The 60,754-nt window shown below is 41.4% G+C and overlaps 3 protein-coding genes and 1 long non-coding RNA gene across 9 annotated transcripts; 3 read left to right on the top strand and 1 right to left on the bottom strand.

Moving 5' to 3' along the window:
* Positions 1 to 1,258: 1,258 nt before the first annotated feature.
* Positions 1,259 to 8,049, top strand: LOC105357920. 2 transcript variants are annotated; one of them, XR_002872110.1, is made up of 5 exons: positions 1,259 to 2,029; positions 2,151 to 3,708; positions 4,730 to 4,861; positions 4,946 to 6,892; positions 6,970 to 8,049. It is a non-coding gene; the product is annotated as an uncharacterized LOC105357920 (long non-coding RNA). The 2 variants fall into 2 exon arrangements; XR_002289003.2 differs by having other exon boundaries at positions 1,259 to 3,708.
* Positions 8,050 to 28,703: 20,654 nt separating this feature from the next.
* LOC101162018 (guanine nucleotide-binding protein subunit alpha-13) lies at positions 28,704 to 43,300 on the top strand. Its single transcript, XM_004084261.4, has 5 exons — positions 28,704 to 29,045; positions 30,059 to 30,285; positions 35,844 to 35,894; positions 37,017 to 37,217; positions 41,105 to 43,300. Exons 1-5 carry the CDS (start codon positions 28,763 to 28,765, stop codon positions 41,474 to 41,476), a joined length of 1,134 nt encoding a protein of 377 aa, XP_004084309.1. The 5' UTR covers positions 28,704 to 28,762; the 3' UTR covers positions 41,477 to 43,300.
* A 108-nt stretch (positions 43,301 to 43,408) lies between these two features.
* Positions 43,409 to 48,822, top strand: LOC101161774. The gene is made up of 5 exons (XM_004084260.4): positions 43,409 to 44,138; positions 45,918 to 47,069; positions 47,167 to 47,277; positions 48,387 to 48,503; positions 48,588 to 48,822. Exons 1-5 carry the CDS (start codon positions 44,129 to 44,131, stop codon positions 48,614 to 48,616), a joined length of 1,419 nt encoding a protein of 472 aa, XP_004084308.1. The 5' UTR covers positions 43,409 to 44,128; the 3' UTR covers positions 48,617 to 48,822.
* Positions 48,823 to 49,913: 1,091 nt separating this feature from the next.
* Positions 49,914 to 59,609, bottom strand: bicral (BRD4 interacting chromatin remodeling complex associated protein like). Of its 5 annotated transcripts, XM_023949447.1 has the most exons (12): positions 59,505 to 59,595; positions 57,626 to 57,699; positions 57,416 to 57,461; positions 57,071 to 57,119; positions 56,909 to 56,974; positions 54,582 to 55,820; positions 54,444 to 54,509; positions 54,307 to 54,353; positions 54,058 to 54,203; positions 53,864 to 53,958; positions 52,484 to 52,586; positions 49,914 to 52,387 (listed from the first exon to the last, which is right to left on the bottom strand). In XM_023949447.1, the coding sequence occupies exons 3-12, from the start codon at positions 57,454 to 57,456 to the stop codon at positions 51,876 to 51,878; spliced, it is 2,364 nt and encodes a 787-aa protein (XP_023805215.1). In that variant the 5' UTR covers positions 57,457 to 57,461; positions 57,626 to 57,699; positions 59,505 to 59,595; the 3' UTR covers positions 49,914 to 51,875. The 5 variants fall into 5 exon arrangements, with proteins under 5 accessions (XP_023805215.1, XP_023805217.1, XP_023805213.1 ...); XM_023949449.1 differs by lacking the exon at positions 57,626 to 57,699 and having other exon boundaries at positions 59,505 to 59,609; XM_023949445.1 differs by having other exon boundaries at positions 57,416 to 57,699.
* Between the last annotated feature and the right edge of the window lie 1,145 nt (positions 59,610 to 60,754).

The raw sequence follows: 60,754 nt of genomic DNA, 5'->3' as shown, positions 1-60,754 counted from the left end.
GAGATTTGTATTCTATCTGTACCTAACTGTAATGATAAACATCCAGTAGCTTGATGCTTTATGCTGCTTCATGGTTTTACCCCCCTCCTCCTTCATATGATCACCCTCCTATCCCCCTCTTTCTAGCATCCCTCTCTCTTCTTCCCTTCTTTCCTTTTCCGTCTGGTCCAACACAAAAGAATTTCAAAAATAATTAAAATGAACAAAGTCTGGCCTCGATTACAAAAGGGGCTTATTCAGACATACCTCTGGTTTGTCGGAAGATTCATAACCCCTGTTGTAAAAGTAAAATATGTCCAACACAAGAGGCGTCCGCGCTCATATGTCTGCCCAGCTGTTGGACAGGACAAGTAAAAAAACAAAATGTGGGATATACCAAGGTTATGCTCTGTCTCCACTGCTGTTCTGCATGCATAGGTCTGAACCCCCTCAGCCAAATAATCAACAAGACTGGCTATGGATACCGACTCAGAAATGGGGCCAACATCAGTCACCTCCTCTACATGGATGACATCAAGCTATATGCTAAGAGCGAGCGTGACATTGACTCCCTGATCCACACCACCAGGATCTACAGTACTGAGATTGGGATGTCATTTGGGCTCGAGAAATGCAGCCGGATGGTGACAAAGAGATGCAAGGTAGTCCACACAGGAGGGGTCTCACTCCCAGAAGGAACAATAGCAGACATCGAGAACAGTTACAAGTACCTTGGAATTCTGCGGGCAAATGGCAACCTGGAGCAGGCAACAAGGAAAGCTGCAACAGCTAAATACCTCCAACGAGTTAGGCAAGTCCTAAGACGCCAGCTCAATGGCAAAAATAAGACCCGGGCAATAAACAGCTACGCACTGCCAGTTATCAGATACCCTGCAGGAATAATAAGATGAACAAAGGAAGAGATACAGACGACGGATGTTAAAACACGAAAGCTCCTCACCATGCATGGAGGGTTCCATCCCAAATCCAGCACCCTGAGACTGTATGCTAGCCGCAAGGAAGGAGGCCGAGGACTAGTGAGCGTAGAAGCCACTATCCAGAATGAAACATCCAAGATGCATGAGTACATCAAGCTCAAGGCCCCAACTGACAGTGTGCTCAGTGGATGTCTCAGGCAATGGAGAGCAGAGGATACAGTGCTGGAGGACAGATCCTCATGGGAGGACAAACCCCTGCATGGGATGTACCACCGGACCATAACTGAAGTGGCTGATATCAAGAAGTCCTACCAATGGCTAGAAAGGGCTGGCCTACAGGACCCTCAAGCTCCCAGGCCTCTGGTAGAGGACCCGAGCTTGGAGGAGAAACCACCCGCGGAGGGTGAGAGGTGCGTTTTAGAAAATAAGTTCCTGATTCTCTAGTAACCATTAAGAGTTCTGATTCACACAAACCAGTTAGACTCTCCTAATCAACCTGTCACCTGACTTGAAGAGACCAGTTTGAATTAATCACCTGTAGAAAAGACACCTGTCTTGCATGTGTCAGAGTTATATAATTATCATTTGCTTGCACACTATGTGTGTAATATGATTGTCTCATTTCTATCTTTCAGTAAGAAAACAATGACCTGAAAAGTTCTGATTACACTAGAATATGATGTTCTTGTTGTTTCTGATTAAATGACCCACATTCATTTCTGCAACCTTCAGTTTTCAATGAAAGAAGGCTCCATGCACTAGGATGGCAGAACTCCTCGGTGACAGTTTGCGCTGTCACAGACTGATTCTCCTTCTGCAGAAGTCTAGCAAAAAAAAGCTGTTATGTGTGTACTTTCATGCCGTATGCTTCCAACAATACAGGTCTCCGCCCAGGCAATATCACCAGAAGACAACAAGATTGCCTGTATGAACTTAGCACACACCCTGGCTACAACCGAACTAACAGGAGGAAATTCAACTCCTGGAGCAAAAGGAATTACTCTGAGCGGTTTTGGGTTCCTCCCAATAACCCCCGTGGACCATGTGGCCCAATGAGAGACCTGTTGCCACTACCACAAGACCCCATTAAGCTCCCGGAGGTGATATCTTTGGTGAGCATGAAGCCTGGCTTACTTGGACGTTGTGTATACAACAATGGCACAGTGAAAGTGGGCATGGTGCCCTGGCATCTGTGTAACGTTACCTTGACCTTCTGTGACTACAATCTTACAGTTCGATCTAACTACTCAGCTTGTATGCAGAAAACCAACAGGATCAGAGGAAGCTGTGGATTATTCCTGAGCAAACGGACATTTGACATAACAAACCAGACCAAAGGTAAAACCTAGCAGGTTGCAGTACCATAGTGCCTGGGGACTGAGGATCCAGGGTCCTAGCTGATTGGTACTTCCTGTGAGGACACACTGCCTATGCATCCCTACCTCCAAACTGGGGAGGCCTTTGTGCTCTGGTCCCTCTGGTTCCACCTGTGTTCTTCATAAACAGAACTGTCCCAACACCCCACCCTGCACGACGGAAACGTGCCGCACCGGAGTTCCACATGAACGCCCTACAAATGACTACCACTACTGGAGTCCCATGGGAGTTCCGCATCTGGGGTGGAGGAGCAAAATTCGGACAGTCACTCCTTCCATGGATCGGAGTGGGAGAAATAAGAGACCACATCGAGATCAACATGTACGCATTGCTGAGACTCCTTAACACCACCTACAAGTTTCCCAATGCATCAGCAGCAGAAACGTCGGCCATAAGAACTATGGTTCTGCAAAATCGACTCGTGCCCGACCTCCTAACTGCATCATCAGGAGGTGTGTGCAAAATGGTTGGAGACACCTGCTGAACTCTCATCCCGGACGGCACCAGTGATGGACAGGACATTTCTACTGCACTGCACGACTTAGCAGAGCTGCAAGCCTATGTTAAGTCTGCGACTCCTGGCGCCAGTCCCACCAGTGACATCTGGTCCTGGCTGACCACAGGCCCATGGTGGCACCTCCTGTTGAAGTTATTGACCCCTATACTCATCGTTTTGTGCCTATTTTGTCTCTTTACAACATGCGCTCTGCCTTGTGTCATGTCCATGATCGTAAAGGCTACCATGCAGGCTTTTGTTCATTACCAGCTTGTCCAACGAGCTGAAGAGGACCCCTCCCCATGTGAATCCTCCTACGTCAGAGGCATCGTTTGAATCTCTCACTGAAAGTGCCAAAAGCAAGTGATGAAATGATGTTTTGATGCCCTGTTCTAAAAAAATAAAATAAAAATAAAAAAACATTTTTCACGTTTGTACCTTCCCTTTATCTGTATTTACTTATGACGTGTTTGAAATGATAAAAAGTGAGGGATGTTAGAGTTATATAATTATCATTTGCTTGCACACTATAATCTCCATAATATGTTTGTCTCATTTCTATCTTTCAGTAAGAAAACAATGACCTGAAAAGTTCTGATTATACGAGAATATGATGTTCTTGTTGTTTCTGATTAAATGACCCACATTAATGTCTGCAACCTTCAGTTTTCAATAAAAGAAGGCTCCATGCACTAGGATGGCAGAACTCCTCTGTGAGAGTTCGCGCTGTCACAGACTGATTCTCCTTCTGCAGAAGTCTAGCAAAAATGCTCATCTCCTGTGTGGTTCTTCTCTTTATTAAGGAAAAAGTCAAAACCCGGACAGCATGGCCAAAACTAAAGAGCCTTTTAAGGATTTTAAAGGGAAGATTGTAGACCTGGGGGGCATTCCAGAAAGCAGGTTATGCTAGCTCACACGGTAAGTTTAAGGCTAAGGAAGTTGATAACCTCCGCTTTTGGTTCCAGAAATGGTAGTATGTTTCAGGGTATGTCAAGTTGCCATGGCAAGTTCAAGAATTATAATTAATTAAGATGGAAAAAATATTAATTGAATTGGAGTAATATGATATTTAGTTAGATGAATATGTCAATTTGAGTTGTATGGCATCTTTAGCATCTTATCAACCTGTTGTGTTTGGAGGAAGAAACATGCTGCCCATAACCCCAAGAACACCGTCCCCACTGTCAAGCATGGAGGTGGAAACATTATGCCGTGGGGGTGTTTTGCTGCACAGGGCTACTTGGAAAGTTGGAAATTTGGTGATTTTCATATTTTCACACAATATGAGAAACAAAATCGAGCAATCTTTGCAAAATTTTACAAACATTCCCCCACAACCAAAGTTTCGTTGACCTTTGACCTCAGAGAGAGGCTGCCATCTTGAAAGTTCGTAGCAGCTACAAATTTGAACCTCTTGTTAGGGATTTTGATCTATGGTCTCATAATTCCACGGGCACCATCGGAGAGTTGCTGGTGAAAAAAAATGTTTGGGTGGCGAGCTCGCAAAAGTGGAGATCCCCCTGTTGCTCGCAAATTTTTACTGAAATATTCTGATTCTTTAGCTCAATCTGAACAAATTGTGGTTAACAACAAACCTCTGTTGCCAAGGAAATTTTAAAAAAGTACTTTAGCTGATTCTTCTAAAAATTTTAGAGACCTGTGCATCAGCCTCAGGTGACCAAAAAATAAAGTGGTTGCTATAGACATAAAACCAACAGAATAGCTGCCATTTTGAAAAAAGTGTTTATTATGAATTGCAGCTCTGGCTAGGGTGGAAGGGGCAGTGGGGGAGAAGAGTGAGGGGCGTGTTATTTGTGTTATTTTTTACATAAACCTTTTATGTGTTGATGCCTGAGAGTCAGACGTTTGTCGTTTATTTTTCTTGGCTATATTGAAAAAGTTGTGTTGTGCTGAATGTGCCTCTCTGCTCTCCCTTAAGGCTGGCGGTGGTACTACATACATTGTACTACATACAGATACATTGACGTGAAGAAGGGGGGAGTAGCTGGCGTGGGCATGTTACTGGCTGGATACTGTGTCCTCAGCTACATCTGGAGCTACCCTCACATCAGTCAGTGCCACCAGAACTTTCTAGACGTCCTTATGGAGCAGCGGATAGCAGTCTCCTTTGCTAAAGTGGGTTTTATTTTTCCAGAACTCAGTCGATGGAGGAAATACCACTGAAGGACGAGGAAGAGAGGGGTCCACCATCTTTATTCATATCCATTCAGTTGATTTGCTGTGAGATGTTTATGGATTTTTCTGTGGCATTTATTTGAAGCCAGGTGGAGAAGGAGTAGGTACAGGGTTGTGCCACTAGAAGGCGCTTCCTGAGTTTTCGGTGAACAGTTCAGTGAGGAGGTGGTGTGCTCTGGGGACCGTTATTTGACAGTTGTTTGAAGGTTGTTTTGATCTGCGGATTTAAGGCGGTTGAAACCTGGCGTGAAGAGTCGTTAAGAGGGTAAACAAACATAATAAGGTAAAAAAAAGAAGTTGTGTTGACTGTAATTGTTGTAAAAGTATTCAGTTTTAAGAAATTTGATGAAATTAGTAATTTGATTTCTCCAATCGTCGCTGCATTTTACGTGTGTTTTACAGCAGTGCTCGACGAAGCCAATGTTGTGACTGGTGATCAACTTAGCCGTCATTCCTGTTACAGTTCGGGCCACAGAGCACCTGCTGTAGTTATTCTTGTGTACTCTTTTTCTTAAATTTGATCTTTTTCTCTCTTTTTGTTTTGTTTACTCTTGTTTTCTTTCGTGATTTTGGAAGATCGGAAAGTGGCTGGCTAAAAGGAGCATCTAGATGGCATAATAGATTCACATTTTGTTTTTTATTTTTTTTTTATCTTCCTGATTACCATTTTTTTTAATCTGAAATCCTGAGTTACATTTTTGTTTTGGAATAAAGAACCCAAAGACAGTTTTGTGTCCTGTGCAGGCTTGAATTCACCAGGCTACACAATTTGGTACCAGGAGTGGGGTTCTGCAAAATTAGCGACTCAGGAGCTTTTGCAATATAATAAAAAATATATTAAAAAAAAAAAATAAATTAAAGAGTACACAGAATAACTATAGTTGCACCAGCTTAAGTGCCTGGTGAGGAGGAAACCATTAAAAGGATCGTCGTGGGAGTGACCACAGCACCGGAGACCTGGCAGGATCGTCGTGGGAGTGACCACATCACCGGAGATCAACTTCCTGCACCCCGGTAGACGACAGCTCACCCTGGGATGAGGAAGAGTCATCGGACCAACACATCTGGACCTGCAACTATGTAATACCTGCTGTTGACCTTCGCTCGAACACATTCAGCCATGTCGCAGGAAGGCAGTGAGAATGAGCCAGTCTCCAACATAGACTCAGAAATAGACCCCGTCACTGTACTGCAGACGAAGTTATCAGAACTAAGTTATAAGCATGACCAGGCTATGGCTCAGATAACCGCTCTGAGTAATGGAACAAACCGATCATACATTTACATGCCTAGGGAACGCCCTATTCAGCCGTTTAGTGGTGATTCAACGGTCGATGGCCGCTCTGTTGATGAATTTTTAGATAAAATCCAGCGAGCTATTAGAGCTAAAGGTCTGGGAGAGGAAGATCAGGTGGATTTTATTATGTCACATCTTAGAGGGTCAGCACTGGAGGAGTTCAAGTTGTGCACAGAAGATGAGTTTAAGACACCTGATGAAATTGTCAACTTACTCAGAGATGCTTACAGGGAGAAACGCAGTGTAGCACAACTTTTACAGACTTTCTACAGGCGCCACCATGTAGAGGGTGAAGATTTTTTTGAATATTCCCACGCACTGTCACAGATCCTTCGCTCAGTTTTAAAAAAAAAAACAGATGCAATTGTGGATGCAAAGATGGCAGTCAGAGACCAGTTTGTTGAATGAATAAGAGATACCGCACTTAGAAGGGAGCTCCGCAGAATGCTTAAAGACAAACCTGTCATGGTGCCTCTGTCAGGTTCCGCCCCCCTCCCCTCTCTGCTTGGCCTAATTCACCGCAGCTGCCGCCACTCAACTCATCAGCCTGCCAGACCTTCCTAAGGAGCTCCAGGACCAGTATTCAACGAGAGTTTGTTGCCTCTAATGGTGCATGTTCTAGCCTCTAGTGATCCATGTTGGATTACCTCCTACACTTCAACTCACGACTCTTTGTCCTGTTCCAGGAATTTCCTAGTCCACGAGTGGACGGTTAAGCGGACGCGCCGAGCAGAATTCCATCCACACTCACCTCCTTCAGTGGAGCGCTGTTGGAGTCCACGCCAACTCTCAAGCCACGGTCGGTCCCTCAAGCTACGTTTCCAGTCCTCGTCTGGCCTCGGATCCACGGACCCCCTCCAGCCACGTCGCCTCCCTGCAGCATCAAGACAACCTCACCAGCTGAACTAATAAACCCATTACTTACCACTACTCACCTCCTGTCATCCTTCCGGGTTCCAGCATCTGGGTCTGCCAAGCCTAGTCAGTCATGACAAAACCAGATTCCTCACTTTGTAACAATTCAGTAGGATAACTAGTCCTGTTACTAATAAATAAATACACGAAAAGGGGTTCAACACAAAAGAGCGTCTTAATGCGGAGAAATAATTTGCAGATAACAGAAAATTTCCGACACAACCCGTGCATAAATCAACAGCCAAAATTAAGGTATAGTCAGTTCAAACAATATGATCATCGTTATATTCAAAAACAAACATTCAGGTGATTAGGCGTGCTCAGCCTTAGTCATTCATGGAGTTCAATTCTTCCGGAAAGTCAATAATTCCAAAAAATGAGGAGAGTCAATAAAGAAAGGAAAAAAAATATTGCCCTAAAGCGATCGCTATTTTCTGGTATACCAGTAACTAAGAAAATATGGTTGGATCTCACCAGCGTTCTTCCAGGATCGCTGACGTGGCCTCTCGCAGCAAACTCTCCTGCTCCCGATCATGAAACACGTCTGCTGTGGGAACCGCGCCTCCCGGTAATGCTTCCTCCGTCGATCTAATGATCCGGCTCCGGTGGGTTTCTTACTTTTTCCGTTAAAGCCATCAGCATCCGAAAAAGTCAGAGAATTCACTCCAAACATCCACCTGTGGAGCTGTCATTCGCGGCCTGCAGGTGACAGGGGAGATCCTCGTGCTACACCCCTCATCGGCGTTTTCGAGGAAGTCAGCTGGGCCCGCTGTCTCGTCACCACCCCCTTATATAGTCTTTTGATGACGTTCCCCATTATTTAGTTTTGATTCTTTTTTGTTGGACACAAATGTGACTTGGAGTAATTTACATGAAAAAACAGGCAACCCTTTTTCCCCCCCAGCAGGAGTACATACATACATTTTTATATACAAAACATAAATTCCTGACGGTACCATGTCAAAAGAATTTTTAACTACGTCTTGCACACATCAGTATAATGTGACATTGTCACAGTCCCCCCCCCCCCCCCCCAGCCAGCGGCATGGAAGGTTTACCTTTGAAATAGGGTTTCATGTTGACCACATTAACACTGTCACTTTTCTTTGTTTCTTCCCACTGTATTTGATAATTAAGGGGCCCTAATCTTCTCACTACTTGTGCTGGTCCCGTCCATTTGGGCGCAAGCTTGGCCGAGAAGCTATTAGCTGCATCAGAAAGAGGATGAGCGCGAATCCAGACCTCGTCACCCGGCTGGAACTGCGCATCTCTCCGCCGGGTATTGTAGTAACGGGCTTGTCTAGACTGACACTTATTCACTCTCTGTTTGACTTGATTTATGAGGTTCTGTTGTCTTTCCACAAGAGTGTAGACTGGGCTATTTGGCAAAGGCGGCGATGATATCAATCGTTCCAAAGATCCTTTAAGCACTCTCCCTAAGTTTAGCTCAGCAGGAGATTTTCCAGTTGTTTCTTGATATGCAGAGTTTATGGCGTATCGGAATTCTTTGACCCATTGGTCCCAAGTATTGTGTTGATTTCCTACATATGAGGCGATCATAGTTTTGATTGTTCTGTTTGAACGTTCTGTTAGGTTTGCTTGGGGGTGATAACTAGTGGTAAACTTGTGATTTACTCCCCAGCATCCGCAAAAGTTTTTCATCTCACGGCCAGTAAACTGAGGGCCTCTATCAGAAATGAGCTCCTTTGGAACCCCATAACGTGTAAAGATTTCGTCCTTGAGAATTGCAATAACTCGATGGGTTTTACTATCTTTTAGAGGAAAAAGCTCAACCCATTTTGAGAAATAGTCTATGACCACCAGCAAAAATATGTTGCCTTTCTTGCTTCGAGGGAATGGGCCCATGAAATCTATGCCCACTTTTCCCATGGTTCCTCGCTTGTTGTTGATTGCAACAGACCGGCCAGCTTTTTGTTATCGGGCTTGTATGCCTGACAGAGCAACATTTGATATAGGTCCAGACATCCTTTCTGATTGTAGGCCACCATGCCACCTCTAACAATTTTAGAAGGGTCTTCAGGCGTCCCAAATGTCCACTCAGTGGGTTGTTATGAAAATAGTTCAGGAATGTGTCTGTACGAGACCTTGGTATTACTAGCTGGTATTTATCGCCTCCTTCTTTAACAGGAGTATGCCGATACAATAGCCCATGGATAAACAGAAATTGGATTCCATCTAAGGTGCGTTTTTGTCCGGCTTGCGCCCCCAAAGACAGAACTTCTGGATAGTTTTCTTGTTCTTTTTTTATGTCCATCAAAGTAGTTGGCAAATCAGCAGAACAAGTAGAAACCTGTAGAGCCACAAAGGACTCATTTTGAGCAAGGGTAGTAACAGCTCTGGATAAAGCATCTGGCACAATATTATGGAGTCCTTTCCTGTATTTGACTTTGAATTGGACCTGTTGCAATCTCAAAGTCCATCGGGTCAGTCTGGAAGATGTCTTTGGGCAATTGAATGCCCAGGTCAATGCAGAATGGTCAGTAAAGATGACAAACTCCACTCCCTCCAAGTAATGTCTCCACTTTTCCACTGCCCAAACCACTGCGAGATATTCTTTCTCTGAAGTGGAGTAGTGGCATTCTGCTCCCTTCAGACCTCGGGATGCATAAGCAACCACCTTTTCCCCTTCCTCTGTCCTTTGGACCAACACTGCCCCAAGCCCCACCTAACTGGCATCAGTGTGAACTTCAAAAGGCAGTGAATGATCCGGATGTACTAGGACAGGAGCTTTTGTTAATGCCTCTTTTAGGCGGGTAAAAGCTGATTGGCATTCTTCAGACCATTCCCATTTCACGTTTTGTCTTTTCAGACGATGTAAGGGAGCTGCTATATCGGCAAAGTGTGGAATGAATTTGTGGTACCATCCCACTACTCCAAGAAAACGCTGAAGAGCCTTAAGATTTGTGGGTACCGGATAGGCTGTTATTGCCTCTGTTTTTTCAGGATCTACATGAACCCCTTGTCCTGACACCACATGTCCAAGAAACTTTGTTTGCGTTTGGAAAAAAAGACATTTCTTCAGATTGAGGGTTAGTTTGGCACGATCAAGTCTCTCAAACACATCACTGAGATCTTTTAGATGTTGCTCAGGATTGGGGGAAAAAACAATAACGTCATCTATGTAAACACAACAAGTCTTTCCTTTTAGTTTTCCGAGAACTTTTTCCATCAAGCGCTGAAAGGTCGCACCAGAATTTTTTAATCCAAATGGCATGACCCGAAATTGATAAAGTCCTATAGGTGTAATGACGGCAGTTTTGGCTTTGTGTTCCTCACTCATTGCCACTTGCCAATACCCAGATTTTAAATCAAGAGTACTGAAAACAGATGCACCATGCATGGATTCAAGTAACTCATGAATAATGGGCATTGGATAAGCGTCTGGATGAGTTTTCTCGTTAAGTCTCCGGTAATCCACACAAAATCTGAGTGACCCATCCGGTTTGGGAACCAACACCACTGGGGCTCCCCATGAAGATTGAGATGGCTCGATTATTCCAGTCTTAAGCATCTGATCTATATGTTCAGCAATGATTTGCTGTTTTTGAGGTGACACCCTGTAGGCTTTGCAACGGATTGGAACTTCATCCGTAGTATGAATGCAATGTTTTTCTACAGTGGTTATTCTTGAATGCCCTGATCATAAATGGGGCCAGGTCCTGAGTAATTCTCTAACCTGTGATGGATGTTCCTTGAAAACTTCGTCTCCTAATGTAACAGAGAGATCAGGTGTGCTTGGGGCAAGTACAGCAAAATACAAGTTTGCCACAGAAAGTTCATTACCCAAACAGAAACGTTTTATTTCAGAATTCTCAAGAAACGTATGGTAGATGTAGCCTCTTGTTCCCTTTACCCCGTACGTGTTGGAACCTAGATCTATAACAGTCGATGTTATAGTCAAAAAATCCAGTCCCAAAATCACCGGAAACATGAGATCTTGGTCAGCCATGACATATGTTTCTATGGGATAAGTTACACCATGCCAGCGATACAGAAGCTGAATTTTCCCCATAGCCCCATGGGTTTTTCCATCTGCCATAGCAAAGCTTTGGTTGTTGCTGGGGCAAAGGGTCTCGCCTCTTTGTGTTAATTTCAACCACTGACTGTGTCTCACTAAAGTGAAAGTGCTCCCTGTATCAAAAACCCCACAACATTGTTTCCCTCTTATCTCTATGGGAACATATAGTAGGTTCTGAGGGCTTCTCGGATTAACCAGATTTATGAATTCAGTATTTTTTTTTAAAGAACCTTTATCTTGGGATTTTTTGGTGTTCCTTTCTTTTGATTTCTTTAAGTCTACTTTCCCCCAATAGTCTTTTGAGGATGTACAATCTCTTTCTACCAGAGTTCCTATTTTCACCAGCTGGTCGACTGTGTTTACTGTACCTCGTAAACATCCAGCTATACGTGGATTACAATTGTTTAGTATTTTCCGTACCAATTCAGCCTCGCTGATGTCGGGCCTCCATTTCAAACACAGAGCACGGTAATCAAAAGCAAAATCCCTCAAACACTGCCCTGGAACCTGCACCATGTCTCGTAATTCTTCTTCTACTTCTGATATATAATCAGGTGGAAGAAATGCAGATTGAAATGCTTCTTTGAACTCGGTCCATCCACGTATCTGAGATTTGGTTACACTCCACCAACTATGTGCAGGCCCTTTCAGAGCACCTGATAGAATCCCCATGAGTTCTGCATGAGTCAGAGGTCTGACAGCCAAGAAAGATTCACACTGGTCGATGAAATTTAACACTTCTGCCACTTCTCTTGTTCCACTAAAAGAAGGAAAATCCATATGGATTGCTGGTTTTGCATAATGCATGGGCATTGGAGCATTTTGATTGGAAATATAGTCCGGGGTATGTTCTTCTGAAACCAAGGATTGTCCTCTGAAACGGGCACCTGACATTTCCAGCGTTGAGAAATTCTCTGGCCTAGGTTGCATTTCTGAACTTAGAACTTCGAGTGAGTGGCCGAGAGTCTGATCTTTAGACGAAAAGGGAGGAGAATGTATTCGGGAGTCTGGAACAGAAAATGAAGCTTTCACTTTGGGAAGTGAACCATGAGCTGCAGAGGTAGTCGTCTGACGATTTGAAGGCTCCCCCATCGAAGATGTTTTAATAAAGGGGGTAAAGCTGGTACGCTTCAGTTTCTCTATCTCCAACTTCCATCTTTCCTCTCTCCGCCGTAAACATCCAACCAACTGTTCCTCAAATTGTTTCATCATAGTCACAGTGCGATCTTCTAATTTTTCCACAGATTTGTCTATATAGGCCCGGAGGTTCTCCTCTCTGTTTAAAGCACTGCTAACAGAGTCCCGGAAATCAACCTCTAGGTAGGTTAGTTTTTCACACAGCACCCCTAGGTCATTGCAAAAAGAACTCATATCAGGTAGGTTCAGATAATTGGTCTGTTCAGCCCCCCCTAGTGGATCTTCATCCTCATCCAGGTACAGTGAGCTAATGAGCGAGGTGATTTCTCCCACAGGATTCCTTCTTGTGACCCAAGAGTCCCCCCCTATTCAGTTCTCCCGCATCAGCACAACCAGAAGATGGAGTGGAAATATGAGTTAAATGTCCATCATTTACAGTTTCATTTACATCACACAAAAGTTCCTCTTCGGACTCAGCGTTTGCCATGTTTCATAAACCACCAACAGTATTTTCTCTTAATCTGCAAAGATATCTCTTAATTAAAGAACACATTTAGAAGAAAACCCTCTTTTGGGAGGTCACCATACTGGCCACCATCTGTAACAATTCAGTAGGATAACTAGTCCTGTTACTAATAAATAAATACACGAAAAGGGGTTCAACACAAAAGAGCGTCTTAATGCGGAGAAATAATTTGCAGATAACAGAAAATTTCCGACACAACCCGTGCATAAATCAACAGCCAAAATTAAGGTATAGTCAGTTCAAACAATATGATCATCGTTATATTCAAAAACAAACATTCAGGTGATTAGGCGTGCTCAGCCTTAGTCATTCATGGAGTTCAATTCTTCCGGAAAGTCAATAATTCCAAAAAATGAGGAGAGTCAATAAAGAAAGGAAAAAAAATATTGCCCTAAAGCGATCGCTATTTTCTGGTATACCAGTAACTAAGAAAATATGGTTGGATCTCACCAGCGTTCTTCCAGGATCGCTGACGTGGCCTCTCGCAGCAAACTCTCCTGCTCCCGATCACGAAACACGTCTGCTGTGGGAACCGCGCCTCCCGGTAATGCTTCCTCCGTCGATCTAATGATCCGGCTCCGGTGGGTTTCTTACTTTTTCCGTTAAAGCCATCAGCATCCGAAAAAGTCAGAGAATTCACTCCAAACATCCACCTGTGGAGCTGTCATTCGCGGCCTGCAGGTGACAGGGGAGATCCTCGTGCCACACCCCTCATCGGCGTTTTCGAGGAAGTCAGCTGGACCCGCTGTCTCGTCACCACCCCCTTATATAGTCTTTTGATGACGTTCCCCATTATTTAGTTTTGATTCTTTTTTGTTGGACACAAATGTGACTTGGAGTAATTTACATGAAAAAACAGGCAACCCTTTTTTCCCCCCAGCAGGAGTACATACATACATTTTTATATACAAAACATAAATTCCTGACGGTACCATGTCAAAAGAATTTTTAACTACGTCTTGCACACATCAGTATAATGTGACATTGTCACAATTTTTCGAAGTGCGCCAGGAAGCAATTTCATGGTCAGCAGAGGACAGGCCCATTAAAAGCAGAAGTATATTGGGCAATGATGGGAGCGATGGAAGCCAACCTACACGTAGTACAACCAAAAGTGAACTGCCACATTAGATGATATTCTTAAAGTGGTCTCTGAACAAGGCAAAGCTATAGGGGAGTTGGTTAATGTGGTGAGAGAAGGAGTTGTTTTCCGGGGAAGCTCCCACAGAGATGGCAGAGTAAAAACAAAGTTCCAGTATACTGATGATGGCAAACCTATTTGTTTTAAGTGCAACAGAGTGGGACACATCGCTCGGGAGTGCAGATCACACAAAAAGGGAAGTCAACAAGAGAGAGTCCTAGAGCGTGCTGTGGGCTCATGCCCCGAAGTTGAAGTTGAGGTGGGTGGAGTCAAGACTAGATGTATATTAGATAGTGGAAGTCAGGTCAGCACCATTTCTGAGTCATTTTTCCGTCAGGACCTGCTTGGTGAGGATGAGGACAAAATTCCCACAGCCAACCGGCTTAAACTAACAGCTGCTAATTCACTGCCTATTCCTTACATAGGTTACGTGGAGTTAGATGTGAAGACTATGGGATTAACTGTTACAGAGTGTGGATTTTTGGTAGTGAGGGATCCTGATAACCAGCAGGCGAGGATGCAGAACAGCGGTTTAGTTTCAGATAGGGTCAGCACAATGACAAATGAAACCCAGCAGCCGGATAAAAATAATCCTCCACTGCTTATGGGGATGAATGTGATAAATAGATGCAAAGAGTTGGCTATTGCCAGTTTGGACTCCACGCTTGGAGGCCAGTTAGATTCAGCTTGGAAAGAAACGCTGCAAAAGTTGAAAATGGTTGATGGGGCAGAAAAAGTTTCTGCAGCTAGGGTGGCAAGTAAAAATGCCACCCATGTGTCAGCAGCTTCGGTAGCCACCGTGTATGCTAAAAGGGGCATAAAACACTCTCATGGGCTGCTGTTGCTTGAGCCAACGAACACACCCATGCCCAGTGGCCTGATTGTGATCCCTACCTTGGTGGAGGTTGCTAAACGTGTGTTTCCTGTACAAGTGGTGAACCTCTCTGAAGAGGACATATGGTTATCACCGAAAACTAGACTGGGGATCCTTTCCAAAGTGGAGTGTGTTGAATCAGCAGCTGAGGTGTCTTTCAATCGCATCTCTGCAGATCATGAGGAGGTAACGATAGAAAAGAAAGAGGCTAGTGTTTCGGAAGATGCACCACATCTGTTATTGGATCACCTGAAAATTGGTGGCACTACGCAACAGCAGACCAGGCTGGCAAAACTTATAGACGCCTCAATGCCAAAACCCGACGCGATGCCTTTCCATTGCCTCGGATCGATGAGTGCTTTGATGCCTTGCACGGGGCAAAATTTTTCTCAACTATCGATCTCGCTAGTGGCTATCATCAGGCTGCAGTATATGAGAATGACAGGCACAAAACAGCCTTTATAACACCTTTTGGGCTATTTGAGTATATTAGACTGCCTTTTGGAGTCTGCAATGGGCCAACAACTTTTCAACGATTCATGCATGCTACTATAAGTGACTTAGTGTTCCAGATCATGCTTGTCTACTTGGATGACATTTTGGTCTATTCACCAACGTTTGATGGGCATTTGACTTGGTTACAGACCGTGTTTCAGAGGCTCAGGGAAACAGGATTAAAGGTGAAGGTGGAAAAATGCCATTTCCTCCGATCGAGCGTGGGGTTTCTGGGCCACCAGATTTCCGCTGATGGAATAGGCACAGATCCTGATAAGGTGGCGGCGGTTAAGCAATGGCCAGTTCCAGCTTCCGTGAAAGAGTTGAGATCATTTTTGGGCGGTTTTTGCAGGGTTTTTCGCAACTGGCAGGTCCCTTACATGATGCTGTCAATACCTGCCGGAAATCAGAGTAACACGTCTAGGTCGAAAAACTTGTTTAAAAGTGTTTGGACTGCAGACTGTCAAGATTCCTTTGAGGAGCTTAAAGAGAAACTGACCAGTGCCCCGTCTACTTGGTTATGCTAACTTTTCCCTCCCATTTATCTTGGAGACAGACGCCAGCAGTTTAGGACTAGGTGCGGTCCTCTATCAGATTCAAGATGGGGAGAAGCGTGTGGCCAGCGTGTGGCCAGTAGGAGACTGAGAGGTGCAGAGAAGAATGATCGGAATTACAGCAGCATGAAGCTTGAGCTTCTCGCTTTAAAGTAGGCTGTATCTGAAAAGTTCAGAGGTTATCTTTTGGGGGCCAAATTTACTGTGATGACAGACAATAATCCCCTATGTCATCTCGACTCAGCAAGGTTGTGCGCTGTTGAACAGCGCTGGATAGCACAGTTGGCCCCGTTTGACTTTTCGTTATCGCCCTGGGAGATGTAACGTAGCAGCAGATGCACTGTCTAGGCAGCCATTAGCAGGGGAGCCAGAAACAAATGGTGACGAGGAGTTTGATGGATGTATATCCATTTGCAACATGATTCAGAGAGGAACATCCCTTGACCCAGATTTGGTGTGTGAAGGTATCAAATGCTGTCAGGTTAGAGAGATGCGGGCGACAGCTGCAGAGCAGGTTGTTGAGAACAAAGATCTTCAAGGTAACACGCCAACTCTGCCAGGTTACTCAAAAGAGGAGTTGAGGCAGTTTCAACAAACAGACCCAACGATTAAGTCCTTTTGTCAGTTTTGGGATCAGAAGACAAACCCACTTATCAGCGAAGGAGGAGTTTGGCTAAACCCGTCATCTCCCTGCGCAGGCAGTGGTCAAGAATTATAGATATAGATGGATTGCTATATCGTGTTATTGAGGATGATCACAAACTTGAGTGTCAACAACTTCTTTTGCCCGAATGTTTGAAAGATTCAGTACTTGAAAGTGTGTATAATCAGATGGGTCATTAAGGAATAGAGCGCACGCAGAACCTTTTGAAGCAGAGGTGTTTCTGGGTTGGGATGTATGAAGATGTCGAGCAGTGGGTGAAACAGTGTGAAAGATGTGTACTCACCAAACTGCCACAACCTCACATAGGTATCCCTATGAAACAGTTTCTTGCTACACGCCCTCTTGAGGTAGTTGCAGTGGATTTTACGTTGTTGGAGCCAGCTTCCGATGGTCGAGAGAATGTGTTAGTTGTAACTGATGTTTTCACCAAATTTACACAGGCGTTTCCAACACGAGATCAGAAAGCTGATACCACTGCAAAGGTCTTGCTCAGAGAGTGGTTTATGGGGTACCTGAGAGGTTACATTCCGATCAGGGAAGGAACTTTGAGAGTGAGGTCATTCAGGAACTGTGTAAATTGTATGGAGTTAAGAAAACGCGCACCACACCCCATCCCATCATCCCCAGGGTAATGCCCAGTGTGAGCTTTTTAATAGGACTCTGCGTGACCTCCTGCGCACGCTCCCACCAAAGAAAAAACGTAGGTGGCCTGAGTATTTGCCAGAGTTGATTTGTGCCAACAATGTAACTCCACACGCCACCACGGGGTACTCACCGTACTATCTCCTGTATGGGGTACATCCACATCTCCCTGTAGATGTGTTGTTAAATCAAGATCAGGTGGTAGATAGAAAACATGACTGGTTGGTGGTTCATCAGGAACGTCTGCATGAGGCCCATAACAGAACTAGGCAGTATTCTGAACAAAAAGCTGCAGAACGGCTTGAACTGGAGAAGAGCGAAGTTTACTGTCCTCCTGTGGAAATAGGTCAATTAGTTTATCTCCGTCAGTGGCCCCAGGGTAGAAACAAAATTCAGGATGCCTGGAGTTCAGTGATTTACAGGGTCCTGGATGTGCAAGACAGCACACACACTGTGGAGCCATTGGAGGGTGGTCCCATCATAAGGGTCCATCGAGTAAACCTAAGACCCTGTCCAGGCCCAGTTCCAGCACCAAGGAAATTGAAAAAGGACATTTCCACTTCTACTGTAGCTGCTCCTGTGGAAGTTCCTAAAGAGAATCTGGATTCAGACCCAGATTATGTACTGTTGGAGGAAACAACTTATCCACATTTGGACCAAGAACTGAACACAGACACTGGTGGTGTTCCTGATTGCCAGGTCTGGGAGTCCTGGAGCACTGGTGGAACGGTTGGTGGTGGAGCATCTCTCCCAGGTTCAGAACTAAGGGACATTGTGACAAACAGCATGTCTGGAAGAGATGCTGAGACAGAGGTGCCGGTTCCAGCTCCTCGCCGGAGTCAGAGAGCAACCGCGGGATTACATTTAAATCCACATCATCTCCCCAGATCAACCTGTAATGCTATTTCTTTAAGTCCTGATGTAGTGTCACAGCTGTTGATCAATGTGGGTACAGCATTCTTCAGAGAAGCAATGAGTGAAGGAAAGTGTGTAAATTGGGTCACCGAGGGCGGTGCCTGGAAAGCAGGGGAGAATGTAGCCAGGTGGAGAAGGTGTAGGTACAGGGTTGTGCCACTAGAGGGGGCTTCCTGGGTTTTCGGTGAACAGTTCAGTGAGGAGGTGGTGTGCTCTGGGGACCGTTATTTGACAGTTGTTTGACGGTTGTTTTGATCTGCGGATTCAAGGCTATTGAAATCTGGCGTGAAGAGTCGTTAAGAGGGTAAACAGACATAATAAGATAAAAAAAAGAAGTTGTGTTGACTGTAAGTGTTGTAAAAGTATTCAGTTTTAAGAAATTTGATGAAATTAGTAATTTGATTTCTCCAATTCGCTGCATTTCTCCAATTCGCTGCATTTTACGTGTGTTTTACAGCAGTGCTCGACGAAGCCAATGTTGTGACTGGTGATCAACTTAGCCGTCATTCCTGTTACAGTTCGGGCCACAGAGCACCTGCTGTAGTTATTCTTGTGTACTCTTTTTCTTAAATTTGATCTTTTTCTCTCTTTTTGTTTTGTTTACACTTGTTTTCTTTCTTGATTTTGGAAGATCGGAAAGTGACTGGCTAAAAGAAGCATCTAGATGGCATAATAGATTCACATTTTGTTTTATTTATTTTTTATCTTCCTGATTACCATTTTTTTTTTAAATATGAAATCCTGAGTTACATTTTTGTTTTGGAATAAAGAACCCAAAGACAGTTTTGTGTCCTGTGCAGGCTTGAATTCACCAGGCTACATATTTATATCTGGAAAAAGTATTATTTATGTAACTGGTACACAGTTGGATGAAAACACTTTTATTTGAAGTGAATTAACTTTTACCTGGCTTATTAAATAAAGACAAGTCTAAAAATATTTTGGTCTCATTTTTATAATACAGTGCATTGGGTAGCAGTTTTAAATATTAAAATAAATATTTTCTGCAGTTTCTAAGAAACAAAAAAAGAAAGAATTGAGCCGCTGTTGTGTGGGTCGTTTGATTTCTAAGGAAAATGGCAAAAAAATAACAATAAGGGAGTTGAGATGCTGTATTTGTAGATGAATAAAAACACTTTTTGGTTGAAAAAAATGCAGAAAATTGCCACTGAACAGCGAAACAAAGTTTGAAGCAGATGGGCGACTGCAGCAGGTCACCCCTCAGCTGTTTGTGCGTGAAAGTAAAAACAGAAACAATGCATTAAATCGTATTTGGACAATGATTAAGAAAGAATTTTCTGTTAAAAAATTCAGCAATAATAATGGCAATGAAAGCAAAAGCTCGGGTAGGAGGCGGTGGTATAGTGGTATGGACATTAACTCAAGAAGTTTTAGTTTGGCACCATTTGTAGAGTTTCAAAACCAAAGCCCACCTGATTATTGTAGCTCTGTGTATTTGCAACCCTCCGGCATCAGTAAATGATCCGCCATGATGCTGCAGACTGATTCAAAAGAACAGTTTGGGGATGTAATGGAGCAGATTTAACACTGGAAAACTCACAGGGGTCAAATCTGGTCTCTGTGTGTCATTGTGTTGACTATTTTTGGCCGCTGTTATCCAAAATAAACAGAAAATGTCAAATTCACTTTAAAGCACAAAAGACAATTGTTTTCTATAAATGTGCTAAAACTCAGTTATTCTACTGAGTGAATGTTGACCTTTATCCCTTGTGCTATCCTATGACCCCACCCTTACATTGACGTGTTCTCCCTACCATGACAAAGGTGGATAAAGGTGGAGAGGATTTTATGTAATCCATGGACACCATGGAAGATCATAAACCATTGAAGAAAAAAGGTTCAGGGCACTGTCCAGTGGGTCTAGATGACCCAACTCACAATGTTAAAGTGCCTAGGATAGCACAAGGGTTAACCATAGAAATCTCTCCATGAATTTGGTAGATTTGTCATGAAAAATGAAGGTAGCTGTGATTGGGAGAACCCGGTACAAAATGTCCATAAGACTTTTTGTTATATGTTTCAAAAATATATTATTATTACTGTCCACTAGAGGCCACTGTTGTGTTGTATTACAGGAACTTATGAGGAAGTCCAGCTTCCATTCTGCTCATTTTCTCAGCTCTCCTTTGTTTCTGGCATCTTGAGTATTTATGTGAGCCAGAAGATCAAACTGATCAAATAAAACTTTAGCTGCTTCCTTCAGAAGGAAAACAAAAAGTCTGATGTCATCAGTATATGTGATAAACCGGTTTTTATTCCATTCCTCAGTGCCAAATTTGGAGGACTTGCTGATTGTGCAAATGGATTTGCTTAATGAAAGAAAGCAAAATAAGAACACACTTAAAATACTTAAAATGACTTTTATTGTCGACTGTTCTCGCATTTGTAGTGAACACATCAGAAAATGACAGAAGGACATTTTTTCAAACTATTTTCTTGGCATTGCCATTCAGCCGACACAATAAAAAATAATTTCCATTTTCCTAAGTTTTCCTTAAACAACCTTTTTTCTTTTTATTCAATACAAAAATTATAAATATTTTGTGTGTAACTTTTCATTTTTTATGCAAAACAATAAACTTCACAAACCATATAAACAACAGTGAAAATGGGTGCAGAAAAGAAATATCTGCAGAACAGACAGTATAGAGAAAGCACGGCGTGTTCCTACCAGAACCTGGAGGCCGAGATATGCATCCAAATCACGCGGCGTCATACAAGCGCACGACCTAAGTGCTACTGAGGCACAACATCTTGTAGCGGGCGATGGAACACCGGCGGACCCTCAAGTGTTTGACTTTTAAAGCAGAGAGCCTGGCTTCCTCTGCGGTTACTGGCCGCTGGTCAAACCGCGTTTGAGGCGAGATACAGGCGGGCTGTGACGGCCACTGACACTTTCAGAATACACTAATTCGGCGAAACCCGGAAGTAAAGTAGCGCCGCCATTACTGCGGTGCTCTGCTGCTAAGGAAGTAGCAGAAGTAGCTTGTTGTTGGTCCCGCAGCGGCTGTTGCAGACGTTCGCTGCAAGCTTACAAGCAGGCTTAGATGCGAAAAGTTTGTCCATTTTTTTTTCTTTTCAACGATGCCGGGAAGAACTTGTTGTGTTTTCGGCTGCTTTAACAGCAGTGCAAAAATACAGGCCTGGAATAAGACTGTTTGTGAAATTCACAAACCTTTACTGCACCGACTGCCCGTGTGGCCTTATGGATTACACAGATAACCTGGTCGAGCGGAGGACCAAAATGTGCGTCAAAAGTGGATGAAATACATAAACCGAGATGGCGTCACAGCAAACAAGAATACTGTGGTACGTTTGGCTTGATTGTTCTATCTGTTAATGCCACATGTTGCACGCAGAGGGTGTAAACATACGACATAGCTAGCTAAGATGCTAACATTATTAGCCACAGGCGAAAACACAGCTGACGTTTCATGTTTTCAAGTGAAAATCTGATTTTACAAGACTAAAGCTCTGTTTTTACTGCTTTGTATGATCTGTAATTAAGTTACTGTAGTTTATTTCTGTGCATTGGCTTAACTGTTTGTCCTCGTTGCTGTTCTTTGGGTAAAAAAAACATCTGCTAGATGGATGGGTAAATGTACTCAACCAATTGGTTTTTTGATTATTCTGTGATTGATGTTATTAAATAATTAAACTAGTATCTCAAATAGACAAATCTTCATTCTTGCAAAAAATAAAACAATCCACATAGTACTTCAATTACAACAGTAGACTAAACAGGATGGGGATAAACAACAATTTTTGCCCCTTACACCTCAAAAAAGAATAATATTATATGTAAGCCCCCTCCAGAGATTAATAAATGGGATGATAAAATGGAATTGTGCATGTGCAAAGTATTTCAGAAGTATTTACAACAACCAATGTATGTATATTTATGTTTCACTCTAAGGTGTGTGGGATACATTTTCCTGACGGACAACCCAGAAGAGAAAATCCCTATCCTGTGTTGTTCATGGGCTATGATTGTCGTGTAAGTAGGTCTCTTAGCAGAGCCATATTATTGCATCACATTGTAAGTTTAAATATGTTTCATTCTCATGTTTTACTAATGCACAGCTCTTTTTTTTTCTTTAGGTAACTCCAGCTAGACCTCCACCCAAAAAAAGATGTCTTCAGGCACTACACCTGAACTCAGCTATTGGACCAATGGGAACAGAGGTGGATGTTGGAAATTTGGAAACATTGCCTCTGCAAACATGTGATGTTGGAATCCAGTCGCCAGATCACATGGACCACAACTACAGTTTCAGCTGCGGTAACAAGCCGATGAAGGACTGTGGCACTCAGACTGATCCAACGCCATCAGTGTCAGCGAAAAATTTAAATAACAAAGACTTTATATTTTATACAGGTTTATGTGCTGACAGTTTCTGGCTACTTTTGCGAGTCGTTTTGTGTTGATGAGATTGTAAGTATTTGTGCAGAGCTATGTAATTTGCAGCCTCTGTTAATCCATAACAGTACTGAATAAAAAAAGGGAAACACCTGAAGAATGATTGAGTGTGTGTGATGTGGTTATTAATTTTGAGGCCAAGGAAGGTCATATTACTTTTTATTTGAACAAAAAGTTCAACAAAGCAACCAACTGTTTCAAACCACAATGTAGATGGTTGTACATGTTTAAATTGTGAAGAAATGTCAAACTCTTGATGCTTAGTAAGTTACCATAGCAATGCAGTGTCGATAACTAACATGTAATTTTTTTAAACAATGAACAGATATTTTACTCTTGATGTGTGTATTACTCCTTTTGTTATATGCTCATTAATCTTATTACTAACTACTTAAGCACACAACTTTTCATAACCCCATGTTCAATTCTTGTTCCTACTGCTGGCAGCAGATTCTGAAGCTCATCACATACCAGGCGATTAATAAAATAATCCTGGATACCTGTAAAAACATTTATTTTACTACAAATAGTCGTGTTTTAGTTGTTTGCAAGCTAATGAACATATTAGCAACACAGCTAGTAATGATAGCGTTCGGTTTTATGGCTGTCATCAATTAATACATGCCTTAATACATTATCTTGACATTAAATTACCTGCATTGGTCAATTTTGGCCACTGCCTGACGTCATCTACCCAATCATCCCTTTCCTTTGCCATTGTTTATCTACCTGTCACCTGTCATATTCACGTGAGAAATGCTTTCATTGAAAATCCAATAGAGGGCAGCGGTAAGTCGCAGTCCACAGCCACGCAGTAATGGCGATAGCCAATATGGCGGCGCCCGTAGATTTCGCGGCGGATTTGTGTATAAAAGAAACTAGAAAAGGACAGATCGCCACTTTCAAAGGCGGTCAGTCTACAAATGTAGCCAATCAGCAAACAGAAATGTGAAAGTCTGCAGAATCCACCTCAGGCTGGTTTCATAGATTAAAGTGAACCTTTGGTCCAGTGAGGAGTAAAAAAAACACAATTTCTTCATTTTATCATAGTGCAGATTTATGATAGATATGTTCAGATCTGCGTTTTTTTCCTTTAGAAACCACTTGAAACACAGAGATTACAGATCCATAGAACAAGTCATATTTCTCATTTCTGAGGTTAATCTGGACTAAACTGCACTTTCTTTTGAGGATTTTGGTTTTTGCTGCTGTGGAAAAAAAGTGAGAAATGTTTGGACTCCAAAATGAAATAAAAAATACCAGTATAAGGAACAAACTGACAGAACCCAATTATAGATTTATAAAGCATAGATAAGCACAGGAATAATGCATAAAAGTATGCAGAAGGCAGACAGACATATGTACAATCGGTGACCCTCTGTGAGCGAATGAACAAATGTAACACATCACCACAAACCAAATGACTTTTTTTCCCTTTAATATCACTTCTAAAAATGAAGAAAAAAAAGATTCATTTCATTAATCTTCCTCAATCTGAGGATTTAACCGTGCAGACACTTGCAAAGGAAGTAAGAAAAGAAACGCCACAGATTTGTCTGTAACGCGGGTTTTTCACGCCATCGAGGTATGAAAAGAAAACCTGCTGCAACAAAACAAAAAGAAAAAAGCAGAGGAGAATGTCTGACAGGTTAGTTCTAAAAGATTTTGGTTCTGCTCCGTTCACATTCTGTGATGCCCCTCCCACCAAAGGCCTGTTTCTCATGAAACAGCGCTAAAACGGCGCTCTCCTTAGTGCAATTTATCTGCATGAACTTGGAAAAAATTACATCAGTCTTTATTTTGTTCTGGACACCACTGGAAACACAAATTCATATGATAGTTTCTCAGATCGCAGCAGAATTTCCGCCTTCAGCGATCATCGGGAGCTTCGCGCTCCGCTATGCGAAGGCAGCTGGCGGTCCGAAGAAAAATAGCTTGGACTGCAGAAGGCGGACATGCTGCTATGTAGTCCTGAGAAGCTGTGGAAACTCATCAGAAGTTCACAACCACCACAAAGCCGTCTTCTGTGCCGCTAACATAGTCTGTTCCTGGTGAGTGTGTCTGTGTCTGTCAGCGGCCGGACACACGGAGAAAGCAGTGATGTCATCGCCCCGCCTTCCCTCTGGAAATGCTTTTCCTAAATGAATATTGAGACAAGTTTCCCAGGGTGGATGTGAAAATGCAAATGCAATCCCTTCTTTGCATTTTCATTTTAATTATGACACAGAATAAGCGGTTTTAAGTATAAAATGAAAAAGCATTTTGAAATATTGCTTTTTCCTTTTAATTTTGAGTCATTTGATGCGGCTTCATTTTGAAAATGAAAAAGCATTTCTATTAATCCATTTTTTATTGTCAAATTAGACATTTCTAAATGGATTTTGCTACACATTTACCAGATAACTTTTTGAAAATGAAATGTCAAATAGCATTTTCATTTTAATTTTAATTAAGTGACAGAATAAGCTGTGTTGAGGAAGGAAATGAAAAAGCATTTTGGTGGATTGCTTTTTCCTTTTTATTTTTGAGTCAAAAAATGCAGCTTCATTTTGAAAATGAAAAAGCATTTCTGGTTTTGACTTTGCTTGTTATTTATGCTACAGAATCGCTTCCATAGAAAAGGGGCTCCGCAGGGCTGTGTTCTAAACCCTCTGCTGCATATATCTTGTTTTTAGACATGATTTAGCATTTCTGAGTTTCAACACTTTACGTCAGAATTTAAAAGAACTTTACTGAAAGCATAAATAGATCATTTTTTAATGTTTTTGTTAATTCTTGGTGTTTTTGACTTATCTGTTCTCTCACCTCTTCTTACTCCTGTGCAGCATAACAATATATTACAACTTCTGTTGTAACATATTCTTTATTTTATGTTTATTTTATCGTACATTTCAATAAGTCACTTTCCACTTTTAGCCATTAGAAATGTTTAATCTCTTACAAGTGTTTTGATCTAAATCATGTTTTAAATTGTCAGCTAAATCGTATTTTTTTACTTCTTAAAATCTGTCTTCTTTAATTAGCCTTGTTGTATAAACCTTTTTATATCGCTTAAAATATCCTCTTACTTGAAGAGATATGCATCTCTGTCTGAGCACAACATAAAAAACATCTGACATTGGAAGAGCAAATCATGATCAGTTCATTTGGAGAATTGAAAGACGTTTTGATGGAACTGATCTCAAACACAGCAACCTTCTTAGAGAAATAAGCTTTAAAAACTTCAAATGTGATCAATTCAACATTCTAATTACGAGAAGTTTAACCTGTTTGCTACTCAGAGAAAATATCAGCCATCATGGTTAAGATAATTTATGATGGAATAAATTATGGTCAGTCTCAGCACACATGCTTTTAAACTGATTTGATTTTGGGTTTTTTCAAGCATTGATTGCAGACAATGCAACAGAAATTCCCACAGCTCATTACAGAAATAATTAAATGTATTTGTTTAAAAAAACAAACACAAAGAAAAACTTGTGTTAATGTAGGAAGAAATAACTGTGTAATTACATTTGTGCAATAATGCATTTAATAGAAACTTAGGTGACATTAAATTAATTAAGCAGGATTATTAGATAAAGTCAAGTGGATTTTGATTTATTGCTTGAAACATAATTGGATTTATATATATATTATACATATATATATATTATTTATATATATAATATATTTTGTATAAACTAACCTCATCAGAAACACAACTAAAGTTTACATCGTTGACTTTGCGTTGGTCTATGTAATCTCTGTACAGTGGATTAACAAATACATTTATAGTCATTTTGAAACCCTGCAGGGAGGAAGTAAGGAAAAACTAAAAGAAATGTTACATTTTCCAGTTTATTTTAAAAAGAAAAACTAAAATTAAATATTTAAAAAATATGTTTGACCCTATCTAGTTTTTCAAATGCATACATGACGTTGGTAATAAAATTCTTGTATTTACTCAGAATGCTTAAAATGTGGTCCATTCTTACATTCATACATTCTTAAAAAGTAGTTACCACATACTTTTCATATTATGGTAATCTGCTTCATCTCATTAAATGGGGTGTATGTGCCTTTGCACAACCGGTTATGAAAGAAAAACACAAAGCCTTTGCTGTTTTGAGGCAAATCCTCAATGCTGCAATTAGAGTTAGCAAATTCTAGACCAATCACAGTTTTACAGCATTTATAAACAAAGAATAGACATATATGTATGAAAAAAAGTGAAAACAGTTAATCTTCCATAGATAGCCTTTTACTGTGGAATATTTTTAAAAAAAAGGTAAATAATGGACTTTCTTAATGGACACAGATGACTTCACTCTGCATTCAAAAAATGGAAATTACCAGCCATTAAACTCTACAAAAATGTAACTCGTCATTCCAACAAGAAAATATTATGTTTGTAAATCATACGTAAATTAATCATGTCACATGTATATAAAAATTTATATATTACGTTGGATCAACTCAAGTATATTAAGTTGGGTCAACAGAAGTAAATTACGTTGGATCAACTTAAGTATATTAAGTTAGGATAAATTAAGTACATTAAGTTGACTCAACTTAAGTATATTAAGTAAGACCAATATGATTCCTTTTAGTTCAAGTAATGCAATTTAATTATGTGGAAATCCTTTCCATAATTTTTTTATGTTCATTCAACATGACAGTTTTTTGAGTGTGGGCCTCATGATTGACTGTTGGGTAAAGATCATCTGCACGAAGCATAAACAGAGAAAAACAGCTTCTAAAAGGATTCAATGACAAGTTGACTTTAAAAAAAAGAAAGAAACAAAACTCTAAAACTGACTTACAATTCGCTCATAGTAGTCAGGGGTTTTTGTCTGAAGGGAGAAAATACATTAGTCAAAATCTAATATTTCAGTTTTCAGGTTAGAATTTTCAGAAAACATGGTATGATGTATAAAATATTAAAGTAGCAAACCAGGACTCAACTTATATAAGCACCAACTTATATGACAAATGCTGTCACAAATATTTTTGTCATTAATTTATGCGTCTTAGGAGGCAGAGCACTGCTGTGTTTTTTGTCTTTTCTTTTGCCCCAATGTTTTATAACCGACCACGGATGGTACCTCTGTCCATGATCCCGGAGAGCATTTTTAATGGTCATGTTGTTGACGCTCGGCTCCCTGAAACATACAATAACACCGCTGTCTCCCGCGAGCCCGGTGTTATTTGGGGATGCTCGAAGGGAATCGCAATAATCGATGGTGATGCTGCTTTCATGGTCTCAAAAAGGAATCCGTTGCAACAAGTACGGATTTATTTTATTTTATTTCTTACGGCACCGCGACTTATATTCAGATACATATAACTGTTTAAATAAAGGAATGGTACTTTTCTAAGAACCTAACCCTTAAAAATACTTATCAGACATACAATATTCAAATATGTTGTATATTTTAAAGGAAATTAAATGGTTTTTAGAAAAGAAAAAAGTACATAATTTTAGATTTTTGAAAGTATAAATCATTCCAAAAAATGTCACTTAAATGGTCTGGACTTTTAAGTAAAGAGTTTTTATTCATTTTCCCCACAAAGTTGAAGACAACCCTTCATTATTTTGGCATTCGTTCATAGATAGTTGTAAATCCGACCGTCTGTGAAGGCATCAAATCTAAAGCGTGAAAGGAAACAGCCAATCAGAGTGCAGCTTTTTCTCATAGAGAAAATGTCTGACATCGGTAGAAAATTGAAACCCACAGAGGGCGACATTGTGTCAGCTGTAAATTCCGTTTGGTTTGAATTTTTAACGCTGTTTTAATTTTTATATATAGAAACGAAACCAACTTGCTTTTAAAACTTTATGAGTTAAGGTTTCAATTAGCGGAATTGCCCTAAATTACTCTATGTAAACCGCTGTGGTGAGTAATTTTCAAACTACAAGTGGCATAACAGTGCAAAACCTAATTTTGTCTAAACTGTATCAATAAGGTAAATCTTAGAGATTTTTTTTCTACATATGAAACAGCTCAACACTGACTTAGTTGTGATTTGTACAGGAGAGTACTGTAAAAAACGGTTATTCAGCAGCACTTCCTGAGTTCAGGGAAGGGGCTTGGTCGCGTACGCGCGCCTCGTGAGCGAGCATCAAATTAGCATCGATGAAGTTTGTGCGAACATGGCGGATTTCCTGCCGACCAGGTCTGTGTTAAAAGTTTGCCTACCCGTCTGCTTGCTTAATAGCGGCGAGGTAGAGCAAATACAAAAGTCTAAGAAGATCGACAAAAATCTCTCCCGGGAGAAAAAGTACGTCAAACGGCTGGTAAAGATCCTGCTGCTCGGCGCTGGCGAGAGCGGCAAGTCGACTTTCCTCAAACAAATGCGAATCATCCACGGCGATGACTTCGACCAGCGAGCGCGACAGGAGTTCAAACCAACGATTTACAGCAATGTTATCAAAGGTAACCTTAGCGGCTACTTTACACGTGATACATGAGATGATATTGAGTTTATTTGGGCGCAGAAACTCCCCCCAAACCGTTCGAATGCTAGGGAAAAGTTTCTTGGTGTGTGTTGTACTTAGCTAGCGAGACGAGAGGACACATAAACACTCCGCATCTGCTGTCGGCACACCCAGCTGAACCGTCTGCCGGTTAAGGTTTTTTTTCGTCTTTTTTCCCCAACCAGTTGCTGTTTAGCCACACGGTTCCTGTTTTGAGTTATTCCCGCTTTGACTGAATAACCATTTCTCACGTTTTTGCTGCCCAATGAAGGGCAACCATCGTGTAGTAGTAGAAAAGCGAGAACTTGTTCCTGTTTGTCCACTAGAAACGACATCGTGAGAGAGAGCTAACAGAGTGTGAACTCAAGTCCCGCTTCGATGCTAATATGCTAGTTTCCTTTTTTAAGTTTTTTTATTTAAATCGTCATTACGTCGAAATTAGCTACTTTCAGCGATAGAGCATTTCTCAATAACGTAAATGAACTTTTTACGACACTTTTCCTTCTATAAAACACATTTCTGTTTGTGGCACATCCACTGTCTAAATCAAGCAAAAATCACTCTCAGTCCTTAATATTTAGTCTTAAAGCTTAAAAAAGGTCAATTTCCCTGTTTAAAGTTTAAATAAGCTTGAGTTTATTAAAGCTAACTCCACTTTAGCAGCTACATTAGTAAAAGTGCAAAGACAATCAAGCTTTCCTTCACTTATCTGAACATGTCTTATGTAACAGTCAAAGGACACATTCACTTCTTATAGAATAGATCTTTTTTTTAAATTTTTTTTGTTTACATTAATCTCTATTCACTGCGATTTTTATCTGTGAAAACATGTTAAGTTATGGATCATTTTCCTGGCTATAATGTTTCTCAAACACTTCAGATCTGATCTTGTTTGAAGAGTCACCCAAAAAAAAACAATTAATTCAAGGTTGATTTTTTTTCTTCTTCTTTCTTTTTCTGCTTTCTCTCTAGGCATTCGTGTGCTGGTGGACGCCCGGGAGAAGCTGCACATCCCATGGGGGGACCCAAAGAACAGCACGCACGGGGACAAAGTGATGGCAATCAACACCCGGTCGGCCATGATGGCCAACGGCCAGCTGGAAACGGCCGACTTTGTGGAGTACCTGCCCGCCATCAGGGCCCTGTGGGCAGACTCCGGCATACAAAACGCCTACGACCGCCGCAGAGAGTTTCAGCTGGTATGTTGAAGGAACACGACTCTCAGATAATGATGCCCCAGTTTTTCATGCAGGGTGCACTGATAAGAACCTCAGTGCACCAATGTCCAAACCAAAACTCTTAAGGTAGCTAGGAAATGGTAGCAGAAGAGGAAAGTGAAACTGATTTTTTAGTTCACCTCTCTCTTGCCGCTCCACGCCTTAGCTCTGATTTTGCGTTTCTGACGTTCTCTTTGCAGTCAGACATGTGATGAAGTCAACTTCCTGTTTATACCTCTCTCTGCTCCCTTAGCCTCAACTGTCAGCCTGCACACTTCAGCACTGTGGCATTTCCCACAGAGCTGCAGCTGTGGTCAAAAGTGTGCCCCATGTCCCCTGAGGGACCTTCCATTGCTCTATTTCTTTAGCAGTATGTATATATTTAAAATACGTATAGCAATTTCAAAAGATGTCTTTTTACATCTTTTTCTGGTCGTTTACTTCTTACGTGGCTCTAAGTTGCTTCCAATAATGTGACTAGGGCAAGAAAATTACAATTTGTCCCCAAGTCCCACAAAGCCGGGCTGTTCTTGGCGAGGGGGGTTGTTGGTTTCTCAGCTGGTTAGCGTGAATTGGTTTTGCAGACAGAAAGGGGAAGAAGTGGGATCAGAGAAAGAATGTTGATCTGCTGTTAAACTGCTTTATGCTTACAAATGGAGCCCGGGCTCTCCAGCTCAGCATTATTTGCACACAAACAGTATGAATGTCACCCACCTCATGTTACACAAGAACACACACGTGCGTGCAGTCTGCATGTGCACCCCGGACAGTAGCTCCTCATTTCAGGTAAAAGAAAAAAAATCCTCTTATGCTCTTAATCTAGTGACTTTATGTCTGCTTAAAGAAAATATCTGAATATTCGTACATTTTATTTTTGCAAGTTGGCACATTTAGTTCCATTTTCAAACCTGTTGAGCTACGTTCAGAGCAGACATTTGATGCGCTTATAGACAATGGTGTTCACACGGGACAAGCAGGGAAGGGCTTCTTCTTTTCCTGTTTCCACTGTCTACTAGCGCATGTCCGCCACCTACAGTTGGAAGAGGCTTTGTGTGAAATGTTGAAGCAGCGAAATCTTGCTCCAGGATTTTCTTCTTTTTTCATTCTCAGCTCTATTCCGATATATGAAAGAGTAGGTGTGATATAACCCCGACCGGGCACAAACAGCAATTATTAATTTCTGCTTCATTATCAATTTTCAAATGGTTGGCACTTCCTTTAATTAACAGTGACGTCGTCCATATGTCACTACCAAATCTTAGCCCCTGATAGGTCAAAGTTCAACCTGGTTTAACTTGAACACGGCTGTGCGTTTTTGTTTTTTGTGCCTGAAACGGTTGTAGAAACAAGCGTAGCTATGCATGAACGCGAGATTTTTAAAGGAGGAAGCCTAAAACGCACATTTATTAACAGACTTTTCATTTCAAGTGGTCGCTGGACCTCGCATTGCAATGGACGGTGTGAACGTAGCTCAAGAGATGCAACAGATGATTCACAAAACGCACAGAGTAAACACTCATTTCTTTAACATAACACTGCAAAATGTTGAGAATCCTTTATTGAAAACATAAAACTAAGTTAAAATAATAAAACTTGCAAATTAACAAAAAAAAGAGAATGCAATAAGCTTTTAAAAAGGCTATTTCTCTAAAGGATCTAGGTTCTTTAAAAAAAAATTACATTCACTAAAAGATTACATTTCTAAAAAAATCTTTTAAATCAGTCTTTTTTTCGTTTTCAAAAATCTTTAAAAAAAAGGTTTTCATACCCAGCAATTAAATGTAGAAATGGAAAAAGATGGATCAATAATTCCTTAAATTGTGTTTAATCTGAGTTTAACCTTATTGTTAACTTCTACATTTAAGTTCGAATAAAAGTAACACCAAGCTTCAGATAAGAGCAGTCAGACCTGTTGGTCCAGCATCACTCGGCTGTTATCTCCAAAGAAAAAAGTATGGGGGGATCCTTAATCTTAATCGGACATTTCCTAGGTAAATAAAAGACTTTTTTATATATATATATATATATATATATATATACACACACACACACACAGAGAAAGTCCACAATGCTCACTGAAATGACTTGAAACGTTCAAAAGTAACAATAAATTTAATTTATGGAAAATTAAATTGTCAAAATCAGCCATTACTTTTGAGTTGTTGATTTAAAGAAATATTTAAAAAAAAAAACTAATGAAATAGGGCTGGACAAAAATGATGGGACCCATAACTTAATATTTTGTTGGACAACCTTTTGAGGCAATCACTGCAATTAAACGGTTTCTGTATTTGTCAATGAGCCTTCTGCACCTGTCCACAGGTATTCTGGCCCACTCCTCATCAGCAAACTGCTCCAGTTGTCTCAGGTTTGACAGGTGTCTTCTCCAAATGGCATGTTTCAGCTCCTTCCACAGATGTTCAATAGGATTCAGATCTGGACTCATAGAAGGCCACTTCAGAATAGTCCAACGCTTTTCTCTTTGCCATTCTTGGGGGTGTTTGGCTGTGTGTTTTGGATCATTGTCCTGTTGGACCCATGACCTGCGACTGAGACCAAGCTTTCTGACACTAGGCAGCACATTTCTATCCAGAATGCCTTGATAATCTGGAGATCTCATTTGACCTTGCATGACTTCAAGACACCCTGTGCCAGATGCAGCAAAGCAGCCCCAAAACAGAACTGAGCCTCCTCCGTGTTTCACAGTAGGGACAGTGTTCTTTTGCTTGTACTGTATGCTTCAGTTTTGAGTCTACCAACATAGAGCTGATGTGCCTTACCAAAAAGCTCCAGTTTTGTTTCATCTGTCCAAAGGACCTTTTTCCAGAAGCTTTGTGGCTTGTCAACATGCATTTTTGCAAATTCCAGTGTGGCTTTTTTAGGATTTCCTTTCAACAGTGGTGTCCTCCTTGGTCGTCTCCCATGAAGTCCACTCTGGCTCAAACAACGACAAATGGTGCGATCTGACGCTGATGTACCTTGATCTAGGAGTTCACCTTTAATGTCTTTGGAGGTTGTTCTGGGCTCTTTGGATACAGTTCCAACTATCCGTCTCCTAAATTTGTCATCAATTTTCCTCTTCCTGCCACGTCCAGGGAGGTTGGCTACTGTGCCGTGGGTCTTAAACTTCTGAATAATATGTGCCACTGTCGTCACATGAACTTCAAGCTGCTTAGAGATGGTTTTATAGCCTTTACCTTTACAATGTTTGTCTGTAATTTAGTTTCTAATGTCCTGGGACAATTCTTTCCTTCGCTTTCTATTGTTCTATGTTCAGTGTGGTTCACACCTTTTCACCAAACAGCAACGTGACTATTTGTCTCCCTTTAAATAGGCAGACTGACTGATTATGGGTTTGAAAACAGCTGTGATGTCAATTATGAAGGCACCATCATTTCTGTCCAGCCCTATTTCATTAGTTTTTTTTTTAAACAATTCTGTTAATCAACAACTCAAAAGTAATGGCTGATTTTGATTATTTAATTTTCAACAAATTTTAGTGTATTGCTACTTTTGAACGTTTCAAGTCATTTCAGTGAACATTGTGGACTTTCTTTCTTTAACTGAGGGGTACCAACAATTTTGTCCACCACTGTGTCTGTGTGTGTCTGTGTGTGTCTGTGTGTATTTTAAGGATTTAAGGTAATTTTAAGGAAATTGGTTTTAAATCATAGTTTTACTGTAGCATTTGCTGGCTCTGTGTTGTTTTCTGCAGGAACTCTGCAAAACGCAAGAAACCGAGCAAATATAAACTCTACGGGTGAACTTTTTTTGTCATAGAATGGTAAAATGCTAAATGGCGTATATCTGTAGGCTCAAAGCGCTTTACAGTCACAGCCCCATTCACATGCTGATGGTGGGTCCGCTGCTTTATGGCGCCAACCTATAACCCCCAGAAGCAATGTGGGGTTTAGTGCCTTGCCCAAAGACACTTTGACACGTGGGTGGGCGGGGTAGGGGCTGAACCTGCAATCAGAGGTCAACCGCTCTACCTCTGCACCACGGTCTCCTCATAAACCCTGTAAGAGGCGGGCTTTTAAAGATAGGCCAGTAAAAAGACATTGTTGCCACAACAAATGACTAATCTGTTACGGAGTCACTGATGGCCGTCATTTTTCTGTCAGGTCTGATGCTCTTTATCCAATTACCTGCAGACACAGAGATCGTGTTGTTATTTAAAGCTATCATCCCACTGCTTTTCAGATTTGGCGTTTGTGGCAAACAAGCGTGAAGATATGCTTTGAATCGGATTATCTTGAGAGCGGACACCTGACATTCCCAGCCCTGCATAAAAGGGAATTAAACCTACACGCCAAAACATATGTGCAGGTTGGGGAAGAATTTACAGAAAAAAAAACCTTATTTATCAGGTGTAATTTATGCAGCATTTTAGGCTTCGATGAAAAGTTTTGTTTTATTTTTTTAGTTCTCAGCAATCGGGATGTATGGAGTTTCCATTTATCCTGATTTATGAGGAAAACTAACACCTTTAGCTCATCTGAAACCAGTTTGATGCCAGTACAGCCGCAAAGGGCCGTATGAAAACAAGCTGCAACGTCCTACGTACAATTGTCACACTACCTTGGTTACATAATGTCTTTCAGTTTTGAGTTTTTACGTTTTTCTCAGAAGCCACCGTCATGGCTCATAATGAGCAGGAAGAAACTCTGTGATTGCTCTTCTGGTTTCCCTTCTGCTTTTTTTTGGTGTGAATATTATTTTTGGACGCTAATAAAACCACCAGCCTTCGTCCAATTTAACTTTCTTAACTCCAGCGAGACCAGATTTGTGGCCAGAACTGAAATCAGCTCAACGGTGGATGGTGGTTTGTCTTTCTCCAGCCTGAGCGGAGCAGGACACCTTCCTGCTCCTCCCTTGTGTAACTTAAGCCGTTCACACATGCCGTCACGTGTTTTTCAGGTCAGGTTAGATTTTTTTTTAAAGAAATCTAAAGGTGGGAGCAGAAGCTTAAATTTGGAGGAACTGGCTGCTACATGCTGCTTGTAGAAAAAATTCCACCAAATGATTATCAACTTAGTATACTCTGTCTTTATATTGTTTTAACAAAGATGAAGGCCTCTTTTTAGTGGTTCTGGCGAGTAGGACTCATGCTTTCACACGGAAACAGATAAAGGAATGCTCCTCTGTCCTGGCAGCCCCGTGTCTAGACTTGCACTGACTGTACAAAAGCCGATGGAAAAGGGAAGAGAAAACTCCTGCTCTTCCCCACACACGCGCACAGCCACACTTTCTATGCAAATGAACCCAACAACAACACCTGTCCACTGCAGCGCCAGTTATTTGCATCCTGCTTCAAATTGGCTCCCATCGTTTTGAAATGGAACACCCGATTACTCGTGTTTTGGTACCAATTTTCCCTCATGGCGCCTGGTCCACCGCCAACAAGCGTCTTCTTCTGGATGTCGTAACAACTGGCGGCGAGGACAGGAAACACACAAACGGCATTGTTAGCCATAAAGTGAGAGAAGGTTGTAAATCAGGAAGAATTTAACCAGAATTCCTCCTCTGTCTCGTTGCAGGGGGAGGCGGTGAAGTATTTCTTGGATAATCTGGATAAGCTGAGCGAGCCGGTAAGTTGTTTCTGCTTGTGCTCCTTGTTACCGGATTTTTACCCGTGTAAGTTAGGAATGGCAACATGTCGAGGCAATCGCGTGTTGGCCGACATGCAAGGAATACACGATGCACAGATTTTGTCTGAAGAACCAATGAACCAATCAGAAAATAACAGGTTGTGGCAGAAAAACTTTGTTTCATTTATAGGTGAAAAAAAGGAGAAACAAAAATGTTGAATAGATAAATAAAAAGCAATTTAGAAAGTTGGAAAATCTACTTACATGTTTCATCCGTTCTTTATCTGCTGTTACGGTTGTTTTTCTTTTATTGATATTTAATTTTTTGATTCTTCCACATTTTTATCTCATTCTTGCATTTTTGTCACAGAACTGTTCGGAATTTCATTATGACCATAAATACATTCTATTCTGTTCCATTAAAAAATGTTATGACAGAATTAAGATGGTAATAACGTTTTTAATGGCAGCTATTTGAACTGCCATGAAAACAATGTTTTTGTCTCATAAACCCAAATTAAACATCTTTTAAAGTTATTTTTAAGACTTGGGATAAATAAGATTTAGATTTTTATTAATTTATTAACACATCTAGTATTTAATTCTACTCCAACCTCTCAAACATAATTTCTTTGTATTATTTTTTTTAGAATGCAAAACCACACTATAACACACTTTTTTCATACTTTTTTTTTTTTTTCATTTTTTAAGAAACTGAGAGCCTGTCAGCATAAATAATAGCAACCTGTGAGCTTTTTTTAATTTTGGCTAAATACAGCATCATCATAATTAAAGGACCACTGGGAACGAAAAGGCCTCAAAAAATGATCGAGTGGGACCTTAATGCAGTTTTTTTTACCCTCAAACGATTATTATGTTTTTATTGTTAGTGATCAAAAATGAACTGAACTAATGCTCCAATTGGAATCAAAGCTCTGATTTTTTTATTAACATTTTTTTGGTCATCAGTTTTCAGTAAAACAAAGTTTTCTGCTAAAGAGCAGAAGTTGAGGATTAGTGTTTGTAGATGGACTGCAGCATTCGTGTTTTCACTCCAAAAACCTCTCATTTGTTGGGCAGAGCCGTTTCTCTTTGGTTATCGATTTTGTGTCTTTTCTGCAGGATTATCTTCCCAGTCAGCAGGACATCCTGCTGGCCCGTAAACCCACCAAAGGCATTCACGAGTACGACTTTGTGATCAAGAACGTTCCCTTCAAGATGGTGGACGTGGGGGGGCAGCGGTCCGAGCGCAGGCGCTGGTTCGAGTGTTTCGACTCGGTCACCTCCATCCTCTTCCTTGTATCTTCCTCTGAATATGATCAGGTAAAAACCAGCCACTGCTCGGCTTCCCAGATGATGATGTTGAGCTTTTCCTCTTGAGTTACAGACGTGCACATAGGGCTGTGACGATAACCGCATCACCGCACGTTTTTTTCCCTTTTTGTTAAGTTTTGCATATGGTGCGTGATTGGAGCTATAATAAATACATTAAACACATTCATCTTTCCTGATAATTGACTTTTTCTGCTAGTCCTGTGTTCAGACTTTCCTTCTTTCTTTCAGACTGTTTTCTCCTTCTCTTCCACCGCTCTCTCTCATAGGCGCGCGCTCTCAGTGCCTCCGCGCTGCACGTGCCACGCGGCTCCCTTTACACACAGGAGCGCTTTCAGAAGCACACAAACTCATTCTACAACAGAAGTTTTCGTCTCGCCAGGAAATATGACAAATTTACTGCGTTCTAATTGTTAATTTACATTGTATTCAGTTCCGTTTCAAGCTGCGTGCGTTCTTAAGGGCGCGCGACACGGCCGCCCGCCGGAGGATTTTGTGTGTGTAGGGAGGGGGGGGGGGGGGTTATTAGGGTTCACCTTCATTACAAACATGAACGCGCACTGTTACATTTCCATGAATATCACTACATGTTTTATTTGGGAACTATTTTTTGCAGCGTAACGTTACGTGTCTGTATAAACAAAGGCGGAGCCTCCTGCCCCGTGTTCTTCATGGCTACCGGAAAAGTGACAAAGTGTCTGCAGTCTGTTTATTCCTGGGCAATATTTAATATTCTGAGAAGATGTGTGTACCAAAGAGCACAGGTGAAGGCTCGCGTGCAGCTAGAGAACGGTCCACTGCAGAGGGATCAACACGCACCCCCAACACACATGTGCGCCCCTTCCTCCTACATGCAGCGCTGACCCACACAGTCACAGTCAATCCACAACACCTATATGGGCTTTATATATAGTTAGTTCATTAGTTATGTAGTAGTTAGTTGTTACTGTTATTTTATAATAAAGAATACTACGTTGTAATTGTATTTATTTCTGATGCGCCGCTGGGGGATTTTGGGGGGGGTTGCGGTTAACCGTGACACCACGCCCCCTGGTGGTTCATCACCGCGGTGATGAAAAATCTGACACCGTCAAAGCTCTACGTGCACACTCTTAATGTTTATAGAACAATATTTTTCAACCGATGTGCCGGGTCACACTACTGTGCCATGGGAGATGGTCGGGTGTGCCGTGGGAAATTACCCATTCACTGATCTAAAAACATTTACCATCTCCAGGATATCAGCTCTTTATTCATCCAAACAGACCCTGATAAAACACTGAGTAGTTAGGAATATAAAAGATCATAAAATACCTTTTTCTTTGTGTTTATTTGGTTCTATTAAAGACATTTTGATAAGAATGACGGTACCGCGATTTAGCCATAGCTTCAGCTCTGTTTTCGGAGAAGTCCCGCCCCTTTAACTGTCTCCACCAATCATTCTTGGAGGCTTAATCATACGTAATCAGTCTGACCAATCAGAAGTGTTTAAAGTTTTCACTTCCTTGTTCCAATTTAGCTCATAAAGTCGCTCAGTTCCAACAAAAATACCAGCTAAAGCTCGTCTTTAGCGGAGTAGCTTTCCACAGAATCCGGTGTCAGACCGTGGAACAAGTGGACAAAACAATGAATTTCAGAAAGTGTCTGCCATCGGCTGCAGTTTTCGCACTACATCTCCCATGATACATTTGTTTAAAGTGACAGTGTCTCAGTGTACAGTGAGTCTTCCCTGTTAAACGTCTTGAAACCACAACGAACACACATCAGTTTTTATATCTTCTTGATGACATCAGAGGTCAACAGTTTAGTTCTCCTTCAATTTTTGTGTTTATTAACACCCAAACATCCCAGAGTTTGGTCCAAGTCGTCTTCGGATGTCCGGCAGCAAAACACACACAATAAATAACAATAAAATAATAGTTCATAAAATAGCAGTTCATATCAGGCAGATTTGTTAAACAGCTGTACCGAACCGAGCCCTATAGAAATGTGAACTGAACCGAATTGAGATTTTTGCGTATTGTTACACCCCTAGTTATTAAATATTCTTGATTTTGATTACTTGGAAGAAGTCAATTTCACATTTTAAACTTTGATTTAAAAACAATTAATGCATGTGGATTGCAATTGCAACAGGTTTATTGTATTAGTATCTCCATGTTTTTGGTAAGGTTACCTTTCACACATGGATGGTTCCATGGACCTTGTTAGAGTAATAAAGACAGGCCAGGATCTGATCATTTGATAATTAACTAAAAACAGCGGAATCCTAACAGTTTAGAAACTATTACTCTGTGTGACCTTTATTTAGAAAAAACTGAACCAAAGCCTCAAAGCTGTGTTTGCAGAAATTGAAATAGCAGCCAGACATTAGCATAGATGCTAAAGAACTGCAGCCAGTCTAGAAGAGCACGTAATGCCATCTGTAAATAAGATTTAGTAATTCACAGTGAATTGCCTTTTTGGAATAAACAATTTACCTAAAAGAAAGCTGTGGGAAACCTGGAGAATTTGTAGAATCTCTAGCTGAACAGATCTAGAAGTTTTGGTTTGCAGCTTTGTTTGGAAGAAGGGACACTAACAGGCCTCCTGTTTTATGAAGAAGTCTGCCAGAGCTGCATCTAAACAAACTGCACAACCTCTGGAGCAATGTCCCCTCGGGCTGAAGAGTCCCGAAAGGAGAAGTTTGCTCCCTAAAGCACAGAACTCAAACAAAACCCAACGTGCTAGCATGAGCAGACTGGTTTAGCGGGACGATGTGGGCTTGTTATGGAGCCGTGTCGGTCACAAGCTGCTTCAGAGACTCCTCTGTCTTCAGATCATAGATGAGGCGTTGTGATAGACGAGCTGTACATTACCAGACAATCTAAAAGCATAATAACCAGCAGGGCTCTAGTTGGAACTTGTGCAACATACATATTTAATGCTCATGCTCAGACTTGGAGCATCTGGTTTACGAGAAATTCAACACCTTTTTATTTATTTTTGAAAAACCATAACGACAAATGATGTGGGTTTATTCTTTAGTTTTATTTCTTTTCTAATGTTTTAGGCAGCTGTTTTATCAAAGATAACTAAGAGTTATTGAAGAAATTCTAATTTTTGAATATCTTGCTAACTTTACCGAACTATTTTTGTGATCCTCATGCTAGTGCGTATTCTGCTGTGTTTTACAATTTTGCGGTTTGTTAATGATATGCAGACTTCTAGTAGTGTGTTAATCTGTGAATATATAGCGCTGATCAGAATAATGAGAATAAAATGAATACCCGATCCCGGATCGGGATGCAACATCCGATCTTCATCAAGTCTTAAACTGTGATCGGATCGAGACTTCCTTTGAACTGCTGCTACGTTCACACCAGACATGCGAAAATGCGTTTAGCTAATGATGTTAACGCTGATCAGGGAGGGGCTTCTTTTTCTTTTGCTTCTGTTCACTAGCACATGTCCGCCCCCTACAGTTGGAAGAGGCTTGGTGCAAAATGTTGAAGCGGTGCTAATCTTGCTCCAGGCTTTTTCTTTCACAGCTCTGTTCCAATGTGTGAAAGACTTGGTGTCAGACAATTCCAGCTGCAAACAAACCACATTTATTCATTTCTCCTCCATGATCATTTCACAAATGGTCGGCACTTCCTTGAATTAAAGTGGACGCCATCCATACGTCACTAAAAAATCTGAGTCCCTGGTTGGTCAAGGTTTTAGTGGTTTACCTTTTAACATGCGTTCAATGTACGTAGAGCCCGAAAACTGTATTGAGAACTTGCGTAGCTTGGCGTGAAACTTTCATTCATAGTGGTTGCTTATACCTGAATTGCCCAGAGTGGTGTGAATCTAACTTTACAATTGTGTTTTGTTTTATCTTGTTTTTTGTCCAGGTCCTGATGGAGGACAGGCAGACCAACCGGCTCTGTGAATCACTGAACATCTTTGAGACCATCGTCAACAACCGCGTCTTCGCCAACGTCTCCATCATCCTCTTCCTCAACAAGACAGACCTGCTAGAAGAGAAGGTGAAAACCGTTAAGCTTAAGGACTATTTCCCCGAATACACCGGACCGGAGCACAGCCTGCCAGACATCCAGGGCTTCATGGTAGACTGCTTCCGCGCCAAACGGCGCGACGGCCCCCAGAAGCTGTTGTACCACCACTTCACCACGGCCATCAACACTGAGAACATCCGGCTGGTGTTCCGGGACGTCAAAGACACCATCCTCCACGACAACCTGAAGCAGCTCATGCTCCAATGACCCCTAAAAACCCGAGAAAGCAGAGGACTCGGTTAGAGGCCAACCTGTGACCATCAGCATTCCTCTTCAGGCTGTTGTATTTTGGTTTGTACCCTCCTCTTTGAAGAGTTGGCCCTTTTAGCTAGTTCAGGATCTTTTCGGAGAACAAGTGGTGTAGACAGACTGTTGCAGAAAGAAGGCTGCTATGGATTTTGGATAACAGTCGGTCCCTGCTGCTTCCGTCATCTGTCCCGAGTTCTGCCTAACCGTACGTTACATTGTCGGAGCTTTTCAACTGACGAGGTGCCGGTGCTGACGCCAGTGGAAGACTGCTAAACTCTCTCCAAAGCCGGTGAAAAGACGAGATGTACAACTTTTGGGGGGGAAAGTGCTTGCAAAATAGCAACAAAAAAGAAAGGGCTATATAACATATAAGGAAGGTTAAAGTGACTGCTCCAGAGCTGACTGGCCAGTTTTTGTACGAGTCCAGTTTCCCTCCATCGTTTATTCTCCAGCATTTGCATTAATGCAGTTTTTAAACTTTGAATCTCTAGAAGTTGTCTTTTAAGCCAGTTTATCACTTAAAGATGGCACTTTTTTTTTTTTTTTTTTTTTTTTTGTTTTTCCACTTGTTGACATTTTCGTTTTTTGAATAAACAGTTATGGTGTCAGCATGGAGCTGAATTTTACCCAACATACACCTGGGTTCAACACCGCATTGCAAAAGAGGGCACAAGCACACGACTGAATGCTTTCTTACAACCTGACCACTGTTTAAAATGCAGCTTCAGAAATAAAAGCAAGTTTTTTTTCTTTGTTTTTTTTGATGACTGGTGAACAAAGTTGAAGCATCCCTTAAATTTCTCCTCAGTTCTGGTGGTTTTGAGGGCAAAGATGACCTTCGTAGACGTTTTAGGAAGGGTTGTTTGTAAAAATAGTCATTGGCATTCTCAGGGTAGAATTAAACCAACAATAATACTGATGGAATTTTTGATTGGGGTGGCGTGACCCAGTCTGTTGTCCACTCCGACAGCCGTTTGGCATTTAATGCTCCATCCTCCTTGAAGCTAAAGATTCCCTCATGTCTCGTCTTAATCCACAACTCCATGTCTTCTTAGGGATAGACCTCTTCTCTCCTCAATCACATCCCCGATCGAGGAAATTAACAGACATCGTCTGTTAATAATTGCACATCAAATTTGCTTGATTGTTCAAATATACTGTAGTCCTCTTTTGGTTATTCCCTAACCCAACATGTGAGAGTATCTGTCAGCACTGAACTGTGACTCAAAGCATCTTTGAGACACCATTAAACATTTCCTTTCTGTTTTTACATGTAATGTGCTATTGTGGATTTCCCTCTCAAATGTTTTGTGAATTTATATAAAAAAAAACAGGAAAAATGTGATGAATAATTAAAAACAAAAATACTGGAGTGAAATAATTCTGGTAGAACTATTTTTTTTTCCTGTTTGGGGCCAATTTTTGTTTGAGAAAAGAAATTTCAGGCACTGCAATAAATCTTGTCAGACCGGCTCATGCTTCATCCGGACTGTTGGCGTCTGCATGTGCAGGTTTTGGTTTTTTCTTTTTGTTTGCTTTAATTCCTGACTCTGTAAATACTGTAATCTGTTGCTATGTAATGTAAATACTTCTCAGGTTTGACTTCTTATATGTAAATTGTTGTAGAAAATGCTTTATTTTCCCACCCATTATCTTTTTTTTCCCCCAATCATTTTTTTCCAATGAAGATGCCCTATGAGGTAGATGGTATTTTGTCATTTTTCATCACTTTTTTTTCAAATTCACACTTCTAATCTTCAATAAAATACACTTTTCTAACAATTTAATGCCACCATTGTACATTTTATTTTCTAACATGGGTCAAAGCCTTAAAGATTAAGTCACCTTTTTTTTTTTCTCTGACAAATGTTTGAAAATACGTAGAAATGGTAAGCATTTGAACGAAATATCTATTTTAAATAGATCTTTTGGTTAATATAACCAACATCTACTTCAAAGGAAGATTCTCCTTTAGTTTCCTTTAAACACTAACTTTTTAACTTTTCACAGGAGAAATAATCTTTTCATCCACCGTTCAAATACGGATAGCATGTTGGAAAATGTTAAGTTAAAATGTTTGCAATCTAAACTGATGCGTTTTCAAAGTTTCCTTGAGTCACCGGGAGCGTTTGTTGGTAAATGTGGGCATTTACACAGAAACGGAAGTGAGCTGAAGTGAATAATTCTAACGGACCACACCTACTGAGCATGCTCAAACCGCCTCCCAAACACCTTTGCTGTCGGGGGGGATCATTTGAACTAATTTCTGAAAATCAAAAGCAAATAAATATATTGTCTTGACAGCATCAAAACATTTAATATTTCTCTGACATATACATCCTTTTCAATTAACTTATTTTAATTTCTTCGGTATTTATAGTCAGGCTCAACACCCACTACCTAAAATGGGTCCTTCTCCCCTCATGTTTGCTGTTATGAGTGTTTTAACCCCGAACGAAGAAACTTGAACCCAAAATAAAAGCAACAATTAAAATGCAAATAATGTGGACATTATTGGCCCCCTAAGTAATTGGAAGTTGGTGTTTATTTTCTTCTGCTTAGAGTTAAGACAATGCCGTTTCCAAGGCGACTGACTGAACGTGCTAAGCTATGAACTCTGGTAGGTAAACTTCTAATGACTTAGTTTATTATCTGTCACGTTACTCATACTGCAGCCAATAAAGCTTATTATTTTAATTACATTTAAAATTGAAAGATAAATTGTAATTTATTATACCTTTGATAGTATATCTATTTTAGTAGTTTAACTCTCTTAAATAAAGAATAGTTATGACAGCAATAATGGAAATTCTAGCATTTTATTTAAATACATTAACTTTTTTTTATTTACTTTTCTTATTTTTTTTATTGTTTATTTTCAGTGTTGTCACCAATAAATGTCAGTGAAAAGGAAAATAAAAGTTAAGACGTAGCATTTTCTTTTAGATCATTTAAAAACATAAATCATTTTTATGCTTTTTGTTGGGAAAAATCTTATTTTGAATGAACCCACTGCCACAGTGGCAGTAAACACACAGAAAACACTTTGATGAAGAATTTTTTTATTTGATTTGAAATAGGAATAATACACAAAAGCAATAAAATCATCAGTTATACATATATTATATTTTGAAACTTGTTCAAGAGTTTCCTAACTTTTCGATTCTGATTTGGATGATGTGTTTTCTGACTTTAAAAGATTTGAAAATCTGCACAGGCGGAAATAAGTTATTTGATCCCTTGCTGAGTTTGAAGGTCTGCCCAATCAAAAGGAAATTGACGTCTATCATCCTAATGTTAGGTTTATTTGAATCTGGTTCACACAAACCAGTTAGACTCTCCTAATCAACCCCTCACTTGACTTGAAGACACCAGTTTGAATTAATCACCTGTAGAAAAGACACCTATTTTGCATGGGCAAGACTAAAGAGCTTTTAAAGGATTTTAAAAAGAAGAATGTAGACCTGCAGAAGACTGGAATGGACGACATAACCATCAGCAAGAAGCTGGAAGTTAAGGTGACAACTGTGTCAAAATACAAACATGACCATCAATCCACCTGTAGGTCTGGGGCTCCAAGCAAGATCTCACCTGGTGGAGGTTTCCACGATCACGAGAACAATGAGGGGGAAAAACAACAGGGCAGGAGTTAGCCCTGGAGCCAAAGAAAACCATTGGTAATACTTCACGCCGCAATGGTACCCCTGCCTAAGCAGGCACATGTGCAGACCCGTCTGAAGTTTGCCAATGAACACCTACCGTATATTAGAGAGTGACAGGAAGGAGGTGCTGGGGTCACACCAAAACTCAGCTCTTTGGCATCAAATCAACCTGTTGTGTTTGGAGACATGCTGCCTATAACCCCAAGAACACCGTCCCCACTGTCAAGCATGGAGGTGGAAACATTATGCTGTGGGGGTTTGCTGCACAGGGCTACTTTTCTGTGTGAATGGAAGGATAGACAGAGCCATGTACCATCAAAATGAGAACCCCCCTTATCTCCTTGAGTACCAAGGGGTAAAAATTGGTCATGGATGGATCTTCCAACAGGATAACAACCAATGAATGACTGAAGAAGAAGAATTTCAAGGTCATGGAGGGACCCAGCCAGTCTCTGGAGCTCAATCCTATAGAAAACCCATGGAGAGAACGAAATCTGAATGATTTAGAAGTCATTTACATAGAAGAGTAGACCAAAATTCCTCCCGATAGGTGTAAAAAGCTGCTCAAAACGTCAGACCTTGATAATAAGGGATCAAATACTTATTTCCTCCACTGTAAATATTTTAACCGTTTTTAAGAATCATTTGAAGAACTCTCTCTTTTTTTTTAAATACACTTAAACTTCAGTTTCTTTGCCTTGGTGTTGTTTTTCTTGATCTTTTTTCTCTTGTCACAGAAGTCTGTCCATTCTGTGGTAAAACATACAAAAGGCTAAAGAGTCACCTTCCTCATTGCAAGGCATCGAAAGGTTTCAAAACCCCTCCAGCCAATCAGGATGTTCCAGAAAATCACACGTCAGACTCTCAGCTGGCCTCAGCTCCGTCCAAATCAACTGCAACGTTTAGGACGCCAACGCAGACGCCATCAGCGGGCGCACATCTCCAATCAGAGAAGATTAAAGGGGTTTCCTCGTCTTCATCAGAGTCGGTCTCAGCTGATGTGTTTTCTTTATCCTCACAATCCTCCAGACCCTCAAAACCCCAAAAGAAGAGTCTGAGAGAACAAATAGTAGCTGCAAAGGTTGAGCATTTTACAAAAGGATCAGGAGAAGAAGCCAAATCTTCCACCAAGAAGTCAAGTTTGGGCACCGCAAAAGGGACGAAGACCAAAAGTGTGAAAGGTGTGAGTGCTCCACTCACGTCTACAGAACCTAAACCTAAAAGTGTCTCGAAAAAGAAGAAGTCCGTGGCGCACGATCCTGACGTTCTCAGCTCACACACAAAGGAAAACCGCAGGGAACACAAAGCAAGAGACCAGTTCTGGGTGGAGAGTGATGGGGAGATGGAGGAGACGCTCCTAAACCCAAGAAATGCTCACCAGGTGACAGTTACCCTGCAGGACGCCAAAGCCACGTTAGCCAGGGCTAATTCCCGGCATGAGCCCGGCAGGGCGAGTATTTGGAGAACCACTGATGTAACTGGTAACCTAAAGAGCCACATAGGACTTGACTCTGATCTCAGTCCGGCACGGCTTCCTTTAACGAATCAGGAAGAAGATGCTGAGAACTTGGCTGCAGCAAAAGTCCAGCTGCTCAACTCTGACTCAATTCTGACAGAGTCCCAAAAAACGGCAGTAGTCCGTCTGAAAGATGCTCCTCAGCATTCACAAAGCTTCCAGCTAGCTCCACCCTCTCTGCTGACAGCCAGGCTGAACGAGGCTCTGAAGGGCCGTCACCCACCAGACCCGCTCCCAACTTCCCAACGTCTCCCCCCGCCTTCCAGCCCTCTTCTTTACCCCCCTGCAGCACGGTCTTTGTGTGGGAGGGTGGAGGAGTTACAGCTGAAAGTCTGGAATCAAGTTGCAGTTGCAGCTGAGAAGCAAACCAGAGGTCAGTCGGTGATTCCGGACACAAATATATATAAACAAGCGTGTTTGTGTGACTTTCAGGAAGTTGTTGTTCAGCATCTGTCGCTTATGAACTGCAGGAGCTGCGACTCAGAGGAGGCTGGGTCAGGTGAGACTCCGAGAACTGCCCGAGTGGCTGGCCAGCAGGACCCCCAGTCAGCCAAGAGACGTCATAGAAATGGTCCAAAAAGGTCAGAGTTCGTACAAATACATTTTAATGTCCACCTTGGATCAGTTAATGAATTAGGGACTCCAAAAACCATAATGTTCACAAATTCTTCCTTCTGCATTTTCCACCGCCACAAACTCAAAAACTCACCAAGATTTGCATCCAACTGGTTAAAATGGATAAAAAATAGTCCCCCCCCCCCCCCCAAATATGATGACATCACTCCGGGTGAAACCATAAAAAAGAATGGGGCCAAAATCTCTTGTGGTGCTCAAAAATATATTTTAAAATCCGCTAAAAAAAAAAAAAAAAATACATGTATGGGATGTGCAAAGGAAGTTTTAAAATTTTCTGGCAAAGTTGGAAATTTGGTGATTATCATATTTTCACACAATATGAGAAAACTTTCTTTCAAACAATCTCAATTTTACGAACATTCCACAAGGTATGAACTACAACCACAAACAAAGTTTCGTTGACCTTTGACCTCAGGAAGAGGCTGCCATCTTGCTACAGCTGCAAATGTGAAACTCTTGTTAGGGATTTCGGTCTATGGTCTCATAATAATCATAATGTTCCTTATACTGGACGGGCGTCATCAGGGAGCTGCTTGGGGAAAAAAAATGTTTGAAGATTTTGAGTAGCGTTAGCGTGGCGCGCTCGAAAATGTGGCGATCCCCCTGTTGCTCGCACATTTTTTACTGAAATGTGATTCTTTGGCTCAAGCTGAACAAAACAATATAACATGTGATATGAACATATTAGGAATGTGGGCGTGGTTAACAATAAACCTCTGTTGCCAAGGAAATAAAAAAAAAAAAAGTACTTTAGCTGATTCTTCTAAAAATTTTATAGACCTGTTCATCAGCCTCAGGTGACCAAAAAATAAAATGGTTGCTATAGAGATAAAACCAACAGAATAGCTGCCATTTTGAAAAAAAGTGTTTATTAAGAATCGCAGCTCTGACTAGGGCGGAAGGGGCAGTGGGGGAGAGTGAGGGGCGTGTTATTTTTTACATAAACCCTTGTGTATTGATGCCTGAGAGTCAGAATTTTGAACACAGGTTTGTGGTTTTTGCTATATTAAAAACGTTCTGTAGTGCTGAATGTGCCTCTCTGCCCTCCTTCAAGGCTGGCGGTGGTACTACAGCAGATACATTGACGTGAAGAAGGGGGGAGTAGCTGGCGTGGGCATGTTACTGGCTGGATACTGTGTCCTCAGCTACATCTGGAGCTACCCTCACATCAGTCAGTGCCACCAGAACTTTCTAGACGTCCTTATGGAGCAGCGGATAGCAGTCTCCTTTGCTAAAGTGGGTTTTATTTTTCCAGAACTCAGTCGATGGAAGAAATACCACTGAAGGACGAGGAAGAGGAGGGTCCACCATCTTTATTCATATCCATTCAACTGATTTGCTGTGACATGTTTATGGATTTTTCTATGGCATTTATTTATATCTGGAAAGAGTATTATTTATGTAACGTGTACACAGTTGGATAAACATACTTTTATTTGAAGTGAATTAACTTTTACCTGGCTTATTAAATAAAGACAAGTTTAAAAATATTTTGGCCTCATTTTTATAAAACAGTGCATTGGGTAGCAGTTTTAAATAGTAAAATAAATATTTTCTGCAGTTTCTAAGAAACAAAAAAAAGAATTGAGCCGCTGTTGTGTGGGTTGTTTGAAGGAAAATGGCAAAAAAAAGGGAGTTGAGATGCTGTATTTGTTAATGAATAAAAACACCTTTTGGTTAAAAAAAAAAGTAGGAAATTGCCACTAAACAGCGAAACATAGTGTGAAGGAGGTGGGCGACTGCAGCAGGTCAGCTGTTTGTGTGTGAAGGTAAAAACAGAAACAGTGCATTAAATCGTATTTGGACAATGATTGAGAAAGAATTTTCTGTAAAATAATTCAGCAATAATAATGGCGATGAAAGCAAAAGCTCGGGTAGGAGGCGGTGGTATAGTGGTATGGACATTAACTCAAGAAGTTTTAATTTAGCACCATTTGTAGAGTTTAACCCTTGTGCTATCCTAGGCACTTTAACGTTGGGAGTGGGGTCATCTAGACCCGCTAGACAGTGCTCTGAACCGTTTTTCTTCCATGATTTGTGATCTTCACTGGTGTCCATGAATTACATGAAATCTTTCCACCTTTATCCACCTTTGTCATGGTAGGGAGAACACATCAATGTAAGGGTGGGGTCATCTAAGATAGCACAAGGGTTACACATAGAAATCTCTCCGTGAATTTGGTAAATTGTCATGGAAAATTAAGGTAGCAGTGATGGTGAGAACCTGGTACATAATGGTCATAAAAGCCGTTTTTTAAATGTTGCAAAAATGGATTATTGTAGTCCACTAGAGGCCACTGTTGTGTTGTATTACAGGAACTTATGAGGAAGTCCAGCTCCCATTCTGCTCATTTTCTCAGCTCTCCTTTGTTTCTGGCATCTTGAGTATTTATGTGAGCCAGAAGATCAAACTGATCAAATAAAACTTTAGCTGCTTCCTTCAGAAGGAAAACAGAAAGTCTGATGTCATCAGTATCTGTGATAAACCGGTTTTTATTCCATTCCTCAGTGCCAAATTTGGAGGACTTGCTGATTGTGCAAATGGATTTGCTTAGTGAAAGAAAGCAAAATAAGAACACACTTAAAATACTTAAAATGACTTTTATTGTCGACTGTTCTCGCCTTTGTAGTGAACACGTCAGCAAATGACACGACATTTTTCAAACTATTTTCTTGGCATTGCCATTCAGCCAACACAATAAAAATAATTTCCATTTTCCTAAGTTTTCCTTAAACAACCTTTTTTTCTTTTTAGTCAATACAAAAATTATAAATATTTTGTGTGTAACTTTTCATTTTTTATGCAAAACAATAAACTTCACAAACCATATAAACAACAGTGAAAATGGGTGCAGAAAAGAAATATCTGCAGAACAGACAGTATAGAGAAAGCACGGCGTGTTCCTACCAGAACCTGGAGGCCGAGATATGCATCCAAATCACGCGGCGTCATACAAGCGCACGACCTAAGTGCTACTGAGGCACAACATCTTGTAGCGGGCGATGGAACATCGGCGGACCCTCAAGTGTTTGACTTTTAAAGCAGAGAGCCTGGCTTCCTCTGCGGTTACTGGCCGCTGGTCAAACCGCGTTTGAGGCGAGATACAGGCGGGCTGTGACGGCCACTGGCACTTTCAGAATAAAAGAAACTAGAAAAGAACAGATCGCCACTTTCAAAGGCGGTCAGTCTACAAATGTAGCCAATCAGCAAACAGAAATGTGAAAGTCTGCAGAATCCACCTCAGGCTGGTTTCATAGATTAAAGTGAACCTTTGGTCCAGTGAGGAGTAAAAAAAAAAACACAATTTCTTCATTTTATCATAGTGCAGATTTATGATAGATATGTTCAGATCTGCGTTTTTTTCCTTTAGAAACCACTTGAAACACAGAGAATACAGATCCATGGAACAAGTCATATTTCTCATTTCTGAGGTTAATCTGGACTAAACTGCACTTTCTTTTGAGGATTTTGGTTTTTGCTGCTGTGGAAAAAAAGTGAGAAATGTTTGGACTCCAAAATAAAATAAAAAATACCAGTATAAGGAACAAACTGACAGAACCCAATTATAGATTTATAAAGCATAGATAAGCACAGGAATAATGCATAAAAGTATGCAGAAGGCAGACAGACATATGTACAATCGGTGACCCTCTGTGAGCGAATGAACAAATGTAACGCATCACCACAAACCAAATGACTTTTTTTCCCTTTAATGTCACTTCTAAAAATGAAGAAAAAAAGATTCATTTCATTAATCTTCCTCAATCTGAGGATTTAACCGTGCAGACACTTGCAAAGGAAGTAAGAAGAGAAACGCCACAGATTTGTCTGTACCGCAGGTTTTTCACGCCATCGAGATATAAAAAAAAAAACTGCTGCAACAAAAAAACAAAACAAAAAGCAGAGGAGAATGTCTGACAGGTTGGTTCTAAAAGATTTTGGTTCTGCTCCGTTCACATTCTGTGATGCCCCTCCCACCAAAGGCCTGTTTCTCATGAAACGGCGCTAAAACGGCGCTCTCCTTAGTGCAATTTATCTGCATGAACTTGGAAAAAATGTCACAGGTCTACTGAACGCACCCGTGATGCAGGAGGGAAAAGAGTGTGTAGAACTTTCAGCATGTAAACACTTCCATGTATTATTAGGCACAGAGCCCCCCCTCCTCCGCGTCATCCTCCCTGTGGCGGGGCAAAGACAGACGGACACACTGAGGTGGTGCGTGAAGGGGGGAACACTTGCATACAGGACTTTTGCAGAACCTACTGCTTTAAAATAAAATCTAAAAAAGAAACATTTATAAATGCACTGCATTGCACACATTCCCGGATCTTTATAGGTAAGTGCCCGTCTTCACCGTGAGGATTTGCCCACTTGGGCAAAAATGCCTCCAAATCCTTCAGAACGCAGGTGCTACATGGCTGCATATCGAAACCATGGCAAGCGGGGCTGAAGGGGGATGGGGTGGGGGCAAACCCTGCCTTCACACAGGAGTTTGACCGAAAAACACAAACAAGCTCCAATCAAACGTCAGATATGAAGGTCTTAACATTCCAGGATGCTGTTGACTGCTGCCTCCAAAGCAGAGTCCGTTTCGGGGTGAGGCGGCGAGGCCAGCGGCGGCGAGGCCAGCGGCGGCGAGGCCAGCGGCGGCGAGTACTGCGGCTGGGCGGGGTGGGGGGACAGCTTCTGCGGCAGCTGGTAGTGAGTCTGTCCTCCTGCTGGAGTCAAGTGCGATACTTTACCGTGGTGGTGACTGTTTGCAGTGATCAGGCAGTTGCTGGCGCTGCCGCTGGACCCAACGTCCTGTTGGGATCTCTTCAGATCCAACATCCTCCTGCTTTCTGACGGGGAGTGGAGTCTTGGGCTCGAGCCTGATCCTCCATCTCCACCCCCTCCCGGGTCTCCAAACCCCGACTGAGAGTCTGTCCTGTATGACGGCTCCACCGAGCCTCGTTCTGATTGATCCCAGTTACAGCTGGTTGCTGGCGTAGAGGGTGAGGGGTCCTTGAAAAGTTTGGATTTCGTCCCACAACAGAACTCTTCAAGGAAGGAATCTGGGAGCCATGAAAGATAACAGCACAAAAAACAAAACAAAAAATCAACAAAACAAAGATAGATTTAATTGGGCTGCATTTGGTTCCGTGTTATACCTGGATCCACGAGCACCATGCGCTTGTCCTGTGACAGGTTGCCGCGTTCCTCTTGGTTGAAGGTCCTGTCAATCATCACTATTTCTGACGATGGACTGGAATTCTGCAGGAACAAGAACCGCCCTTAAACATGGGGGAGTTTTATAGTTCCCAAAGAAAAATCAATGTCTAATCAGACTTGAAGTCTCTCTTTTTCTCTATTTTAGAAGACTTTAAAATTAGTCTTTTATTTAAGATTATTCATTCATCTTCTTCCGTTTTGTCCCTTACGGGGCTGCTGGAGCCTATCCCAGCCACTTGTGGGCGAAGGCAGGGGACACCCTGGACTGTTCACCAGTCTGTCGCAGGATGGAGTGTCCACAATCACCCACGCACTCTCACATTCACACCTAGGGACAATTTCGATTACTTAACTAACCTATGAAGCATATTTTTGGACGGTGGGAGGAAGCCGGAGTCTCCGGAGAAAACCCACGTATGCACATATATTTAGGATGATTTTGCAAAAATCAAAACATCTGTGTTGTTTTCTAGGACATGGTAGTTATTTAAAATTTGAGTTTTAGGCACGACTGTTGGCTTTGAGCAACTCAGCCCCCCCTATCCCTCTCTGTTACCGAGAGCTCTGGGTTTACACTCTCTCCTGCTAGCTTACACCCCCTCACACCCCCAACCTGACATCATCGGTGCAATCAAAAATGAGCAGTATTGGAGCTATCCAGATGTACAGTTATGAGCCAGATTCCAGCTCAGTCGAGGAAAACAAAGACGTACATGGATCTATTTGTCTGCAGTGTGACCCGCCCATTTGTATTTTCTTTTCAAAGGTATTTTTCATCTGCTCAGAAATTAAATTAAATTTGTCCTCCATCATCAGAAAAAGGTTACAAGAAAATGTTAAAAACATCTTAAATCCACTGTTTGTTTTTTAGAGTGAAGACTTTTTCTGCTTAACTTTAAAGCATTTTGGTAGCATGTGATGAAGGGTTACTCTTTAGCTTCATGTTCGTTTTCAAATATTTGGTTAAAGGTTGAACATTTTTATCGGTTTGCTCCCTGTCCAAGCTCTCAGCGGGGAGGGGAAGGCGAGCGGGGTCGCCCCATGCCAACAGTCCCACCCGCAGGGTGTTTTTTTTACTTCCTAAAAACAGAACAAATATCATTAAGGGACCAATAGGAACGCTTTTACAAAAGATCAAAAGAGGATTGGCGATTGTTTTAATGGAGAACTAACTACTCTGAACAGCAAATTATTCTATTGGTTATTTGTTTATATGGCAAATGGCAAACTAAACCAATAAACCAAACCAAAAAAATTTATCCCAAAACGTTTACAATCTTTGGAGTACCATAAAAAACCCAAGGACTTCAATCCCATACCTCTGCTTCTACTATTAGTAGTCGTCTGTATTTGTTAACCATGGCCTGGGTCCTCTTCAGTACCTGAGATGCAACAGCCTCAAACTCCTCATCCACTGGATTCAGAGGCAAAACAATATTTCAGTTAAACGTTACCCTGTCAAATCCCATTTGGAATCTGCCTCCCTGTCGGGTCAACTGCTTTGAATCTGTACCTTGAGTGAACTCATCCTGGCTGGGCGGGGCCCCCTGGAGAACATGGTAGGAGAGGAGTCTGAGCAGGGCGTCATCAATCGAGGTGAACTTGCGCCGTTCGGGGTTCTGAACTCCAATGTGATCTTTCCTCAACTGTTGTAAGAGTCTTTAAACAGTAAGAAAAGAAAGACAAACTTGGTCTAAAACTGAACCAGAATTAAAGTTTTTAGGCCACCCAAAAAGAATCAAATAAAACCAAGAAAACTCACATTTCTCCCCTTGTGGATGGAGGAACAGTCCTCTTTTGTGCATATATCTGTGAATGAAAACCATAACTATCATCTATCACGGACTTTTTTTAAATATTTTGTTACTCAAAATAGGAAAGAGTACATAAAAAATGTACCTCAGAGTTTTGTGTACCATGGATATTGCTGAGTTGTGTCTGCTTTGATAAAGTTGATGAAAAGTTCTGAAAAATAAAGTCTCGTTGGTCGGGCAGGAGTTTATTGGCAACAAAAGAGAACATTGAGACACGGCTTACCTGTCTGTAGTCTTGTTCCTGTGTTGTGTTGCCAGGTAAAGGGGACAAAGAAGAGGAGTTCGGAGTTTGAGTCACTAGAAGGCGCTGGACGGCACAACTTGCTGTTTGGCCATGGCCAGCGATCCCTGCTGTGGCCGGACCAATCAAAGTCAGCCGTCCAGGTGTGCACGACGTCTGCACTGGGGTGGTGCTGGCGCAAGAAACTCCACTCCAGGTCTGAGTAACAGTCCCTCCGATCGGACTGGCACTTACGACTGCCTTATTGAGAATGAGTGGAGCTCCTGGTGCGCTGAAGTTGTGAGCTGACACGATCTGCACTGTGTTCTGATTGTTGGGGTCGACGGGGCCATTTTGGATGCTGCTGGACTGAGGGAGCGGCAGTGAACTGGGCACCAGAAACTGCCCAGGTGTTAGGTTTGTCTGAGCAGCAACCTGTTGCTGTTCCATTTGCTGCTGCACCACAATGGGGCCATTGGTGGCATACTGTACCCCAGCAGCACTATTAGTGTTTACATTAGCCACAGAGGTGGGTGCAGGCTGAAGGCCGAGGCTGTAGACCGTCTGAGCACTTGCTTGAGTCGGTTTAGGCTGAATTGGCCTGACAACAGTCTGGGTTCCTCCAGGCCCTCTCTGAATAATGATGTTCTGAAGAGGAATATTTTTGACAGGTAAACCAACTTGATTTGCCTGCCCCTGGGTAGGGGCAAACACCTGACCCCCCGTCACAGTCCCTGTTGAAGCTCCTGGCACTCCTGGCCTTAACACAATCTGTGGAGTCCGTTCCATGCTATTCAGAGTCATCACGCCACCACCGGTTCCAAACGAGCCCAGCACCTGTATATGCTGAGCAGATCCGTTGGGCAGTGAGGACATTCCTTGCAGTACCTGTCCTGCTGGAAACGCAGCAGTACCTGTTGTGACGACCCCCACCCCGCCCCCATAATTCCCAGAGACCAGCTGGGAGGGAAAGGAAATGGGAGCTTGCACAAGGGTGGGAGCGGGCTGAGAGTCCAGCAAGGCCTCCTGGGCCAGCGTCTGCTCTGTGATGTCTGCCTCCAACAGAGACTTCTGGAGAATGTCGAAGGGTTGGTCTTCACCCTCAAGATCAACCCCATCAAGGGAGTTCCCAGTCTCCAGTTCATTTTCAATGAAGGAAAGATTGCCGGAGAGCTGGAGGCCTGCCTCACCAGAGTCTTCGCCAAAGTCATCCATTGAAGAGGAGCCATCCTTAGAGCCGGCCTGAATGCCACAAAAAGAAAGAAGACATCTTTAGGCTAAAACATAATACAATGAAAGCTTATGTTTTGGTTTTATAGTCTTTTAAATGTGTATCTGTGTATATTTGGAAGGAAGTGGTTTTTATAAAACTTAAATGAAGCAATAAAAATGTAAATATAAGGGGCATGAGATTTGATCCTTGAGGTACACCACAACTTAATTACAGTTATGGGCACACAGAAGACTTATTGATTAGCAAAAAAGGAGCTATGTATTTAATAAGAACTAGACAAGTAAGTATGTTAAAATATGTTCTTTAAGGATCCTAATAAAAATATCAGCTATGTCGAAAGTACTTGGAGATCTTAAAAGATCTAGTTAGGTGCAACACACCAATGAAGACTTGACAAATATTTTATTTCAGAATCTAACTTTATGTTTTAAAAATTGAAATTACGCAATACATTTTAGTTCTACATAAGCTATACTTTTTATGCAAGTTGTTTAAAGCATTCAGACTGGAAAAATCCATTGGTCCGGACCTAGTCCGCTTAATTTGGTCCAGATCAGGTCCTGAACCTTGCATTTGATCCGTATTCAGACTGCCCTCAAGGGGATTTTCTAGTTACGGACTAAAGCTTGTAAACAAAACCATGTGACTAAAGATCTCTTCACTTATTGGTCACCTTTGTGCCATGGCTGTCACTTAAATTGCACTGTAGGACCTCAGATCGCATATGTACCATGGACTTAACATAGAAACTGGCCGCCTCTGCCGCACAAATTGCGTTAGGCCCCTTGTGTCAAGCTCTTCACTCATCCAAGACACAGCTGTCATCATCAGAAAGGGGGGATTGAGGGCGGAGCTAGTTAGCTCAGCACCAAAAGCCACACCCATGTAGATGTTTTGGAAACAGTAGCTAAATATAAACATGATATATGGCTTTTTAAGACATTTAGGCTGTGGGATTTTGGTTAAAAACGTCATAATCATAATTAAAACACCACTGGGAACATTTAAATAAAATTAAAAAAAGTTGTTATGGGAGACTAAAGAACTTCAAGATAGCTTTTGGAGTGACGTCACAGCAGCACCGGACTATACTCACTGTGTCGTTACCAAAGAACGACCCGTCTGACCCATAAGCTGCATTTGTCACGTCATCCTCTTCAATCTGTTAAAAATAATAATAATAGAAAGTCAGTCAATCCTCAAGTATGTGCACATCAGTTGTATATCTGATGAAAAAGAATATTTGGACACCACTCACAGTCTTGCTGTTGTCACCATGGAGATAATCATTAAGTGCATCAACATCTCTGTAAAAAAAGGAGACATTTAGGAGCCAATCAGTAAGAATAAACCATATTTACATTTCACATAGCTTTAGAAATGTCTGAATTTGCCTCTTAGGAAAATACTAGCATGGCCTTATACATTATTTGACTTCAAATTGAAAGACAGGCTCTTACATTTTAGTAGCTTACAGTGATATACAAATCACCCAACATGGTCATGAAGGCATTGTTTATTGTCAACACCTTTAATGCAGTAATTCAGAGAAGTGTGGCGTGGAAATAAAAGTTCATTACAGGTATGTGAGAATTTATTTTACCCTAAAATATCCAGAAGACGGCGATCATCGTCATCATCCATGACACCTGAAACAGTACGCAGGGACGGTAGAAGATATGGATGGGTGAATATGCTGGGTTTGTGTGACAGGAAGTATGAGAAGTATTCAACTTTTGACAACAGGTTTGGGCTGTTTAAGCTGCAGGGTTTTAGCATGAATATGTTTGTGTCTGTGTGAGATCTAACTCACAGATTTCCAGAAGGAAGCATGGATTCAGTCATTTAACAGCCTCTATGTGACAGGCAGGGCTGCAGGGGGAGACACTGTGTTGTGTGAGACACGGAAAGGTGAGTGGGTGAAGGAAGGGGTGTGGAAAGCAACATTTGTTATTCAGTACACAAGTGAAGGACAGGGCGGTATTCAACCCCTCCTACAACTGCTGCAGACAAACTTCCCCCTCAGTAGCCATGTCTGTCCCACACAAAGTTGTGTTTATGTACAGTGAAAATGGCCTTTTAGGGTTTAAATAAGTCACTTTTACTCATTTAGCTTTTTGCTACATTGAAAAGCTTTATGCTCCAACTTTGCAGCCATACTTACACATAAAGAGGGCAGGAAATATATATATATATTTCTTAAATGCAGAACCACTAACTGTTTAAATATTTTAAAAGCAGCTTAGTTAAGTTGGGATATTTGTCTGACACTAAAAGGTTACACGTTTATATTTAAAATCATACAGAACTCCAGACAAATTGTTCTTGGTGTGATTTGCGTGTGAAACAACTGCAGTGCTACAAAATGGCTGTTACCACGCCATGGGCTGCTTCTGCAGCTGAACCACGGGCAGCCGCCATCTTTGAATGAGGAGAACAAAGACTGAGTGGGGTGTTGCACTAAAAGCTGTTTCCTTCGACTACTTTGAGTCTAGACGACAGAGGGGGGGGTCTAAAGTTAAAAGATATTTATTGAAATATTCCTTAAAAATCATTTAGTTGGTGACTGACACGAAAAAAGACGACGAATAGTTATTGCGAACGGGTTAAATGTTTAAAAAGGACCAACCCATTGTCGGCCTTTCTACCAAAAACTAGCAAACAAAATACGGGTATTTTTATTTCTTAAACGCCTTTACAACGATATAAAAAAAAACAGTTTATGTAGTACTGTAGTTAACATTCTACTTAAGCGTGCTATAATAAAAATGAAGCTAGGCGGAGGTGCAAATTTGACTGACAATAATAAGACACAATTATGACTAACCTACAACTATCCCCTCAACAAGACCACTGGTTAACTCGACACATTTAAACACGTTTATCCAGTTTAATGCTCCAAGTCACGGTCTAAAAGATTCACATTTAGCTTCCATTTTGCGACGAGAAAAGACACGCTTCGACTGCAGGATTTCACAACTTGTTAGTGTTCGGAGCTCGCAAGTTTAATGTCCCAAAATAGACGGATTCGCCAGAATGGTAATCGCATTCAAGCTGCATAAAACGCCCGTCGCCGCTGACGTGCTCCTTCTTCCTCTGTTGGGGAGGCTTTCATTTGTCCTCGATGAGGCTCATCTGCCAACACGAAAAACGTCACATTTGTATCGACATGCCGAACCGAAAGCTTTAAATCTGGACGGTGAAGTTGAGCCAGTCCACGTCCCACTTGGACTGCTCTCCAGGCTGGACGCCACATTTTGCAGTAAAACCGTCGGCCTATTCTTGTTGCTTTGGTTAGCTAGCCGCAGTGTCGACGACGCCTATTTCGAAAACGCAGGCTCCATTCCTTCGAAAAAGCTAAGACTGAACCGCGTCGAGCTATAAATATTTATCCCGATTAGCATAACATAAAGACGACTCAAATAGGCAAACCCTTTACTCCTGTCTCACTCCTCTTGAAACCCAATATCTCCATTTGGCAACTTTTAATTTGCTCCCCCCTCCTTCTCCTCCTCCTCCTTCTCCCTCTCCCACTCATATATTTTTCTCACTGTCCCTGTTCTGTCTCGGATAGATTTTTCTCCCCGCTCAAACTCTCTTCCCTCCCTGAAGGAAGGGAGGAAGGAGCTTGTGTGTGCTTTTTCCTTGAAATTTTTATCACAAAATTATAATACACTCAAAGGGGAACTCACCGTCATGAAAAAGCAGTGTCTTGTCAACGGGGTTTCCTCGCCATCACCGCACGGGTCGTTGGGGGTAGTGCACACAACCAAATCCCTGTGGCTCAACCACCGCATAGATATGAATGGAAAATACACACATATGGACAGGACACTGGGAAAGTCACAGTTTGATATTAATATTGATTATCTAAAAAAAAAAATCACAATTATTTAAAAACAAAAAAAAAACTATCGTTAAGAGCTATCTATAACTTAACAGTAGAGGGCGGAACTGGGTTTACAACACCTTGACGTTGCTCAGATATTAAAATTTGACTGTAAGACAGTGCTGTAATAGTGTTAGCATTTTTTTGTGTTGCTTAGTTTGGAGTTATATATTGAAAACACTAAAAACATACTTGATCACATGAATTATATTATTATATGAATTATATATATATATATATATATATATATATATATACATACACACACACACACACACACAAACTTGGATGGTTATAAATAAGTATAAAAAATAAAGTATTTTTACAAAATATTCTTCAAACACAATGCATTGTGGCCTATGTCTGCCAATCGATTGAGCTTTGATCCACACTGGTTTTTCGCAGAGACTTATAGGAAATATCCAGGGCCCTGGATATTGGAATTACAGGGGTTGGATCAGAATTCCTTCACTTCAGAATTTCCTTCAGAATTCAATCACTGTGGATTGGTTTCAACATGGCGGCTGCACCTGTAACAGGAAGCAATGGTGAGGGATTTGGCCTCATTTCCCGAGGGCTGGAGGTAAGGCATTTTCTATGGGTGACGTCATACTACGATCCGTCCGTTACAGTATATGGTCCGAATTTACAATTCCAAAATTGAGTGCCCTAAAAATTTCCCAGAAGTCTCTGCGAAAGACCAGTAGGCATCGATGCTCACTAGATTGGAGAAAATAGACCACAATTCATTGCGTTTAACAATTTTTGCAAAAACAAATGTATTTAAATGTTTTTTTCTTTATAAACCATCAATGTTTCCATCTGAACACAGGGTATTCATTAATAGTCATCATAAAACGCTCATATTAATTAGATTTTCACTTCGTGAAATTGGTGTTTAAAAATATAGATATATATTGTTTAAAAATATATATAGGGCTGCACGGTGGCGCAGTGGTTAGCAAGAAGGCCCACGGTTCAATTCCCGGCTGGGGGACCCACAACAGAACATCAATGGGGGGGCATGTGGAGTTTGCACGTTCTCCCCGTGCA

This window comes from Oryzias latipes, chromosome 19, assembly GCF_002234675.1.
Source record: "Oryzias latipes chromosome 19, ASM223467v1".
Classification (NCBI taxonomy): Eukaryota; Metazoa; Chordata; class Actinopteri; order Beloniformes; family Adrianichthyidae; genus Oryzias; species Oryzias latipes.
Note: the sequence above shows the minus strand (reverse complement) of the source record. Positions and strands in the feature narration are given on the sequence as shown.

Excerpts from the sequence above, each read along its gene's own strand:
- LOC101162018 (XM_004084261.4), top strand. The coding sequence starts at position 28,763 with ATGGCGGATTTCCTGCCGACCAGGTCTGTGTTAAAAGTTTGCCTACCC. Across the intron at positions 29,046-30,058 it reads TTACAGCAATGTTATCAAAG|GCATTCGTGTGCTGGTGGAC; the intron begins GTAACCTTAGCG and ends CTTTCTCTCTAG. Across the intron at positions 37,218-41,104 it reads CTTCCTCTGAATATGATCAG|GTCCTGATGGAGGACAGGCA; the intron begins GTAAAAACCAGC and ends TTTTTTGTCCAG.
- LOC101161774 (XM_004084260.4), top strand. Across the intron at positions 47,278-48,386 it reads CATAGAAATGGTCCAAAAAG|GCTGGCGGTGGTACTACAGC; the intron begins GTCAGAGTTCGT and ends CCCTCCTTCAAG. Across the intron at positions 48,504-48,587 it reads CTGGAGCTACCCTCACATCA|AACTCAGTCGATGGAAGAAA; the intron begins GTCAGTGCCACC and ends TTATTTTTCCAG.
- bicral (XM_023949445.1), bottom strand. The coding sequence starts at position 57,591 with ATGCTAAAACCCTGCAGCTTAAACAGCCCAAACCTGTTGTCAAAAGTT. Across the intron at positions 53,959-54,057 it reads CCAGGATGAGTTCACTCAAG|TGGATGAGGAGTTTGAGGCT; the intron begins GTACAGATTCAA and ends CTCTGAATCCAG. Across the intron at positions 52,587-53,863 it reads TACTAATAGTAGAAGCAGAG|AATTCCAGTCCATCGTCAGA; the intron begins GTATGGGATTGA and ends TTGTTCCTGCAG.